Raw genomic sequence first — 70,946 nt, forward strand, 5'->3', positions numbered from 1 at the left:
GCGATTGTTGATTTTGTATGCTTTTGTTGTACTGATTTTGATTGATAGGTTGTTTATTTGCCTGATTTTGTGTTTTAGGGTTCCACCGCTGTTGCAACTTTATGCGATGTTTTAGGATTCTAGAATTGTGTATATTAAGTTGATTTTTCATGTTTTTGTTTTTCTGATTTTGACTGATAGGTGGTTTATTTGTTTGATTGTGTGATTTAGGGTTTCTCCCGCTGTTGTATCTTTATGCGATGTTGTATGATTTTTGCTTTTGTTGCTTTTATTGTTTGTATATTCAGTTGGTTTTTTTTCTAACCTTTTTTGTTAAAACTGTGTATACTAAGTTAATTTTGATGCTTTTGTTGTATTGTTTTTGACTGATAGGTGGTTTATTTAATTGATTGTGTATTTTAGGGGTTTTCCCGTTGTTTGACGATTTATGTTTTTGATGCGCTAATTGTTTGTATATTCAGTTGATTTTTTGTGCTTTGGTTGTATTGATTCGACTGATAGGTAGTTTATTTGCCTGATTTCGTGTTTTAGGGCTAATCTGTTGTTGTAACGAATTGGCTTACTGTTTCTGCTTCTATTGCTTATATTGTTTATTATTGTCTAGGGTGGTTGCTGTTATTTGCTGTGTTAACTATAAATTGGTTGTATTGATTCGACTGATAGGTAGTTTATTTGCCCGATTTTGTGTTTTAGGGTTAATCTGTTGTTGTAACCAATTGGCTTACTGTTTCTGGTTTTATTGCTTATATTGTTTATTATTGTCTAGGGTGGATGCTGTTATTTGCTGTGTTAACTATAAATTAGTTGTACAAGAACTCGTAGTCTGATATAATAACGCCAAATAATGCAACTCTTAGACATTGCAAAGTAGAACATGAAATACAAGGTGGTTGTTGATACACGTTTTACAAGTGTAGGTGTAACAAGTCTCACCCACGGTTTGGATGTGTATCTTGAACTTCCTACAAGTGCAGGGTAATGGAAAGCTTATAATTTCCTATTTTCCTTTATTGTAGACTTTTCCTATTGTTGATTGCTTGTAGGTTTGGCTTTTCGAACCCGTTTAGTGGCTGGTAATTGTGTCTGTTTACTCGCACAATTGATTTCTTTACAACTTTCATAGTCATTATTAGTAATTTCAAATTTTAATATTTGCTTATGTGATCAGTGATTTTAATTAACGTGCCAGTAAAATTAACATCTTAGGCAATGATCTGAAGCTCTGCTTATTTTTAGTTGGTTGTTTGAACTCCTTGTTTTATACGTCTTGTTTCTTCCTACCACTGTTATTCTGGATAGAGGTAACAAGGGCCACCTATTTAATTACCTAGGACTTTTTATTTGTGAGTTCTTTTTGATGAATTCTTTTATAGCCTGTTTTAGAGGGTCTAATCGAATTGCTCTTAAATGTTTCAGGCTGCCAACTACTTGAACATCAAGAGCTTGCTCGATCTCACCTGTCAGACTGTGGCAGACATGATCAAAGGGAAGACCCCAGAGGAGATCCGCAAGACCTTCAACATCAAGAATGACTTCACACCCGAGGAAGAGGAGGAGGTTAGAAGGGAGAATGCTTGGGCATTTGAGTGATAGCTGATGCTTTTTAAGTGCCCATATGCTGGTGATAGTTGCAATATAGTAGATGCTATGAACAAATTTTTATATTAGTAGTATATATGTTCCTAACGTTTGCTTTGGAACCTTTATATTTTGCTGTTCTTCCTAACTTTTGCTTTGGAGCGTTTGACTTTGTCCTTCAATGAAGACAGTTGGTCCTCTTTTCTCTATGCATATATCTACTTGGTTTCTTGCGAAGTATTTGATAGATTTAAAATTCAAATCTAGTGGAATCATGTTAAAGCTGTTGCGTTTTTATTGACATATTGCTGGATATGTCGTTCCTGATGTTCCTTCCTAGTGTTATTGACATATTGCTGGATGTCGTTCCTGATGTTCCTTCTTAGTGTTATTGCCATAGTGCTGGATGTCGTTCCTGATGTTCCTTCTTAGTGTTATTGCTTTAAGCGGTGCTTTGGCTAGTGGGGGATATTAGTGCTGGAGACATCTGCATCTTAGGTAATGAACTTTCATGGGAAATAGGCTTGAGGATTGTTAGCTTTTCCAACACATGTTGTCTTGGGTTTGAAGGTGCAAGCATTATATCCTGAACGATTCTTGGTGTTCTCGATTGGAGTTTGATCTCAAAGTTAAAATTGCTTAATTTAGTGGGGTTTGAGAAGACCCAGATACAAGATGCTTTGTCAAAATATGACTAGGAGCTATTATGGTTTGCAATAGGCTGATGGGTATTGCGAGCCTCTGTTGTTAGCTCGTTTTCATGACGTTAGCTCCAGTATCGTTCTTAATAGTAAACCATTGACTTTGTGGGTAGACGTAATGTCATATATTTAGGAAAAGAATTCGCAGGTTGGTGCAAAGTCTCTTTAATTGACCCGGATGAATTGGCCAAGCATTACTTTAACAACTATTCTTGAATTCACTCTATTCTCTTGGTGATGATCAGTTCATTTAGTTGCTTGAGGCCTCGTTCAGGAAGAATGCCATTTTCTTTTGTAGCAGCAGTAACTGAAGGAACACAGGATTGGATATCCAACTGCTTGATTTTTAAGTTTACTAAATCAGAGTGTGGAATGGCATGATTTTTCCGAGTGGTTAATACGGAACATGTTTAAGTTCCAAATTGACTTTTCATTTGCAGGTCCAAGGTTTGAAATTGATGCGGGATCTGTTTTTCCACTAATATTATTATGTGGGGTGACCAAACTTTTCAAGGGAAGATAATGAGAGCAGTGAATTGACGTATCAACTAGTGTTGAAAATCAAAGGTCGTGTTCGGATTTTGAGAGCCAACTTTTTGAATTTAATAGAAATTAACCTAAAATCGAATGTGGTGGTTTTGGAAGTTTGAAATCGTGGACACATTTTTGGAGATTGTTGGTGGACCCTCCTTTCTCTTTTCTATCTAGGTACTCAAATTTTACATTTGCTTTTTCTAATAGAAGTTGCGGCTCCAAGAATGGTGCCCAGATGATTGATCGAGACAACCTTGCTTTAGCATAAGTCAAAGATTCAAGCTAAAAAGGCAGAAACCACAAAGTTGAATTACCTGGGTGAGAAGAAGCAAGAGCAGCTTCTAATTGGGCATTGAGAAAAAATCACTTCTTAGGTATGCTTCTACTCGATGAGAGCTAGAGCTTATTTACAAGTAACATCTGAGGAGAGGCTATGTTTAAATTTTATCCAGCTAGCTCGTAAAATGTTGGACAATAACGGGAAGTTACATAACTACATAACGTTTCACAAAACGAAAGGGAGGAGCAATTATGAACCTCTTCAGCATTATTATTCTATATTTCACTTTTTCCCGCCAGTCAGACTCATTATAGAACAATGCCTCATTATAGAACAATGTGCGACTAGATTGAGCTATGTTGCACAAATAAATAAAGCTTTGAAACTAAACGACCTACATAACTTGTCAATTAGCTTATCAGAAAATGAAAAAGAATCCTCCACTGAAGTATTTGCATTAGGCCTTATTAGCTACTGATAGGTAGGTAACATATACAAAAAAAATAAAAATAAAAAAATAAAAAAAAATCCCGGAAGTCTTAAAGAGTTAAAAATTAATGGCAGTCCAACTGCAATCATATTGAATTCGGAAGTCTTTGCTGCATTCTGCAAGGAAGGTTAAGTTCCAAGTAACATGGTAAGAATTCAACAGAAGCTTAAAGATTAGAGCAAACAGTCATAACTGCATTATTGTTACGGTTACTAAGCATATAATAGACTTTACTCGTACTCGGGAAATTATCCCTCCAGTAAATATTAATTATCCTGTAGAAGCATTGTAATGTGTGTTTGTTTCCTGTCAATGATTGGTGGGTAAAATGTTCTGTTAGAGGTGATCCTGGACCAGCATGTAATTCTGCGGAATGATTGATCGATATATTCTGGGAATAGATCACTTAATATACAAAACCTGTATATTATAGAAATCTAAAGTTAACTGTATACTGAGTTCAACTTCTTGACTTAGCAGGTCTGTATTTTCCCACTGCTTTTCCCTCCGAAGTCCTAACTAATATTGGTTCACAGGAATGCAGGGGATTCAACTAGTAACTAATTTTGTGGTGTTTATTTCCCTTCCAGGTGTGTAAATAAGTCATATGATCTCCCAAATGGATGGTCTTAGCTTCGAAACCCTCTGCATGCTTTCCCGATCAAGCTTGTCGCACGGGGCTTGCCTAATGCGATTTACCTCTCCTGTGTGTGCTATTACACCAAAGCGGGGTTTACATTGTGCACACCTAAAAAGTAGCGGCTGCGGGTTTCTTGTCAAAAAAAAAAAAATGTCCATGAATGTGATGTGAGCTCTGTAAAGTACAGGCGATCTCAGGTCCAGAAAAAGGAAGGGCATTACAGTAAGTTTTTGTTCTTTGAAAAAGAAATAGCAAATTATGTGGGCGGGTTTATGTTGGGCGGGGCAGGTTGAAATGTGGGACGGGGCAAGGCAGGGCGGGGCAGGGGAGTTTGAAGTCTTCACGGGTTTCCTGAGCAACCGCACCGTACCATTTGTCATCCCAATTTAAAATTGTCGAATATTGAATTCGTGTACTAGAATTTTATGAAACTATAATTAATCGCCAGTTGCCGTAATTCCTCAATAATTTGAACTGGAATCAATTTAAAAGAACCACATATCCAGATAAATGATTCGACGTCATTTGATTAAAAAAAAAAAAAAAAAACAGAGAGAAAAAATCTAAGATGCTCATTAAATCATTAGTTTTGTTGGAGTCCGCGACTTTTGTAGCACAAAAAATAAAAAGTTGAACCAAACTAGCACACAAAAAAAAAAAAAACATTAGTAGGTTTTACGCACTAATTTAGTGCGTGAAAGGACCAAATTGCAAAAATGCAACTTGGGCCTTTCACGCACGAAATTCGTGCGTGAAGGAGGCCTTTTTTTTTTTTTTTTTTTTTTTTTGTGTGTTACCTTTCCAATCAGCGTTTTTTTTTAAATATTTTGGGCAAAAAAAATTAGTCATATTTCAAAACCCCAAAATATCAATATTTTATATAAAACTTAATATCTTTTTTTTGCGTACAATAATGTAACATTACATCGAGTCTAAACGTTTGGATCGTCGTTTTAGGGGTTCTAAAGTGTCCCGAAGTAAGTTTTGAAACTTGTCATATTTATAGGGTTTTGATTTAAATCAACAACAACAACAACAACCCAGTGAAATCCCACATCGTGGGGAGGGTTTTGATTTAAATGTTTTATTATATTTGAATGTACAAATATAAATATTTGATTTAATAATAATTCATCCAATACGAGAGGTTTATACTAATTAAAAAATAATTCATTCCATTTAATTACAATACTAATTCAAAGCAATACAATAATAAATTACAATAAAAATACAATCTTCAAGTTCTAGAGGCTTTATTACTTCGAGACGTGCTTGTACTACCACGGTCTTGTTGCCCACACGAACGCTTGTCATGGCCATATTGCTTACATGTAGAGCACTTGCGAGAGTAAGTTCTTTCACTAACATCCATTTGATTAGGTCTACGACTCCGTGAGTTAATGCCCAATTTCACGATGTAATCGTTGTTAGCAACCATCGAAAACGGCTCGTTTGCCAATAAGCTTCATTACCAAGTGGGTGGAATTGGCCGGAATATGCTCTAAGGTAGCCGTGGACCTTGTATTCCCTGCCACATAATTTGTTACCGTTTTTCTCATTCTCTCGAAGCACTTGACACGCATGAGAACACGGACGTGGTACGTTTTCCACTTACCACAAGTGTATGTTCTTGTTGCCTCATAAACGGTATACACGTTTCCACCCTTACCGTTGTAATAACCCGTCCTAACTTCATACATATGTTGAATTGGGTCATACTCGGTCATTTGGTGATGCTCACATTTTTTTCTATAATGCTCCATACTTTTTAAGGGCTTTGGCATCCATGTCCCGCCGTCGGCTAATATCGCTCTGGCCTACCTTGTCCTAACCACAAATCGCTCCACAACCTACTTGAAAGTCATTCTCACCATTGCGGTGACAGGTAGTCCTCGAGCAGATTTCAACAAGCCATTGAAAGACTCGAAATTTGTTGTGAGCATGCCCCATCTTTTGCCTCCGTCGGCATAAGCGTCCATTTTTCAACTTCGAGCTTCATCAACCAAACGTATCGGGTTCACCACCGCCCCCGATCGATCCATTTTTGCAGCCCATTTTCGTTGTTGATGCTCCATTGGCCCCCCCCCACATTAATTTGTTTAGAGTGCCATTGTGAAACTTTGATTGCAAATTTGCCTTCAAGTGCCTTAAACAATAGTGATGGTAAACAAAGGAGGTCGCCACCCCCAGGTAAATTATCCATATTGTGCAATATGCCTTTATGACGATCGACAACACGCATATGCGGTAATAACATGAGTTTTCAAATGGGTCAAAAAGATCCCCCATGTGTCGTTGCTCTTGTTAGCGGCAATTGCGAAAGCAAGAGGAAATATTGACCCATTAGCTTCCATTCCTATTGCAATTAGGAGCTTGATGTCGTAGGCACTATATACATGCATACCATCTATGGAAATCCTTTGGTCGGCAGTGAGCAAAACTATCAATGCATGGTTTGAATGTCCAAAATACGAAGTTGAAGATTTTACCCTCTATAAGCCACTACTCTACAACAGTACCATGATTAAAATGCTGTAGAGCTGTTATATACCTTGGCAGCGATTGAAAAGAAGTATGCCAATTTCCAAAGACCATCTCAAAAGCGCGTCTTCGCACGAGAAATCCCTTCGTTGCTTATAGTTTTACTATATACGGTTTGAACGTTTCGAATACAATCTTTGATGGGGAACCTGCACAAGTTTAAACAAACAACATTTAGTAATGATCTTTCAATTGATATAAGACATATGATGTAGTAGGTAGGATAAGTTACCTTGGCGTTTCGGCAATGTCTTTAAGTAACACTTGAGCAATCATGTTTGTATCTAAATTATAATGATCTACTCGATTTTCTTCCATATCACAAGTGTGTCTTTCGCGGAATTTTGTGATAGCCCACATACCATCAGGCTTAACAATTCCCCGAAGCAACCACTCACAGCCTTGATACCGTCGTCTACAAACTAGCCTCCATATCTTTGTGTTTGGTCGATCAACCTTAAACTCCTCATGTCCTTAAAACAATAAATTTTGACAGCCCGTTGCAACGCCTTTTTGGATGCGAACAACATTCCCTTTGCAAGGTAGCATCGATCTTTGTTGAGATCCTTTGGTTCAATCTAGGTTTTTAGGCGACTATCATAATCTTCTCTTGTGAAGACAAATGCATCATCACGACCCTGCAGGCTGTCAAGATAAGGGATATTATTAGAATGCCACTGAATTGGGCTTTCAGAAGTTGGGTTTTCAGCCATTGATGGTGGTACGTGGTGGTGCATTGGTTCTTGTTGGTTTTGGCTTTGAGGAATATTGTTGGTCATACCAACTTGAACATCATCATCATCTTCATCATTGGTTACCTCTGCATTATTAGCTATTTCATCGTCATCACTTGATGATGACTCATAATAATTAGGAAAATCTTCATTATCAAGTGCATTCATCCTCGTACACGAAAAGTAACATATTTTAAATATATATATATATATATATATATATATCAAGGTGATTGTTCATGTTCATAAACTTGTCATGGTGTGGAGAATGATCAACTCCATCGAACCGAGAGGATTGACCAACATCCATATTTGGTACCAGCGAGTTTTGAGAATAGTTCCTATAAAGATTTGAAAAGGCGATTATTTACCAATTCATACAACAAACACGTGCTACTACACATAATAATAATATAAAAAATCCATATTTACCAATTTTCATTGTAAGCTTGATTAAATTGTTGGCTTAGATTTTCCAGCGGCACTTGACCACTCAAAATGTCTCCATAAGAACTAAAGTCCCCATAAGTGTTACCATGAATAAATTTGGACTTGAGGGACCTCTTCTCGAGGTATCTTTTCAACATACATCTCAAGAACATTAATGAATACTAAATCACGATATTCGCGATCCCAAATAATCACTCAAAGATTGATCATCGTTGATATTGTGCGTACCATAACGCACTACACCGTTTGATATTGTTTGTGGATATCTGCCAGTTAGTGAGATTCCAATCTCAGTGGGTGTAGTTTTCATTCTTTTGTGCATGTAACTGACTAGTGTTTCATAATTTAAAGTTGCTGGAAATTTAGCATGGGCTTTTGGTTTGATACTATAACGAATGGAGTAATTTTCCTCGACGATATCTCCATCCCAAAATAGTGAAACCTTAACAGTTGAAGCATTTTGAGACATTTTTTCGATGAAGTTTGATTTTTTTTTGAATGTCTTGTAAGACTTAGACTTATGAAATTGATGAGTTTTTCACTCGTCAAGCCTTCAAGTTAAATAGATTTCTTAAATTGTCATGCGTGGTGTGTTGTTAAATCGACACTTACATTGCACAATACAAGTCGTATTAAAATGGTCAAATAATGCAGCAATGTATTGTTAAATCAAGCCTTTATGTGTCATAGATTCCTGAAATTGTCATGCGTGGTGTGTTGTCAAATCAACACTTACATTGCTCATTAAAATGGTGCACAATACAAGTCATATTAAAACGGTCAAATAATGCAGCAATGTATTGTCAAATCAAGCCTTTATGTGTCATAGATTCCTGAAATTGCCATGCGTGGTGTGTTGTCAAATCAATACTTACAGTGCGCAATACAAGTCGTATTAAATCGGTCAAATAATGCAGCAACGTATTGTCAAATCAAGCCTTTATGTGTCATAGATTCCTGAAACTATCATGCGTGGTGTGTTGTCAAATCAATACTTACAGTGCGCATTAAAATGGTGCGCAATACAAGTCGTATTAAAACGGTCAAATAATGCAGCAACGTATTGTCAAATCAAGCCTTTATGTGTCATAGATTCCTGAAATTGTGACAGGTGAAGGAGACCTTTTCACGCACGAAATTAGTGCGTGAAAGAAGAAAAACGCCTTTCACGCACAGTTTTTGTGCGTGAAAGGTTAAGTTTTTGCACTTTCACGCACAGATTTTGTGCTTGAAAGGGTATACTTTTGTTTAACTCTCCCCTCCCCCTTTACACTTTTATTTCATTTGTAATTAATATTGGTTTATTTTTATTTTTTTCACCTATTAAAATCACGTTTTTTTCCATACGTCGCACGAGTTATTATTAAGATAACTAATTATCATTAAGAAAATAATAACATAAAATGTACACTTTATTTACAACATTCACAATCTCAGGTCCCACAAGTGGGAGCCTTTAGAGTTCGGCTAGGCCTAAGGCTAACCCCACCACCACCACTATCATCTCCATCCCCCTTCCTCCTCTTAATCTGTATATGCTCTATGGCATGATCGATCCTTGCTTCCCTTCTTTCGACCCGGACCCCGGTTCATAACATGCTTTCTATGGGAAATGATGGTGGGCTGTGGGGCCGGTTCATAACATTGGCTCCTCGTTAATCTCATCGGGGAGACCCTCCACGGCGCGCGAGAGGAACGAACCTGAAATAACATATAAACAATTTAATTTAGATTTATTCTAAAATGAACCTGAAATAAACAACTAATTAATAAAAAAAAATTATTTTATTGTAAAAATCAAACCTGTGTGTCGACGGCCTCTGCGATGCCGGTGAGAGGCTCCGAGCCGGCTCCTCAACGGTCTCTTGAGTGGGCCCCGGTACAGGAGATGGGTCCACAGGCGCAGAGGAATGAACCTGAAATAACATATAAACAATTTAATTTAGATTTATTCTAAAATGAACCTAAAATAAATAAATAATTAATAAATTATTTTACTTTATTGTAAAAGTCAAACCTGTGTGCCGACGGCCTCCTGAGATGCCTGGTGAGAGGGCTCCTGAGCGGCCCCCGAAGCAGGAGATGCACATGGTGCCATATCAAACACGAAGTCCTCGAACATGGAGTCGTCGAAGTGCAGATGTAGGCCACCGCGACATCCACATGTGCTGACCAGCCCTACAAAACGCCGACAGCTCATCCAAAATATGATCATACGGCGTCCATATAAAAGCCTGTAAAAAGAATTGAACTTGTTAACAATAAAAGACTAAAATAGTAGCTTTGTGGTCTAGCATGTGGATCCAAAATATGAACATACCGACTGCGCCGTCATACGGTCTAGCTGATCCCTAAACGGGAGAAGGCTGTGGTGCGTCTCCACACGTCGGCGTACGCCTCGCGACCATCTCCGCGCGTATGTCATCAGCACAGTAAGATAGTCAGCGGGACGGTGAGCTGTTATGGGCTGAAAAGGTCTCAACCTAGTCCACACCCATATCTGAAAATATATTTTGTCGTCGTTTATCAGTCGTCGTTTTAAAAAAATATATTTTGTGTTTAATTACACACACTTAAATAGATTACCTGAAGGAGCGAGCAAAATGCAGGGACCTCTACCCTCGTGCCCATAGGACATCGACAATCCTCGATACATGTAGCCCAGCACAGCAGCGCCCCAACTATAACATCCTATCTCGGCGAGATCGTCGATATACCGAAGATACCTCAAGCTCATATGTGAACCCGAAGTGTTCGGGAACAGGATGGCCCCGAATATGATGAGTAGGTATAGACACGCACGTCGGTCAACATCAGCCTGAGGCGTGTTCTCTCCAATCGGATGCTGCATGTCTGTGAGGCGCAAGTGAGCGTAAAGGGCCGACAACAAAAGCCGACTCTGACCGAAAATGACCATCCAGAGCCGCGAAATCGGTGAGCCTAGTCAACTCATCCCGTAAAGCGGCGCACGGGGGGGGCTCTCGATATACGATGGACGTCCATCAACACCGCCCAGCCCGTAAATGAGATGAAGGGTAATGGTAGCCTCACCGGTGCGGAGATGAAATGTGTGCGCCGCCACCTCTCAATCAATGCCATCACTAGCGACCTATCGTGCCGTACCCGACCAACTTCGACGCACCGGAGATACCTCCCCGACGTAGTATATCCGGGACACGAGGATGTGGGGCGAGCGACTAAGATCTCCCATGCCGAGTCCCCTAATCGGGTACGGACCGAGACTCGAGTCGGCAGTCGGATGTCCATATATGTTGCGACCTATGCTCGGGGCTGAAGATACAGTAACTCTCGGTCGAAGGGCGTCGGATCAAGAGGGTGGTGATCCATCTGTTTTACGCATTTTAAATCAATCATTAACAAGTAGTATTAGTTATGTAATCTTTTATCGAAAATTTTATTAAGGATTGTGGTGACCCATCTGTTTTACGTATTTTAAATAAATCATTAACAAGTAATATTAGTTATGTAATCTTTTATCGAAAATTATATTAAGGGTTTTCAATCCTAAGCTACGGGTTATGAATCCTAAACTAAGGGGGTTTCCTAAACTAAGGGTTTTCAATCCTAAAATATAAAGATTAAAAATTAATAAGTCAAATAATTAACAATTAGTTAGCATACAATTAGTATAAATAATTAATAAATAAACAATTAACTAACTAATCAAATAATTAACAAGTTATTATCATATATTTAATAAATAAACAATTAAGTAACTAATCAAAAAACTAATAAATTATTATCGTATATTTAACAAATAAACAATTAATTAACTAATGAAACAATTAAGAAATTATTAACAAATAAACAATTGGCTTAACAAAAACTAAATAAATAATTAGCCAGTCTAAAAAATTGAAATAGCTAGTCTAACAATTAATAAACACTTAAGTCGCTAATCGAACAATTAACAAATACTAAATAAACAAGCAATAAATAATTAACTAATTAACAATAGATAAACAAATTTAAAAAAAAAAACAAAAAAATGGGCAGTCCCAACAGTGCATACGGACTGCCCAAAAACGCACAAAAAAAGTGCGCAATCCACCACAGATCCCTCCCACCATACCTAAGGTAATAATATATTTAGCAATGTAATAAAAAATTCGTAGTAAAATACCTAGAATAAAGGTGTTTTTGAGTTTTGAAAAATGAGCTTCGCGCCCTCTATTCCAAAATCTAACCTTAGAAACTTGTTCCTACACTTCAATATACCAAGAATATTGAGTTTTGGATTGAAAAACAACACGAAAATAGCTTTTAGGGGGTTAGGGACCACTGAAAACGGCGTTAATGGAGGGTGGTGGGGAACTGATCGGGTCTGTGGTGGGGAAGGAGGGATTGACTTTTTGTTGACCCCATTCACGCACGAAATTCGTGCGTGAAAGGCCCAAGTTGCATTTTTGCAGTTTGGTCCTTTCACGCACTAATAGTGCCTGAAACCTGCTAATGTTTTTTTTTTTTTTTTTTTGTGCTAGTTTGGTTCATTTTTTTTTTTTTTTGTGCTACAAAAGTCGCGAACTCGTTTTGTTGACACTCATATCATGAGAAGAACGAAAAAAAAATTCACAGCTCAAGTCTTAATAGAGGCATCACATGTCATGATCATGATACTATAATTATCTTACTTGAATATTAGATACGAAAATGTCATCCGGCTACTTTGTAGTTTGTACTAATATCAATTATCACCACCTTTCTTCCAATTACATGCAAATGGGGATGATCAATGTTTATATGATTGTCTCAACAATTGTACGTACATATATAAACGTGTCAAATCTTTAATTGCAGCTTTTGACTCTTTTTTTTTTTTTTGGAATACATCTCATATCTGTGTATCACACATGCCTGAACCTCATTTTGATGAAAGTGCATATGGTCGAGGTGTAAATGTCTTCTTTTGCCCAAAAAAGATTTGGTTGAGGCAAAGAGATTGTTTGCATGTTGTTTTCCTTATAGGCAAATGGGCAGGAACATGAGCCTGTCTTTTCAAGAATCAAAATGCCAGAATATCATCAGATATTCCAGATGCATAAGACAGCATAATTCAAGAAACTACAGAAAATTAACACAAATGTTGTGTGGTTCCATAGAGTTTATGTGAACCCATTTCTTTGTATTGAAGACAAATTTTCGAATATCTTAACTACATTCTTTATCTAGCTAACAAAAAGAAAACATAATTCACTATTCTACTTAAAAAAAAAAAAAAAAAGAAAAGAAAAAAAAGATGGACTCACCTAACTTCGCATTTGACGCAGTGGCGATTGCGGTTCAACTGAACGGGCTATATGTGACTCAAAAGGAAGATACACATATGAAAAATAATAATTTTTTTACAAATGATAGATTATAAATTCATAATTTTAAAAGTATAGAGAGTATAATGCTAATAAATTTAAACGTTGAAATCAAGTTAAAATTCCGGATCATCCTCTGATTTATGGTTTGATTATAAACTTTTTGTGCATTATAACAATTTACTTACCTTTCGAGTTTTCTTGGTGTTACTTTGACGAATTTAAGTGCAATGACGAAAAACATTTACATTATAAAGTCATTCTGATTATAATAAGTACTTCATAAATCATTATAATAAACATTAATTGAGTTATGCATAATGTTTATGAATAACCTAAATCCTGAACATTACGAATAACCTAAACACTATAAAGGAGTTGTTTGGTTGAAAAAAAACTTATTCCGGGATTATAATTTTAGAATTATAACCAAGATAGATAATCATGTTCTATATGGGATAGATAAGTTCATGATTTTGATAAAAAATAATTATCCTTATTTTAATACACGCAATTATATACTTAACAAATTTAATCCCAAATTTTAGATAACCTGTAATTTCTGTAATCAAACGGCCCTACTTCCCTTGCCGCAAAAAGTTGGAGTCCGGAGCCAAAATGGCGTATTTTTGCAGCCATTAGCCCAAAATAGTATGCTTTTTTTTTTTAGACCAAAATGGGTATTTCGTTGGATAACCAACGAAATACCCACACACACTGTTCCGGTGCCGAATAAATTGTTGCATTTCGCTACACATGTAGCGAAATGCAACAAATTATATATATTTTTTTTTTTTGCATTTCGTTGTGCAATTCACGAAATAGGTTTTTTTTTTTTTTTGGCAATTCGTGAAAGAAACTGTGTGTGCATGCAATTTTTTAGTGAATTGCATTTCGTTGTGCAATTCACGAAATATGCTCTTTTTTTTTTTTTTGCAATTCGTGAAACTAATGATTTTTTTTTTTTTTTTTTTTTTTTTTTTTTGCATTTCGTGAATTGGTCGACGAAATAGACTTTTTTTTTTGCATATCGTGAATTGATAAACGAAATAGGCTTTTTTTTTTTTTTTTTTTGCATTTCCTGAATCAGTGAAAGAAATAGTTTTTTTATTTTATTTCGTTCATCTAAAAACGAAATTGGAAAATATATATAGAGTCCGGAGCCTAAAGGGTATAAATACACGGTATAAACCAAAAGGGGGTAGCCAAAAATATATATACCAAAAGGGGTATAACGTGGATCAGTCCACGTTATACCCCAACTTTTTTTTTTCCCAGTGTCAGACTGAACCAAACGAAAAAAAAAAAATTGTATAACGTGGACTGATCCACGTTATACAAAATTATTTGTATAACGTGGATCAGTCCACGTTATACAAAATTACCCCGGGATTTTTACGTTGAAATCTATTGCGTATCATCATCGTATAAGTAAATAAAACTGAAAATTTTAGGCCAATTTGGGGGAAAATTGAAATCGAATGGGATAAAAGGTGTTTTTTTTAAAAATCGGCTTGGCCAAACCGCCTTGTGGCGGTTTGTCCGCATAGATCTCGAAAAAATACGCAAGTTCAGAAAAAAAACGCGTAAAACGGACGTCCGAGCGCAAAGTTATGACCATCTAAAGTTTGACCACTTTACAACTAGTTTTTCACCTTATATTTTTTAGAATTAGATTTATATTCAAAATAAAGTTATGTCTTGATTAAAAAATAACACGCTTAAATTAAAATCTTAAAAAATAAAACACCCTAAAGTTTCCAAATAAAACTTACTTCGGGTACCTTTTCAACCCCTAAAACGACGATCTGAACGTTTACGTATCCTTGATGTATTGAGCCTACATTATAGTACGCAGAAAAAAATATCAGGTTCTATATAAAATATTGACGTTTTGGAGTCTTGACACACGATTAATCGTTGGTCAAAGTATGGAAAAAACACTAAGTGTTGGTTGCTGCAAAGAAAAGATTTATTGATTTAATTAATTATTGCATGTCTTAAAATATTTATTTGAGTTATTCACTGAAATTAACTATATGCTTTAAAAATTAAAAAAATCAATAATTTTTTTTTATTAAAAATATTAGAATATGATTTAAATAGAGGTAACGTCTTACAAACTATTTGTAAAACGCCTGGGAGAGAAAAATTAATGAAACGTATAACGTGGGTGATCCACGTTATACAAATAATTTTGTATAACGTGGATCGATAATGTTATACAAAATATTTTTTTTCGTTTGGTTCGACTTCCGACAATCGGGAAAAAAAAAAAAGTTGGGATATAACGTGGATCACCCACGTTATACCCCTTTTGGTATATATATTTTTGGCTACCCCTTTTGGTTTATACCGTATTTTTATACCCTTTAGGCTCCGGACTCTATATATATTTTCCAATTTCGTTTTTAGATGAACGAAATAAAATAAAAAAACTATTTCTTTCACTGATTCACGAAATGCAAAAAAAAAAAAAAAGTCTATTTCGTCGACCAATTCACGAAATGCAAAAAAAAAAAAAAAAAAAAAAAAAAAATTTTTTCATTAGTTTCTCGAATTGCAAAAAAAAAAAAAAGAGCATATTTCGTGAATTGCACAACGAAATGCAATTCACTAAAAAATTGCATGCACACACAGTTTCTTTCACGAATTGCCAAAAAAAAAAAAAAGAGCATATTTCGTGAATTGCACAAATCTTAAATGCAAAAACAATATATATATATAATTTGTTGCACCGGAACGGTGTGTGTGGGTATTTTATTGGTTATCCAGTGTGTGAAATTTCGTTGGTTACCCATTTTGGTGCCTAAAAAAAAAACATACTATTTTGGATTAATGGCTGCAAAAATACGTCATTTTGGCTCCGGACTCCAAAAAGTTGCCTTAACGGAACAAAATAGATTCGACCGTTGCCTACATACGTCATAATCTCAATTTGTCCCAACGGTCCAAAGAACTCTCTGGAAACAACACAGCGGTTTTTTGCAACATGAGACGTGTCAGTTTGTTTTCCCTTTTAATTATTATCTTGATTAACCAGCAACATTGTATTACACAGAGAAGCAAATTAAAGTGTCTATTTTTCTGATGAAGTGTCTTGTCTTATATCTTGCGGTTTTCCGAGCAAAAGTAGTACTCTACTAGTTGCAATCAATAAATAAGGACTATCTTTTCTTTTTTCTTAACTTCAAAATGATGTTTGTCCAAAAGAAGAATCTACCTACTTCATAGTGATCGTTTGGTAAATGGTATAAGTTCGGATATTCAATACTAATTTTGGTATTAATTTTGTATCATATTTGATAGAAGTGAAATAAATTTATACCTTCTATCAAACAAAAAATAAAATGAAGCACAATCTTAAGAATGAGATATCCCACTTTATCTCGCTAATCTTGGAATTATTTTATCTCATCTCCCAGATGCGATAAATTAGTATCGGGATACTTTGGTACACGAACTAATTATCCTGGGATTATTATACAAAATATAAGTAATTGCACTATAAAATTTATTTCCAAAAACATGTTACATATAGTATCTTTTTAGGAGCTTAAGTTTTATGTATTTATGATGTAATATATATTTATGTCATTAGATCATTATAGGATGAAACAATATTTCTATCCCACAAAAATAGGGATAAGGTCTCCGTACACCCATTTATTTTCAGACTGCATTTGTGGAATCACAAATTCATAATGGATATGTTGTTGTAGTATCAGATCATTATAGGTAAAAAATTAGGTAAATCTTTTAATACACCTTATTTGATATACTGATAAAAAAAAGTATTTGTTTCGGAACCATATCACATCTCGGATTTGACGAACTAGGCCTTTCCTTTTATAGCGTTGTCCAGGCCAGGTTGCATGATAACTCTACTCATCAAGTCCTGGATAGATGCGAAGAAATCAATTAGTGTTTTTCTCTTTGCTAGATAGAATTAGAGCTTGAAACCTCGTGATTTTCAACTCACTTCATTGACCTAGGTTACTTTTGAGTAACTGACCTTATTACACGTTAACATTTACTAACATTGTTTCCTTCCACCAAAATTCAAACTCATTTGCCTAATTCATGACTTTATTGATAAGGATTGCTTTAATTTGGTGTATTACAAATTATAGAGAGGAATAGCAGTGCTTTTTTGGTGGATAAAGAGGGGAAGACTTTAGTTGTGGGGTTGGAGTGACAACAAATGCTAGCTGTGTACCACACGGATTCTATTGATTTGTCCATTCCATGATGGCCTCTCTCCTTTTAATAGTTCTTCCAAGACTTAAGGCCAAAGTCATAGATGGACCCTTAAATTTATCCTGATTTTTTATTTAGACCCCCTAACTGAAATGTTGATCATCTGAACTCCCGAACATAAGATAAAATGTGTCATTTGAACCCCTCGTGCCAGCTGGGCACACGCGTGAAGCTCACTTGCTGTGACATGAAAAAATAGACCAGTGACATGGAGCCATGTCATGTTACCTGTTTTTTTTTTAAAAAAAATAAGTCATGTCAACAAAAAGAATTAATTTTAACAAAAACTCTATTTTAAAATCTATTTAAATAATTAAAAAAAAATGAAAAACCCAACCCAACCTCTCCGATAGCCCACCTCGCCGCCGCCACTGCCTCCTCCGCCGCAGCCACCGCCACTTTCTTTTTTTAAATTTTTAATCATTAAAAATTAATTTTAACAAAAACTCTATTTTAAAATCTATTTAAATAATTAAAAAAAATTGAAAAACCCAACCCATCCTCTCCGATAACCCACTTCACCGCCGCCACTGCCTCCACTGCCCCCGCCGCCGCCGCTTCAAAATCTATTTAAATAGTGTTTTTGTTAAAATTAATTTTTAATGATTAAAAATTTAAAAAAAGAAAGCGGCGACGGCGGCAGTGAAGTGGGCTATCGGAGAGGATAGGTTGGGTTTTTTAATTTTTTTTAATTATTTAAATAGATTTTAAAATAGAGTTTTTTGTTAAAATTAATTTTTAATGATTAAAAATTCAAAAAAAGAAAAAAAATTGGTCTCTCACGCTCTGTTTAAAGCGATGATTTTCGCGTGTCTTGCGCCACATTTAAGACGGGGTTCAAATATGATTTATCTTATGTTCGGGGGTTCGGATGGTCAACGTTTCGATTGGGGTTTGCAGATTTAAAAAAGCAAAGGTTAAATTCATCATATGTATGACTTTAGCAAGATTTAAACCTTTATAACATGATTTTAAAGGTATTTTTCGAACATTTCTAAATAAAAATTGGGGACTGTAGTACTTCTATGGAATTTCTTGATACGTACTCCACTCCACTACATTAATATGTGACTAGCGAAGTATTCCTTCATAATAATGTATACAATTATACTCATCATTCTTTTAACAGGAGCAAATCAAAAAAAGGTATTATGCTGTTTTATCTGTCAATTTCGATATAAACGTCCTCTATAGAAGTTGACGAAATTAATCCTTGCCATCATTTCAACAAATTATACGGTACTATACTAATCAAGTTTTTTCAGATAATCATTTATGAGACAGATAAGTACAATAATTTGTTTATTAAAATTGATGGCTTTGGACTTTAGCAGCTAAAGAGCAGGCTAATCATTAACGATTGATGAAAGTACAGACCACATAAATAAAATAATAATAATAGAATAAATGTTCCGTTTATGAGTTAATGCAATCAATATTATTCCTCGCGGGTTACCATGTTGAATAAGGATTATTGTGTTTATTTGTATACATTTAGTAGTGTAATTAACTTGTTACTAGTAGGTAATTTATTTATTTATTCAAGTCATCTATGTTTGTTATAAATATTTAGTATATGTTATTATAAATAATTTAACCTGATGATTTAGAAACATTGTAAATTATCAGTGTACAAGACTTAGTCTCTATATTTTTTATATTTAGTCACGTCGACATTTACTATTAGTAAATACATTATAATAAGCACTCAGTTTCATGATATATTATATAGTTTTATTGTCTATTTCACTATGTTGATACTAAAGAAAAAGACGAATTTATCCCATGAAATTCATTATCTTAGAATAGGGTTTCTTTTTGTGCTGGGTGCTCAGGGGTAGTTGAGAACTTAGAAGTAAAAACAAATTTAACTTTTGTAACTCAATCTCATACTTAGGTTCTAAGCATGAAATCTTCAAGTCCAAAATTTGTGAAAATTCCTCCAAGGACTCAATTATTCCTTTTACTTCAAGTGAAATTGCGAAGTGGATGACAAGTTTCAACCTTCTTTGGGAGTTTCTTTCATTTTCGCAGGAGTAGGTGAAATACTAATATCTCTGTCTCATGTCATTCTTTATGAACCATATTTAATTTCTTTTACAGAATTGGTTACTTTTATTTAAAAAATAATCATTTATCTATGAGCTTATATTCATTAAGAAATCAACAAATTCTATGAACTTGCTTACGCTACATGGATAGAGACATTACACTTGCTTTAAAGGCTCCAAAAGTTGAACTGAAAAGCTTTGATGCTACATATTAATTCTCTCTCTTAATCGCTTTATCCAAGTTACAATTAACCAAATGCAAGATAGAGGGATCTATAATTAAACCGACCTGTTCTCTTCTCCTGCCAAACCAATTAGCTTGATCCAATAATCCCAAAAATATTAAAAAAGGACTTCACTATCCGTAAATTTTTGAATTTTAACTTGAAGAAATAGACAAGTCAAGGGGATCGAAGTGTATTAAAACTAATCCAATTTGAATGATCAGAAAAAACTCTTATCGACCTAATTGCACCCGACATATATATTATTCGCAATAGTATTCTTCTACTAGTAGTATCTATAGTAGAGGGTATCAATTTACACTTTCAAAATTATTTGTCTTCCTACGATTTCCAAGAAATGAAAAGAGAAAGGGAAAGAAAGTTGAAGAAAAAGACGTATAACGGCTACAATTGGGCTAATTTGCCAGGCTGAGGGAAACAAAGACAAATAAACCCCACAACAACGAAATACAGCCCAATCAGATGATTAACATTGACCTATCACATGGTCTTGCTGTATATGGTCCCATGCAAAGACATCTAAATTCCAACACAATTATAATAAGAACATGTTCCTTTTTGTTTTTGAGGTTTTTTTTCTTTCTAATTTAGTCCTTGAATTATTGATCAATTCTAATTTCGACTTTTGATATCTTGTTACCAGTGATTTCTAGTTTCAAATAAATTAGGATCGACTAAAATTTGGCTAGTTTTATGTTCGTTGTCAACCTATCACAAGTCTACGTACAACCAACCAATTAATTGAAATTGGCATTCTGCTTGTGCTTTTTTTCAACTTTAACGAATTATGGAGCTGCATTTTAATTACCATTTGTGTTATGTCGACTTTTTACTATTCCTCCATATTTGTGGGTAATATAATTTCACAAATAATCTAAATATAACATATTTCATTTGTGAATAAACAAAAATGTCCACATTTTGCTCCATCTATTTCAATTTATGTGTTATTATTATTTTTGTTTATTATTAAAAATGTCATTTTTTATATGTAGTAACTCTTTAACTTCAATATCCCAACATCACATATTTAAGACCACAAAATTTAAAGATATTTTAAAACATTACACACATCTTTTATTTAAAACTATAAAATTCAAAACTAAGATACAAAAAATGACACAGATTGAAATAATTAATACAGAGTTAAATACATGGAGTGAGATATAATAACATCAAAAATCAACATTTAGCAGCAACAAAAGGATCAAAAGTGTAATTCTTCATATTATTTGTTTTCATTCACATTCAAAATTGTAATTCCCATAGTACCCTTATCTTATCCATAAAGTCCTCTTCTCCACTCTCAATAAAAGCCCACAAAAACCCATCACCTTTCTCTCATAACAAATCCCACTTAAACTCATCTTCTTCATCTGCTAAACTGATACAAAATCAGAACCAAAAATGTCAAAAGAAGTGATTGAAGAAGGACAAGTTCATCAACAACATGGAAAGGATTACGTGGACCCACCACCAGCACCATTGCTTGATTTTGCTGAACTTAAACTCTGGTCTTTTTACAGAGCTCTTATTGCTGAGTTCATTGCTACTCTTCTTTTCCTATATGTAACTGTTGCCACTGTTATTGGTCACAAGAAGTTGAATGGTGTTGATAAATGTGATGGTGTTGGTCTTCTTGGTATCGCTTGGGCTTTTGGTGGCATGATTTTTGTACTTGTATACTGCACTGCCGGTATCTCTGGTAATATACTATGTCCATAATACTTTTTTCCGAGACGGATCTAGAATTTTGAGTTAGTTAAAATTGAGTGCAAAAAAAAAAAAAAAAGGAGAAACAGTAGTACCGGTACGGGGTACATTAGCACTTGCTATATCTTAAACGTGTATATGACATTTTAGCATGTTATTATGAGTAAAAGGGAAAATTTTAAGGTTAACTCACTACAAAATAAATACTACTGTAGGAATCAGCAACGGGCAACTTTTGCTACTAAACAACAAAATGTATCTCTAATCTTGTTTATCGATGGATTAGTATGTTAGATACAAGTTACTTAGCGTCGGATTAACGAAAATTTAGTACTTTTTTTTCCCTTTTTTGTTGTGAAAGAGATTTTTTAAATATAGTAATGTGCGTTCTATTATGTGGCCGATTTGGAATATATGGTCCAAACGAGCGTTTGGACATATATTTGGTTGAAATTTTTAAAATAAGCGGTGGTTTTGTAGTTGAAGTTAAAAAATGGTATAGAGAAGTTGAATTTGTGTTTGAACATACATTTCACTAGATAAAAAGTTACGTGAAATTTTGTGAGTGATTGCTTTTTACTGAATCCCTTTTTCTAAAACAAAAAAGGTAAAACTTTTTATGTCCAAACAGCTACTTAAATTTCATATGAACTCTAACATAGAATCTTAAAAAAATCAAATATTCATATTCCAAAACTACGTAAAAAGTATTGTGAATCAACTTACTTTGGTGGTTTTTTGACTATTTTTTGGTGTGTTGTAGGTGGACATATTAACCCAGCAGTGACATTCGGGTTATTCTTAGCAAGGAAGGTGTCATTAGTAAGGGCAGTGGGATATATAATTGCACAATCATTAGGTGCAATTTGTGGAGTTGGTTTTGTGAAGGCATTCATGAAGCACTATTACAACACATTAGGTGGTGGTGCTAACTTTGTTCAATCTGGTTACAACAATGGTACTGCTTTGGGTGCTGAGATAATTGGAACTTTTGTTCTTGTTTACACTGTTTTCTCTGCCACTGACCCTAAAAGAAGTGCCCGTGACTCTCATATCCCTGTAAGTACCTTAACATGAGCCAATTTTTGTAAAATATTCGAGTGTTTTAGTAGTGATATGAATTGGAATTTTGTATACTGATTTTTACTTGGATGTTGATGATAGGTGTTGGCTCCTTTGCCAATTGGATTTGCTGTATTCATGGTTCATTTGGCTACTATTCCTATTACTGGAACTGGTATCAACCCTGCTAGGAGCTTTGGAGCTGCTGTTATTTACAACAATAAAAAAGTCTGGGATGACCATGTGAGTTCTTTACTGTTGAAATAGTACTGTTTCTGTGTTTGGTCTAACGGAAGTTATTTTCAGGAAATACATTGTTGAAAATGACATATTTTTCAGGAAAATATATTCGGTGTTTACTTGAAAGAGTAAAATATTCTCTGAAAAAGAATAATTAAAAATCTGATTAATAATATTTGCAAAACCAAATATACTTTTGAATACCAGTAAATATGAAGTTAAAAGTTCAGATAATTGTGAACGAAAATGACTTTCTCTACAAAAGCGCCAAGTCTGGTGAAAAATGTTTACCCCAACACCAGAAATACTTTATTTCCTCGAAACCATTTTCCGAAAAAATATTTTGACATGCCAAACACACCCTTTCTGTTAACGTTTGTAACCAGTAAAATAATGTAGTTAGAGCTGATATAATTGGGGACCTTTACACAAATAGGTGGCTGGATGCACAGTTATACACATATTATACATGGATTACATAATCATATACATTCGTCTTAGTTTAACCTGTTGGGTTAACGGCTATGTATGTTAATTCTTCGTGTAATAATTGTGTGTTAAATGTGGTGCAGTGGATCTTTTGGGTTGGACCAATGGTGGGAGCATTGGCAGCAGCAGCATATCACCAATATATATTGAGAGCTGCAGCAATTAAGGCCTTGGGTTCATTCCGTAGCAACGCCACCAACTAAACAACCCTAGCTTGCAACCACAACCAGAAGAAACAGAGAAGAACAGAGAAAAAAAGGATTGCATTAATCTGGCCCAGATTTGTTCTTTTGTTTATTTATTCAATTTATTCTATGTGTGTGTGAGGAACGTATGGAACTCTTTTTTTACTTTATATTATGTATTGCTTATGATAGTTTAATTTAGCCTCGGATGTGTATTTATTTGTATAATTAGTAGTGTTGGTAATGTTACGTTATTCCTTTTAATCTCTTAATATAAATCTAGTTGGACTTGGATCCTACGTACTTTTATATAATAAAATAATAATATCATTTCAAATGTATTTAAAAGCGAGTACTTACGTATCTATAATCAGTAAAATTAGTTATCTCAAAAAACAAAAACAAAAAAACAATAACCTTGCATGTTAAATTGCTCTAGTATCTCTAGCGCAGTGTAACAAAATGTACCTTGGGCACTTTATGTTTCAGATTTTAACTCTTTTAGCTATCCGGTTAAAAAACTTTCACCCAGATCATAAGTCATCGATGTGTACTCAATATGTAACCAGTGAATAATCAGCGATTAGTGCAGCTAAAATAACAAGTATATAATCAATGTATACTAATTAGTAAAACTTACAAAGGCTTAATGCTAGCCCCTAAATTTGTCCCTTTTCCATTTTGACACCTTAATTAAGTATTGTTCCTATTGAACCCCTGAACTCGTCCTTAAGTGTGTCTATCAAACTCTCTAAATGTGATTTTTATTAGAAGCAAAAAATAAATTGTGGTAATGAAGGTAAAGTAATAGTTTAGACGTGTGGTAAGTTATTTTTTAAGTCATTGATGTGTCGGTTTTCTCCGTTTGATTGATTAACTCTTTGTTTTCACAGCTAATTAAGAACTTTCTTTTTTCCCCTGCTAAAAAAAATGGTATAATTAAATTAGAATATATATTAGCATGTTCTAAGCATTGAAGATAATATCTATGTATGTCGATTGTGTTTGATAATGACACAGGGATGACGAGTTCGTAAGTTCGGTAACAAGAGAATAAGTTGAGATAGACAAAATGAAAAAAAAGAAAAGTTCTGGGATTGCATATGATTAAGCCACTTATAAAAATGAAAAATTAAAGGTTAGTGCTTTTTTTTTTTTTTTTTTCTGGGGAGCGAGGGGCCGCGGCGGGGGGGGAGGGGGAAACCCCTTTATCTTTCTTAATTATTGCAACCATCCACATGCATGATGCCACGTGTCTCCACTAAGAAAGGAAGATGCTTCTCTATGTTGTGGGCTTTGTACTTGGACCCTCATACCATAGGTGGTTCTGGAAAGGTCTGAAACTTATTGCAGGGATTGCTTGACAATTGACAAGTGCCTGCCCTTTTTTAGGCTATGAAGGCCAGCAGCAGGTCTAAGTGAACGGATAAAGCAAAGCAACACTGTAATATAAAGGGTAAAAACCACAATACAATTGATTACATAAAGGACAAGAAACGGTAAAGAAATGAGAATTGTAAAGATGACAGGGACAAAAAAGCCACTCTGGAATACACATTTCATGTGAGGTGAGAGGTCATCCTTTGGCCTCAAATGGAAAGAGCAACTAACAATAGTGAAAAAGAAAAATATGTGAGGGAATGGATAACCAGAAATTTCCCTTTTTTTAAACAGCAATGCTGTAGATAAATCGTGCGTACTTAGCAATTTTACGTGGCATTTGTTACCTTTCGTCAGTACAAATATCGTGGAAGTTATAGCTCTATATAGCAACAGGAAACGTGAAGAGGAACATGCTTAAATTTTAACTTCGGAAAAGGCTCAAATATCTTATCCAATCGGAAATATTTCATTTCCACAATAGTTTGGTACTCATTTATGTCATCAAACTATAGGAAACGACTCATTTACGCCATCAACTATGTAAACTTCATTTACGCCACTCATCAATAGTTTGACTTATTTATGTCATTACTTTCGTTACCAAAATGACTCATCCATGCAATTTTTCATTAACGCCGATTTTATAATACAAGCTATGACACGTGGCCTCTAATTAGAAGTCTACGTCGTTTAATTAAACCACCAATTTTAAATATCAAATTAAGAAAAAAAAATCCGACCATACACCCCGCCCACCCACAACCATAATCTATTGGAGGCCACGTGTGTCATATATGGTATTGTAAAAGCCTTTTAATGAAATGTGGCATGGATGAGTCATTTTATTAACAATTGACGTAAATAAACTATCATTATTGATAATGGCGATAAATGTAGCCTCATTTCATATAGTTGATGGAATAAATGAGTCATTTTACATAGTTAGATGGCATAAATGAGCCAAACTATTGATGTGGCATAAATAGTCATTTCGATATTCGATTTTAAGATATTTTCTTTTTTCTTTTAACTTTGGCCTTAAAATTCAAAGCTAGAAGTTGATGTGACAATTCATTATTTATAAGGTCAATTGAACAAATGCCCAGCAGACATGAGTGTACAACTACTCCTACAACTCCACAGTTATTTCAGACACGAGTACAACTATTCCAATTAAATCATAATATCAGTAGTTCTATACAACAATTAGTTCATCTAATTTTCATTAAAGCATAATCTTTTATGGTTGCAGGAAAAACGAACTGGAGTACATGAAATGTGATTTTACCATAAAAGAATCAAAAGACGTCTTGGTGTAGTAAGCCATAGCCCATATGGCCCAAATCATAGATGAGCTCTGGCATGCCTTTCATTTGAAATCACTTCCATTAAAAATGGGACAATTTGCACGATTGACCTATTTTGGGATGGTCTTTAATTTTTATCCATCAAATTGGAATACTTTAATTTTTGTCCCTCACCAAAAAGCTAGATGAAAATATCCCGAGATTCTGGGTTCGAACTTCATCTCTGACAAAAAAAAAAAAATTACAAGGCAAACGTTGCGATTTTCTTTTTCTTTTACTGAGTTGGGATTCGAACCCAGAACCTCGAGATGTTTTCGGCCACTTTATTTTTTAGGCGAAGGACAACTATTAAAGACCCGCAATTTGAAGGACAAAAATTAAAGACCAGCGCCTTTGAAGCCAATCCGCACAAAAAATGTTAAAAATGTCAAATACATATTCTAGGAGAGTGAAGGTGACAATTCATAATTTCAAAGTTTGAAAATTAATGTTTTTTTTAGTATGTTGAATATATCTCAGTTTATCTTTCAAGGTGTAGAATAGTTTATCAACGTTTCCGTTAATTTGGAGATTCTAGAAAAGTGAAAATGACAAATGCATAGTTGACTTCAAAGTCATGCACATTACCCCATTCAAAGTTCAAAAGTTTTAATAGCAATTGCAATTTTATTCAACATGAAACATATTTCAATTTGCTTCTCGAAGTGTATAAAAATCAATAACTTATTGCTTTAAATAGATAGATAATTAACTCTACACATAAAAATTTTCCAGGTTTAGTAATGGTGAAAAGGACAATAATCCCATTCCCGTTAAAACAATAGCATTTCATATAATAGAAATAAAAAACAAAATTACGAAAGAATTTTCGACTATTAGATTACTCATCGAAGGACGGTTTTATCTCTATTTTAGGAAGTAGCATCAAATGTAGGAGAACTATTTCTTTTTACAACATAATGTTTATTTAAGAGATCTGAAAATAATCAATCAAGAGATTTTACAAGGTCATTTTAATTCTATTTAAATTGCAACGTATCCAATTAATCCATTTCCACAACTAGTCAAATGTTGAAAAGGACCAAACTGCAAAACTTAACTAATTACAAGGACCAAATAGCAAAAATTAACTCATTAACAAGGACCAACGTGGCTCTCAAGTCTTCAACCATTAACAAGTATAACAACACCCTCTTACGACGCCGTTTAACTCAAATCCCCCAAAACCCTAACTCAACAAAAACCCTAGCCGTGATAACAGTCCTAAGACTAACGAACAACTCCATTTTTCCCTCAATCTGAAAGCTTATACACATTAACAATGGCAGGTGGAAGATTCAGAGAACTATTGAAGAAATACGGAAAGGTAGCATTAGGCGTTCACTTTTCCGTTTCAGCAGCTTCAATTACAGGCCTTTATGTTGCCGTTAAAAACAACGTAGATGTTGAAGAAATGCTCGAAAAAATCGGTTTATCAAAAGAAAAAGAAGTAGAAGGAAATGATAAAATTACCAATTTACCCTCAGTTGATGGTTTTATTACCGAAGAACCTTTTAATCGTGACGGTGACGTGGCGCCGGTGCCGGTGAAGAAGAGGAATCGTACGGCTGAGATGGCGGCGTCGAGTGGCGGCGCGTTAGCTGTGGCGTTGTTGCTTAATAAGGCGCTTTTTCCGGTTAGGGTTCCGATAACCCTAGGTCTTACACCACCGATTGCTAGGTTTCTTGCAAGGCGAAGAATTATCAATAACAGTGTATGAATTAATATAATTTTTGTTATGTTTCTTTGTTTTTTGAATAATGTGAATCTCTCTGTTTACTGTATTTTGATTTCCCTTACATTGTCATGAATTAGTAAAACATGAGATAAATTGACAAATTAGAGGGTATCTGGGAGATTTTACAAGTCTTAAAAATTTGATCTTTGTTTGTAAGGAGAAAAAAGTCATAGATATATGCAATTGACAGTTCTATACTTTTTTTGAATTTCAATTGAAGTAATCGTTTTTGCTTTCTGAATTTATTGTTGCAATACTGCATTGAAACAAATTTTATCCTAGCATATAGATGCTGTTTGTGGCAGTCATGTCATGAACATTACCAATTAAGTTGTTGTTGCAAGATGTAGCTCAATAGCTAAGACATCAAGCTTGACAACAATTATCTAGAGCGCACTTCTTTGGAACAAATCCCTTAATTCAACTTCTAACATCCAAAATTCATGTATTTGGCAATCCTTCATGATTTCATGCTTACATTTGAAATTTGACCTGCCCCCTTTACCGTCTTGTTAAGAGTTCATGCTGCGCCATCACTTGTCCATCTTATTGTTTGATAAATGTGCTTATTAGTGCAGTCACTGCTTAGTGGAGATGATAATTATAGATAGGGAAATGCTTGTTGCAGTTTAGGCAGTGATCTCAACTTAGGGGCGAAAAAGAGGTGAGGAAACGCTTTAGACCCAACGATTTGCAACATTTCATGAACCTTGTGGAATTATTAGTCAACGATTGATTAGTGCAACAGAAATCAGAACTATTCATAGCCTCAAATGTTGTTTGTCTGTATATTCAGCCTGATTCAACCGAAAACTGAACCTCTGTATTGGTGCACTCATTTTTGAAATAGTGAGTGAATCACCATTGTTACTCGGTACCTGTGCTGGTGGGAAAATAAATCTAGGTGACACAAGTTGACCTTGGACACCACCTTTTCATGAAAGAAGAGACGGTGAACTGCTTTGATAATAAATGACCGCCATTCTACTTTTTGACGTGTTTTATAAATGGAAAAGTATCTCGAACCAATGTAGCTATTGACTTCTCTAGACCAGCAGTTTACCTGCTGAACTGAATTAAAGTTATCTAGATTTATCTATTGACACGACAATCTTGGAGGCACTGGATTGTCTCCTTTGGTCCTTCAAGATCTGTTATGAACTCAATTCACATGTAGAGCTAGCTTGGTCAAGCAATGCATGCCATCCAAAAGAAATTCCAGAAGCACGATAATAAGTGAAATAAGTCATTTTCATTCTTCACCACGTACCATAATTGTTTGCTTGTGTGACCTAACAATCAATGGAACTGGTATGGGTCATCGGGAGAATAGATTTCACATCCTAATAGAGGCAAAACAGCTAACAATTTATTCTCATCCTGGTCCAGGCCATAGGCTGAATAGAGGTAAAACAACTTAGGACTTTTTCTCATCCTGGTCCAGACCATGGTGGATGTAGGTATCGGATATCTATGTTGGTAGAAGGAAACAAGTCCCCAGTGAATAAGTTGAGGTGCATGCAATTTGATTCAGCCATCCAGTTATAATTGCCAATTTTGAAAGTGAACCATTAAAGAATTCACATCTCAGAATGGACAAGAATGTGTTGATACCTGTACTAACGGGACGTAACCATTAGCCGATCTTCGATGCATGTGCTATATGTGGGTTTTGTCCACCTTCACTTATCATTTGATGTTATTCCTTTGCATATTATACGTTGGCACAGTGATTAATTAGCTATTCTTCTACACAGAAATCATTGAAAAGCAAATTAAAAGATTAAGCATTTGTGAAGTGTAAGATGCGGAGTCATTCAGAGAGACGGCTGTAAAGATGAAAAACATGCCTCAAGAACGAACCATCTGGCTGATCTTATTCTGTTAACACGCAAAATAACAGTTTCAAGTGTTAACAAGGGACTTAAGACATCGCAAACCCAGCTCGTTCAAGTAATCGCTGGAACAAACGACATACAAATGCCTCTAGTACCAAATGCAAAGAATAACACAAACCACCTCTGCGCGTGCTCTGTATGATTCATGTTATTTTCCATCGCTAACCACTCTTTGCCCCGGCAACCACAAGAAATGGCATTTTCCATCGCTAACCACTCTTTGCCCCGGCAACCACAAGAAATGGCGATAAGCTTGAAATTTGACATACAAAATTCATTGTTCTTATGTCAATTGTTCAAGGGGCTGGATGAATGGATGAACGGGCTATGAAAGAAATACACTAGCATTATTGGACAAAGAAACTCCCTGTTAGCCATCCAATTCTTCATGCCTTGCAAAACTAGCATAGCAGTCTACACCAAAATCAGAATTGAAGGTTTAATGAATTAATGATAAAGACACGTACAATTAGCTTGTAAAAGAATCACTCTCTAAGAATCAAAATGTTTTTACAGAATTCTCCAAACAGAGAATTTGAGTTCAACTAACGACCTCACCAATCATTCAGGAAAAACAAAAAAGTTTTCACTAGTAAACTGCCTCCCCAAATTTGGAGGGGACTACAACAACGATGAAAGTTAATAGGCAAGGACAAACAAATAGCCACCAAACACAACCTACTCCTTCCTAATCACCTGTGTTAGTTAAAGAAATGTTACAGTATAGCAGTAATCCCTGCATTTTGTCCTACGCACAAATGACATTGCCCAGCTATCAGCCATTGTAACTATCAAATCATATCCCAAACAGAAGTACACCAAAATAAGAAACCATCAAATGTCTTTGACATTCGAAAATGTTTTTAGGGCTGACCTTGCTGGACTGAACAATGATATACACCAAATGCTTCAAGATCTCTACTACAATTGGTGGAGATGCTTGAACTCCTCACACTCCACTCCTATTTCTTTCAGAGCCAAGAAAAGTTTCGGTACAATCTTAGCCAGCATTAGCTTGAAACCAACTGAATTTGAATTAGCGCTGTTGTTACTGCTTACGGAAGCATCTTTTCTGAGAGAGCCAATAAGGAATCCTTTCATATAAGTGTCACAGGCCTTGAGGATGTAGTAACCACGCATTCTAAAGTGTTCTCTGATAAGCTCTTCAAAATCCTATTTCAATCCAATGTTTTAGAACAAGTTACTATCAAATTTATCAGTTAACAAGAATGAATTGTTTTATCACTAAACCATAGTGCCAAAGGTGATCAATACCAAACAAGTTTACAAACAAACAAGAAGGAGCAAGAAACAACAAATGCTCGCCATCCTTTGTTCCTAGTATTCATTATTTTATTTTTTAAAAAAAGGTAGGTTCCATGACCTATTTTTCCTCTGAGATAGCCGCCTTCTTATTTATCTGTCCATATTTTGTATCCTATTATTATGTTCGATCTAGAAATTTATTATGAGTTGCTGACAGTAAAGACATCGACTGCCTGCTTAATCTGGAAGTATTGAGAAGGAAATTGGCGGATCAGAAGCCTATACCATTATTTGACGGAGTAACATTACCTAGTCAAACTACTATTATCACTGTTGCAGTTTTACTAGCCCAGTAAACGTAACATACACATGTTTCAACAACACCAAGAGACCAAATATGACATGACATCATGATATACAATTAAGTCCATTGGCATTATGGAAGTAATCAGCTAAAAATGAAAAAGAAAAAACAAGCATTATCGTGACACTTGTCCGAAGGGTGAAACAAGCATTTACAAAGGGAATTTTTGAGTTAGAGGTCCACATTTTCATTTTTCTACCTGAGTCAATGATACACTATACAGCAGTTCTCTCAAACGGATTAGATTAACAGAGAAATGCCAAGTAGAAAGCAAAACAAGCTGTGATCCAAGAGACACTAACTTCAACTGAGCTCATGAACAAATAGATGGCTAGTAAAGTTGGTCCATCAGAAATATAATAAAATGAGGAGACATTTCAAGCCTGAAGAGTTATGGATTGCAGTTCTTGTATTGGGAGAAAGAAAGAGAAAAAGATAGTTTGTGCATAATTGGTTTTAAATTTTCAAATAATGACTTTATAATTGGTTTCAAACATCTCAAAAATAAAGATGAAATCCAAAATGGAGAGTTATCAAGGATGTCGACAGTAGATGTTGTAAGAGATGGAAGGTTATCAGCTACTCATTCATATTGCACATCAAACAAGGCAAAATGGCATGTCAAACTAGAACAATTTAACATGGCTTGCCAAACATAAGAAAATAAAATATCAATTACCTTAGGAGACTTCCTCATCAGATACATCATTGTCTTGCAGTTCAATAAGAAGGTATTTTCGTTGTATGATAGTGAATTTTTTTCTCCTTCAGCTGTCCCAACTTGCTTGTCATAACCAGCTTCATTAAAATATGGCCTGGAATTCAAGACTAGCCCTTGAAGTGAAACTAGGACTTGAAGTATACTTGAGGATGAAGGATCCCAGACCTCATTTCCTCTGCCCGTCCAAGTATTTAAAAGGCTGAGACAGACCTTCCCTTCCTCGTACAGGTTTGGATTTATCCGCCAGCCACCAGAATGATAATATGCTGACTGCAACACAACATAAATATTTGAAAAATAACTTAAAAATGAACTCATGAGCCAAAAGGAGATTAGAGATGCCAACTGTAACCCTCTAGACAAAGGGGAGAAGGATTCAAGGAAAGCAACATTAAGTATGCTTACTGGTGGAACATCAGGGTACTCAGGTGGAAGGTGGAAATCAAAGACGAATAAGCCATCTTGGTAAGGAGTCCCATATGCTCCAACAATCACTGCCCTTAGAAGATCCATGTGATCTTCATAAACACGTACATATATTCCATCTGATAAAAGAAGTCTGAATGTTAAAACTGATGATTTGATAGCCGACCCCAACTAGTTTGAGATCGAGGTGTAGTTATTGTATGTTAAAGTTGATGGTGTCACTTGAATGGTGAAAATAACTATTATAACATATGGAGAGCTAAATCCTATGATAATATACCTACATATGAAAAAAAAAAAAAAAGAAGTCTCTCCGATAAGATACCTGGCAGGTTATTCTGAAGGATGTTCCAATCTTGTTGAACTTTCTTAAGCCACTTCCTCCCAGCATTATTCTGCACATAATGATCAACAAGGCTCAGTAGAAGACCTCTTATAAATTTGAAATGAGATAGAATCAGGCACTCAGAATAAAGGACGCTCACAAAGTCACTCATAACTAGCTCACCTTTAGAAACCATGATATGAAGTCTCCAACCCCACCCCCTGACTCAAATAGAAAAAAGATATGCTGTTTCTTTAAAATTAGAGGAGAAACGGAGAAAAGGTAGTGTAACACAAGCTATGAACCACCTTGAAGATGGAAAAGTGTGACGGATGAAGGATTCATTCAGAAATTTTAAGTAGGGCAATGAGGTACTTACGAGAACCAAAATATAGAACACATTTCATAGAACATTAGTCAAGAAATGGAACAATTTATCAGGAAGAACTTGGAGGCAAGACTAACCTGGCCACTTGTACCAAGAAAATGATGATCATAAGGACCCGTTGTGATATCAAAGCGTTTAAAACTATACGTTTGGTTATCACGTTGATCTGAGGAATTTCCTATTCCTGGCTTCAAGTTAGCCTCAATGACGTCCAACTCTGTCACTTCCATAGTGTCATGTTGTTCTCCCTTTTCTGCAGCAGGTAGCCTTGGAGAATTATCAAGGTCTCCAGACCTTTGGGACCATGATTCATCGCCAGTATATATTCTGGCCAATGCACCCTCCCTTTCTTCATCTTCACTTCTGGAATCTAAACTCGAAGAATCAGTCTGTTTGCGGCCCCTAGAAAATATTCCAGAGGCCAGCCTGGTCACAAATCCTAGTGCAGCCAGGGGAATAGCCAGAGCCCCATTCCTTCCTGAATCTTCAGTGGCCATGGCACCATCATCATCTTCAATACTGATGTCAGTAGCATTTGTTGTTCCAAGTTCCTGAAGGAGATCCCACTGTTCATTACATCGTACTAATACAAACAGAAACCACTTATTCTCACAAAGCAGTTGAAATAAGTACTATTTTAGTTAATCTCCTAACCTACCTTCAAGATAAAATCAGATAACTAAATTTTTTTTTTTTTTTTTTTGAGGTAAAAAATAAGATAACTTTCTTCACATCTAAAACATAATTTATATTAATAAGACTGGTGATTACTATATGTGAAGTTGTAAGCTAAGCTGCAGACATTACATCTAAAGAAGTTATTTTTGTTTTATCAACGAAAAGATAAAAGAATATAAATAACGAGGAAAGAGGAAGAAGGCATCTGTGTCTACACCAGCTCCACCCTTAAAGGGTTACTCTTTTCCTTGCAATAAGTACAAAGGATTTTATTTTCATGCCAGCACCAAGAGATTGCTGATGATGTGCCTTTTGGAGGATTACTTGCACCAAGAGGATTACTTGATAAATAATCCCTCCGTCTCAATTTATGTGACACTCTTTCCTTTTCAGTCAGTCCCAAAAAGAATGACACCTTTCTATATTTAGTAACAACTCAACCATAAATTTCCCTTTTTTACCCTTAATAAGATGGTTTCTAGCCACACAAATTTCTATAGCTTATTTCAGATCACAGGTTTCAAAAGTCTTCCCTTATTTCTAAAACTTCGTGCCAAGTCAAACACCATAGTATAAAATGGGATGGAGGGAGTAGTTAAACATTGAAATAGATTATTTGTACCAAAATTCAGAAGCAGCCATACTATGAAGTCTGTACTTACTTTGAAAAAGACAGTTTCCTGCACCATCAAGGGCGTATAAATTTTTTGAAGATCTAAGATGATGAAATAGAAATGAACAGAACACCCGTGATACTGGTCGAATCTGATGTTTAAATCAAACAGAACACATCACGATCGGATAACTAATAACAGCATTTTAGCAATCACCTACCTCTTCTACATTCCCCAGGACCTCCCTTTCATGATCTTCAATTGTTTCCCAGCTAGCTGCATCATCACCAACATCACTTCCGGCCGCGATAGACTCATCATCATCACGATCAACAACATAAATTGCTTGAGGCCCGACCTGAAGAAACCAGAAAGGAAGCACGAGAATATGAATTGAAATTCGGGGCAACTGTCATAAGATGCACCACCACCTTAAGAAAAGGAAATATGAAGAAATAAGTACACTGTATTTTCTCTTGATGTTCTAATGTTAGTTATCAATGAAATGTGTGCATCCATACAAATAAGAAAAGCAAATCTGTTAGGAAAAATGACCAAAGATATACACCAGCATGGTTAATGCAGGTCCCTTTTTTCCTTTCTTTTCCCAGTTTTAACAGTGCAGAAAGAGTATGAATTGACTGATTGGTTTCCAGTTTCAATAGTAAACAGCCAGCCAGAAAGACAATCACAGAAAGCAAAAAAAAAAAAATCACGGACATACAAGTTATAAAGGATGATAGAAGAACAAAGATAAAAGGTGAAAGTCTTCACATTAGCCATGGAGTGAATTATTAGAAACAAGGGGCTTCCTGAACATGCATTTAGAAATTGGAAAAAGAATTAAAAATCTTGGGTAGTACCAGGGATATCATCCCATCAGCCCACGTGACTTCGATGTCTCCATCTCTGAGTCCAGTGATATTCCCAACCCAAGAGAGATTTGAAAATTCGGAACAAGTATCATCACTTGGACCGGCTTCTGCTTCATTGCATCTCGAATGCTTTTGCTCATCTTCTTCGGCTTCAATTGGAACCAACAAATTTTCTGATTCTTCTGTAGATTTCACAACAGCACCCACTTTTGCTGGTAGAGAAACAGGTAACAAACGAACAACAACGTCACCGTAACAATAGTCATAGTCAGGATGCCCCTCGAGCTCATATACACTGACCACTTCCTCTTTGTCAAACTCCTTGGGGTCCTCTGCCCTGGTAACTAGCTTTAACCACCTCACAGAAGCTGTACGTTCCTTTGCATTAACACTTTTCACAACCCCAACACGCCTAACATCATTAGCATCGTCAGCATCATCAGCAGCTTTCTCTATGACATACTGTTCAGCAACAAATTCATGATCTCCGGGGCTCTCAATAGGGATCAAGGATGTAGATTCCAAACCTCTTCCTATTTTTCCATCCTGCCAGGCAACATCAACAGAAGTCCTAGTATTCACAATTAGAAGAGCTCTTTCAAAATTTTCCTCTTTCTTACGTGCCTTTTTATCTCTCCTAACCACAACTTTGCGGATCTTTTTACGATGAAGGGGCCATGACTCTTGGCCTGATTCCTTGGGAACTGACAGTGAATTAGCACATGTACTGGACTCTGCAAGGGAATCATGCTCTAAAGTTTCACAATTGCCATCCACAGAAGATTCCACATCATTTTCCATACATTCACTATTCCCTGTTGATTCCTCCAAATTGACAACTTCTGAATCACAATCTGCTAAAGATTGAGAAGACTCTGATACAGTTTTGGTGGAGTCACTAAGTTGTAATTTTGACAATTGCTTGTCCAAGGCAAAAGATGATGAAGGAAGAAGACACCAGTCACCTAGTTGCCAGCTTGCATGAGAAAAGCAGGACATCAGTTTCAAGTTCTTCGGATTTTGTTCTTCAGCTGGAGTAGTGGAGGAATTGGGTCCAAATCCAGCAGATGCAATCCAGTAGATGAAAACAGAACCAACAGTAACTTTAGTTACTGTACCTTCTAACCTATTTGCTTTCCACAAGCCAGATAACCATCTGGAGTTCTTGAAAACTGATGATGAGCTTGCTTTTACACGCTGACCAGGATAGAAAGGAAAATGTCCATCTTCAAGGCCATTCCTACCAACTGGTTTAAGACGTAAAGGGTCAGCCTTCATAACTTTACATACAGAACCATCATCAAACATCACAGTGACATTATCAAAAACATCATCAATCCTACCCAACCAAGGGCCAAGGACAACATAATCACCAACTGTAAAATCCCGAACACGTTTCAAATCCCTAGATGAGACATTTTTAAACATAGATCCATCATGCGCTAACAAATCTACGGATATATTGATATCAACCACCAGTCCTACTTGACCTGTTGGATCAGAAGCTGCAGCAACATAATCACCCTGTAGAAATCCTCTGTCGACAACAATGACATTATTAATACTCTCTGTTGACTCAGTCTCATCCATCCAGAGGACTCGAACATGGTCTGCGACAAGCGGATCATTCTTATAGTTACTACGGTCTTTGTTCCCATCATTAGTTTCCTCGGCCTTTTCATTGTTATCCCTATCCTCTTCTGTGTTGGAATCACCATCATCATCATCATCATAATGAACACCACCACCATCATCATCGTCATCGTCTTCTTCTCCATCATCCTCATCCTCATCTTCATCATCAGTTAAGCTGCTATCTGAATCTGAGTCACCAGCAACCTCGGTGACTATCCCAATCTTCTCATCAGTTTTGCTTTTCACAACATCTTGTCTATATATATAGGAAACATTCTCTAAGTTCCGGAGAATCTCCCCCGGCTTGCATTCTGATCTAACTTTTGGATCAAAGCTAGCCCCATTTGCTAAAGAATCGCCTTCTGTCAAATTGCTATATTTGTTTGCATTTGTGGTGGGCTCAGCATCATGATGTCGGCCAGCTTCCATCTAACAATCACAAACAAGAAGACCATAAAAAATTCATTCAAAAACCTTAGGTTTTTTTTTTTTTTTTTTTTTTTACATTGGCAACATTCAAAAACCTTAGTATCCATCCCATAATTCAGAAAAATATCAAATTTGCGAATGAGACTATTCACTTGTTTTGGTTTATGCAAAAGAAGACAACCTTTATAACCTGCTTCATTAAAAACAAAACCTTATAACCTGACCATTTTGACCAAAAATATCCGAGATAAAAACTACTAATAAATCTATCAGTGCTAAGCAAATATGAAACAACAAAAATAATCAATTAAAAAAAAACTTGTTATAACTCCGAATATTCAGTTGGATCATTTGAAATATTAGAAAAGAAGCCCATTCATTTTTAACAAGGAAAAAGTACAACCCCACTCATAAAAGCAACTTCACCGCAATGCAATACACTACAATCGCAAATTTTTAGTGTCCCTTCGAGAACAACACCACATCATTCTCAAGCTCAAACAAAGCACAATCATGATATGAAATGAAACTCTGTCTATATTATAATACCAATGACTCAGTCAAATTATCTTATGTACCTATTAAAAAGAAACAACACTAACCAAATGAACCCCCTTAGGGCTAGCTTAGAGCTGTGAAAATTGACTAATTTATAGAAGAGTCACCATATACACATGGCCCAGAACAACTAAATAGTTAAACTCACCTCACCCTAATTTCCTGATTAAAAATAGAACTAATAAAAAAAGGTTCAAATACAGTTTCTGGTAAAAAAATTCATCTTTTTCTCAGATTCCTACATCAGCCAAACACAGCCTCCATCCAAATCCAATCATGTAACCCTAGCTTCAATTTACCAAAATAACCCGATCATTCCTCAAAATTTTCCATCAACCAGCCAAAAGAAGCTGGAAACATCACATTGAGATCAAAATATTCCCCCGTACATCAAAATCCAACTGAATAAACCGCTAAAAAATCTATACACATAACAAAAAAGTAAAAAATGAATTTAATCTCTTTATCCATTCCATTCAATTTCAACAATGTCAATGAGGATAACGAATATACCTTTGGAATCGGAGAATTAATTAACAGATACAAAGGACCTACCAAGCTGGAAGTTATTGCGATTGTATTATTTGGAATGAACGGCTATCTCTTTGATGGTCTATTGATCGTCAATGTGTGTGTATATATATATGTGCGTGTGTTTAATTTGTATATTCTTCAACATTCCTAAGAATGTGAGCTAAAACGGTGAACAGAACTAAGCCGTGAGGTGAGGGGCAATATTGTCATTACGTGCCGTATAAGTCTTTTTGATGGTATTGGTCGTCTTAAATTACCCAATTTACCCCTCATCTTTTTCTTCTTTTGACAAATCACACTGGGTTGTTTGGTACGCAAACTAAATTATTTTGGGATTATAATTTTAGGATTATAGTACGGAGGCTAATTTATGCATCTGGAAAGTTGGATAAAATATCTTAAAATTTGATTGAATAAGGTGGGATATTCCAAAATTAAGTTTGTGATTAATTTTCTCAAAATATTAATTTTACTAAATAGAATATGAAATTGTATAAAATTAATCTCAAACTTAATTCGATATCCCGCCTTATCCAGGGTACCAAACGACTCATTTATATTTGATTTATTTGTTTATAATAAATTTTATCCTTTTTTCTGTTGACATATTCTGATTGTGCTATTAGTATTTTTATGTCCAGTTAGAATATCTCTCTTGCTGAAAAAAGTATAATACTTTTCTTAAAAGATTGGAAGAAGCAAGCCAATTTTGTTACAAAATCCATTTCCCTCAACAAGTTAAGTATATTATTTAACGTAGTGGTGAATCAAATAGTTTGCTTGGTTTTGATTAATTCAAGGTCCACACATATTGTTGATTTATAAATAATTTACTTATTTTTCTCCTTACTTTGAAATATTTGATTCAATTATAAGATTCCTCCATATTACCCTTTTATTTTTTTGATGTAAAATCTAATGAAAAGTTGAGTTTCAATCTTATGTTTTTGAGTTTTTAACTTATTTATGAGGAAAATCAACTAACTACAATTATGACGAACATTGCTATTCTAGTAATAGTAGCAGAATGAATGAAAGATAATTCAAAAATAACAAAGCTATTCTCTTATGATGACAAATTCCAAAATCCAAAAATAACAAAGCTATTCTCTTATGATGACAAATCTAGTAAAAACAACGCACATTACGGAATTGATAGATGAAAAGTAAAAATAAAAACATTTTCAAATTTAAGTTTGGCTCCTCTCCGTCTAAAAGTAATAAATTTGTTTTGCCAAAAATAATTTGGCACTTAAATTGTTCCAAAACATGTTGTTGACTTATTGGGACACCACTTGTTTGAGCAAGATGACTCCAAAAACTAAAATAGGAAAATATGAGGAAGAAATCAAGAAAATAAAAACACTATTACTTTTAGGGCTAGTTTGGTAAGCGGGATAAGATGGGATATTCAGGATTAAATATGAGATAAAATTTGTACGGAGTTTGATTGACGATATAAATTTAAACTGACAACCAAACACAATATAAATCTTATCTCATGCTATTCTGAATACCCAAACTAATCCCATTAAACTTGAGAATATTTTGTCCAACCTCCTTGGTGGAATAAATTAGTCCCGTAATTATAATTTCAGGACTACAATTACGGAATAAATTAGTCTGTGAACTAAATGACCCCTAGCAAGGGAGTTGTTACGTGCATAATAATTGCAAGAAACAACCATAGTGAGTCAAATTAAGACAAACAAACTGAAATAGAAAAAGTATTGGCAATCTTTTTTATTTTTTATTTTATTTTGCTAAGAGTACTAGCAATCTTATTATTATGCTATGTGACTTCTGGAATTTCATTTTTTATTTTTAGGAAAAACCTTTAGCTTATGAAAGCTTAAATTCAATTTTTCGTGTCACTCTTCAATTATCAAAAAATAAATTAACGTGGTTACCTTTGAATTACCTAAGAGGCTAAAAAATTAAAGTATTTAAATAAAACCGTGGTTTAAGAAAAACAAAATGATTTTTCAAAAAACAGAAGTGTTAAATATTTATGACGAATCCTTGTTAAAGGAAAACAGGAGGACTAACAGTAGCTTTTTGTCCCTGTGAAATTTCTTCTTTTCCGGTTAAATACTTATGACGTCATAGATAAATAATTAACACTGAAATCGTTGTTAAAGAAAAAGAGGAGGACTAATATCTTTTTGTTTGTTGAATTAGCAGATTTGTAGAGCTGTAAATTTCTTGATCGAAGATGATCGTTTGCGTTGCCGTCGTCGGTCACCAGGTACTCCAACTCTCCGTTTTTTCTTTCAACAACTGAATTAGACATATTATTGTTGACATTTTCATTTTTGTGATTGGGATGGACAGAACAATCCGCTTTACATACAGAGTTTCACTGAAGCAGATGATGCCCTAAAACTTCATCACATTGTCCATTGCTCCCTTGATGTTGTCGATGAACGAGGTTTGTTTCTATTTCTCCCAATTATATAATTTGCTGATCTAGCTTACACTTATAGTATCACTTGATCTGACTCCTTCAAATTTTGCACTACTTGATTTTAGCTATAAGAAAACAACTTAATTTAGCAATGAAATAATTTACACTTGAATTCTGCCTATGGTTTGTGTCGATTTGGAAATCATTATTAGGGTTTTTTGGGGCAAAATGTGCATAGTTAGAGCCAGTCATAGCTGATTTGTTTGTTCATTTAGGAGATTCTTCCTTAGATTGTAAAGCCAACTACTTTCAATAACATATGAGTCAGAATAGGGTAGAATGATTTAGGTATATGCTTTTGTGAAGCTAAAAATTTTTATTTGATTATCTCTGGTGAAATGCAATTGAATTGCAGAAACAGAAAACATAATCAGGAAACTTTCCTTCTTGAATAGTCCTATAAGGTGTGATTGCTGTGGAAAAAAGAAAATATTGAAAAGTAGCATATGAGTTGGAAGGCCTTCTCCATATAATACATCCTTTTTACTTATCAAAAAGAAAGGGAAAAAGATGGTACCATTTTGTCAAACGTCAAGTCCGATACTCCAATTACTAAGTCGGTAAGAAAAAATCAAAATACTTGGACAGTGAATAGCAGCTGGGGACTATTCTTAGATAGTCTCCACATTTTAATCTAGTTAATGGACCACACTATTAGATCTTTAAATTACTGAATGGCAGCAGAGACTTTTCTTGTTAGATTTGATTCTTGTGTTGTATTATGTGGAAACTAAAAGGAAGCTGCTGCAGATGGAGCTGTTAATTGTAAACATAATCATGATCCTGACCTACTACGGCTTCATGACTAAAGTCTTAGGTTACCAGATAAAAATTGGACAGTCAAACAACTACTGACTGACCGTTCCACTAGCTACTACTTGACCTATCAGACATCCTGTTTTTCTTGGACAGATTTGCTCTTTAATAGGAAAAAGAGGTTTTACTCAGAAATCGTGGAGAATGGATTGTGTTACAGAGTTCTTATCACTTGATTGTACTTTATGGACTTGTATATTTTCTAGCCATTTATTCTTTTCCTGAGGATTTTGCGTAATTAACATATCTTGATATCAAAATTTGGTTAGCATCTGGTTTCTTTTTGACAATTCATCTGTTGTCTATTGCAGTGAACAATCCAAAAAAATCCAGCCCCACTCTGAACGAGACATTTCTTGGCCTGCTATATCCAACTGAAAACTACAAAGTGTGAGTAATACTTACTTGTGCTTAATTTTTCTTCATAGAGAAACTTTTCTTTTGGTGATTGGTGGAATTGGTGCTATGATTTTTGAGCCATGTTATATTAACTCTTGATTTTCATTAATATATCTGCATAAAATGGGTATGGCATGGTGTAGCTGCTTCAGATTGATCTTTTAAAATACGCCAAAAAACTTGCTTAGAAATGGATGTAGCCCATACCGAATGAGTAACTGTAGATGCACTGAATATGAACCATAGTACCAGAGTCTACTTAACATAGCCTTTGTGAATATATAAGATCATCGACATTTAACCCTGTCTTTCCCCATGTGCTATTATATAACTGATAATATGTTTACAGGTATGGTTATTTGACTAATACAAAAGTGAAACTCATATTGGTCACAACAGATCTTGATGTTCGAGATGCCGATGTGAGAAATGTAAGTGCTAATTCTCTCCTTGTTTTGCTCTTGCATTGGTTGATTTGCTTCCTCTTTCCCTGTTCAAAACCAACATATCTGCTACTATTGAAGCATAATGCATTTTTTATATAAAGTAATAAATGTAGTGATTTGAGGTTGACAAAAATCTGAAAGAAGTAAAATTATTCATCTTCTTTCTGACTTGGGTTCTGAAATGATTTGTATTTAGGAATACAAAGTTCTTGGAAGCCTTTTGTCTTCTTTAGTGCTTATGACAGAAAATGAATATCTGAAAACTATGTGTCGACCCATTTTGGTATATTCTGCAAAACAGACAGTTAAAACATGGACAATTAGACTCCTCTTGTGTCTGAGATCCTTTAGCATGCACCTTGCTTTAAAAAAAAAAAAAAAAAAAAGAGGCACGCATCTTGTTACGTTTGATGATTTGTCTCTTTCACACAATTTGTTGTTGGTAACTCTTTGACGAGCTACTCAGATATTATCATTGTTTGCATTATTCCACTCTTTGTCGCTTGAGGCCGTTCAATCTTGTTCTCTAAAATCAAGTGATCTGTATATGTGTCTGTTGCGAAAGAAGTCAGAGCCTGTTTTACCTGATATCGTGAAATGGAATAGAAACTATAATTTCGCTGAGTCTCCTTTGTGGTTTATTAGGATAACTTTCGTTTATCATGGTGTGTTGTTAACATGTCTTCATCTAAACAGTAGCTATTTCCTTAAATTGGCAAACTTTCATGTAAAGAGTAAAGGCATAACTCCTATGTTAAACAGAGTGAAGCATTGATAGATTATTGTTGTTATCACATTCTTACAAATCAGTGCACTTAGGAAAACATTACCGATTGTAGAACCAAAGTTTATTTATGTCTGAACTGTTAAGACAATCTAGTGTCCCAGGTTTGCTACTGTGATATGTTGCACAAACAGCTATACCAGTTTGCAATTTGCCAAAGGATCAGTTTTCCACTGTAAAAAACACTAATGCAGTTCCTAGTACATAAAACCACATTAATGTATTTTATGGCACAGAGAACGGACACACAGTTTCCCAGTGTAAAACACAAAGGCACCATCATCATAATAAATGAACAACTGTAAACGAGATAATTTTATGATTTATCCACCAATTTGGTTAATATTCCCTCTACAGGAAAACCGGGACATAGGGAAATGAGAAAACATCGTTTGAATGATACCAATGGCTATATGTCCAAGAAATACTGTTGAAGCACATTATGTTTAAGATGTTCTACAGTATGATGTATGTGTAGTTAGCCTTTAGCATAGCAGATTGCTTAATTATTTTTTTCTTTTGGTGAAAACAGTTTTTCAGGAAATTTCACGCCGCATATGTTGATGCTGTGTCGAATCCATTTCACGTTCCTGGCAAAAAGATAACATCCAGAACTTTCGCTGAAAGGGTTAGCACTATCGTCAAATCCTTTGGTTTGAGTTCAGCTAGTTGAATGACTGCTTTCAAAGTCATTTTGCAAGGCACTCCAGTGTACCTCTACCCCAAGCCGATGAACAAAATAAGGATGAATTAGCATATTTTTGCAAACTAGCTGAAGGGTATTCGTCAGATTTGCTACTTCGCATGATAGTAACCAAAATAGATAAGTACATCCGTGTATTCCGTTTTATTGATTTTAAGATTTACTGAACTATAGTGTGGATTAGGTAATTACTGGTTTTATTGAGTAGTCATATGTACTTGCAAGACAGTTGTGTTTGTTCAATAGAAGATATTTTCCATAACTCCATCATAAACAGTTACTCTAATATTCTGCTCAGGCTCGTAGGAGAACGCTTGATACCAGCAGTTTCATAATCTCTTCTTATCCAATTTTTTCCCTCATCTTAACAAAAATGAGATTATACTAGTGCAGAAAGACTTAATATTGTTGGCAACACGTTGAGTACATATTATTTCGACTGAAATTCTTTCAGGAAATAAAATGTGAAACATGAGGTTAATCGGTTACTGGAAATTTAGAATGATGAAGTATAAGTTATGTGCGTTGACAATGTGTAAATTTTTGATACTATCAGATTTAAGTGATCGACAACCTTGGTTATTTTTCATAGCAAGATGATATGATGACTTAGAAAATAGAATAATAACATGCTATATCAAGTTAAATTGCATTGATATTGTATAAGTGTATGTAACTTAAATCCATGTGATAATCCTACAAGATTTGGTTTTATTAAAAGCCTCTCTCTACGTTGCTACACTTCCTTTATTTCTCAAATTTTCTGGAAATCGAAATGCAAGGACAGCCTCATTGTGCATATTAAGACAGAAGGCAATTCTTGGGTCAAAAGCAAGTTGAGGCTCATTTGTGGAGTAAACATCTCCATTTGCCTTTGATACCAACCATCCATTGGCATGGTCCAATGTGGCATCAATTGCACCATCTCGAATTGCTTTGGCTACAATGTTCTCAGCATCATCAACTGGATTTTCAAAATCCAAGTTTAGTTTCTTGGCAATGTCAGCCAGTGAAATACGAGAGTACGAGGTGCTGATGTTTCTGAGCCCTGTCCTAATGACATTTTGCCTGACCCTGATAACCAAGTTATTTGTTCTGTCTTGGCTAAAAGTGCTGGAAAATTTCTCAGCTACTGTTCTAAATAACTGTAGATCTCCAATACGAATAGCCTGCAAAGACAAATATTATAAAGCTCAGAATCTTATGAGGTGAGAATTGTTCAAGGCTATATAACGAGACAACTTATTCCGTCAACTAATGTGAGACTATTAACAAAACCCTCTCTCCCGCCTCGCCCAAGCTGGATATCTGGAGCGTGAACAACATAAAATGGGAGCCCAACACTGAGTAAGCCGAGAATAGGGATGAGTCTGACTATGATATAATGTAAAAAGAAAATGACTCGGGCCTAACTAAGAGACTAACTCGTGATGTGAGAATTGTCCAAGACCATATAAGGAGACAACAGTCCATTACCTAACACATCAATGTGCCACATTAGGCGAAATGTCACAAACTGATTTTCTGGTTTGGAGTATTTTTTCAGCTTATAGCTCTAAGCGTTTCATTTTGTAATTGTAAGCTGAAAATATACTGCCCTACCAAATTTTCAAAGTTTGATCATTCCATACTCACATTTGTCAGCTCCAAGTATGGTCTCAATGCTTTCTCCATTCTTTTCTGTGTAAAAATAGTCCTCTCAGGGATCTCTCCAAGCAATAAGTGGACTATAATAACCCACTTATTGCATTGTATTTGGAAACCAACTGCAGACATTGGACCTTTCTGGGCTGCTTGCAGAAGAGAATCTTTGGCATCTGTGTACTCTAACTGAATTGTCTTTATCTTACCCTGGTAGAAAAGGTATCTGCAAAACTGTTAAAAAAAAAAAAAAAAAAAAAGTCATTGCGGACAGTTCACAGAAATTAAGACATCGATCCATTTACAAGAAGTGAGATTAGCAACCTGGAAATATATTGATAGTGTAAAAATTTTTAAACAATACATGAGCCCCTAGACAAGTTGGTTTAGACAGCATACCTGTTGGTTAGAAAGAGCTTCGACTTGGTGGGCCTTTGAACGAAATTTTTCTGCTTGATCATACAAGTTGTAGTGAAGGTAATTTCGCAGTAACAGATTAAGAAGTGTTTCCTGTGGTATCATTTCATAACTAGCTGTAAGCTATAACAAATTTCAGTATAGAACAAACACCAAAGACATTATGCAATATCTCACAAACCTGACTCAACTTATTATGGCGTAGAGTTGCACTCCGGTACAACGCAAGCAAGTTACTGTTAGTAAGGAAGAGTTCCTATTAGATAAAAGACAGTAGTAATAGACCAAAAAAACAAACAAACTTACCCTCGGATTTCAGCAAGATCACCAGCAAGTTCATAACTTAAAGAATAGTAGAAGTAGAGTCTTGATGCAAGAACAGCAGTTGTACTATTCATACTTTTTAGACGAGTGATGCTTTCCGAGGAACAAGCCTTAGCCTGAAGGTAAAATGAATGCTCAGTAATTCCATGAAGTTTAAGTAGAAATGTCCTTACAAAAGTGAGACTGCTTAAACGACACATCCCATTTGCCTCACCTCATTGTATTTCTTCTGGTCAATCAGAAATATTAGAACAAGCAAGTAGCAATAAATTTCAAGCTCAGGCACCAGACTTTTTGAATGGGCTTCAGTTTCAGACATTTCCACATCAACTTGGTTGTCCTGTTGTAAGCAATATAAGAACTCAGAGAGCAGATACTGCATATTGATAGTATATATACACGTGCATGTCCTATAACTATATAGGTATCCCACCATAATTTATAATTTTCAACTATAAGATGACTAATTGATGTACATCACCAGATAAATAATTATCCTATGTCCTATCACATTAACAATACCAACACATGAAATTGGTGCACTGGTTTAGATTCCAAAGAACAAGACAAACAAAAGATTGACTTCTGAATCCTCTGAACATTGATTACATCGTGTACAAAGATAAACAAATAAACAGATGGTTGCATGTCAAAAGATCTACAGATGTAAAACCGGTGACTCCCAATTCCTTGGTGAAAAGAGCTGTTGTAAAACATAACAAAATGTCTCCTAATTAATCGCAAACAATGGCTCCCAACTGAAAATTTATCATGATCACTCTTGTAACAGAGTTATTCACCAAAGCGAATACATAAAAGACACATGTAGAAAATGGTGGATAAAACTGTTATATTTTCAAGCTCAACATTCAAGTTGCCATTTGACTATGAATTTACCTGTGACATGTATGAAGATACCCGCACATGGACCTCAGAACCAGGGCCAAGAGCATAAATCAGAAAAGCAGATAGTATTGGACCCTTCAGTTTCCTCCTGAGTTTCATGGTCAATCTCATAGCCCTATATATCTTCCTTACTTCACTATTATACGCTCCACTCTTAATCAGTGCTGCTATCTCCTTCAAATCTAGTTTCAAAATGATTGTTAGAAATGTAAAATTTGAACTACCAAAATTCAAATTCGAAGCACCAGGATGAAGAAAGTACATATAAACAGAAATATACAACAGAAAGGTATTTACTTGAATCTATGGTATATGAATACTTCATGTTTTAACATATCCACGTGGAATCCCCCCGGGCTTTGGTCTATTGGTAAGAGCCCATACTGCATACAAAATCCCAGTATTTAAGTGGAGAATCAAGTTTTGACAGTACGCCAGCTGATCCTCGGAGATTTCTCAGTTATCTAAATTCTAAACAAACATATCCATGTGGAACGGTATCTATAATCGTATCAAATGTTTACATACACATGTTTAACATGAACATTTATGCATGTACGAAGAAACAAGAGCATACCTTGCAAAACAGAAGGATCAACTGAGCAGTCATATACAGAAGGAGTTGATTGATCTCCAATCTTAATTTCTCTATTCATTTTAAAGAAAACCTGAGAAATCAAAACAATAACCATTGAAATATAGAAAACAGAGATAACAACTAAAAGTTCCATGGTTGAAGTACAGGATGTTGTCAGATACTGAAAAGTGAACTAGTTATATACTCCATAGGAAAAAAAATTATGAAATGGAAAAGGTAAAAAGAAAGGACATTACATTTACTGTTTTTTGTGCTCCTTCTAAAAAGGAAAGTATAAGTCCTCCTTATTTTTTTATTTTTGGTTATTGGAAGAACATGTTCTCCTGTAAATTGAAATCCTTTCCTTTTTGGTAGCATCCAAATTAAGCAGTCTCTTTGGGAAACTTTTTAAGAGTGAATTTTGTAAGATTATTTATTATTTTGATGTTTTTCTACTCTCTTTTATATTTCCTTACATCCAATTCTTTTGTTCCCTTTGATATATATTTTTCGTTTGTCGTCTGATTTATCTATTTTGTATGACGACTTATTATTTTCGATCATAATTAGAATAGTTCGATGACTTGCTTTGGCAGCAAGTATAAGAGAATATTTAATCCATGGAAAATGAGAAAGCGGGAGATGAGCTGAGCTTGAAATTCGTTGATTGAGAATGAAGAAATCGCTTTCCTTTTGGCCAAGCAATGAGACAGCGCATGGCTTCATGATCTTTTATTTTCATCTATGAAGTTTTATACTTTCTTATTGATTTCATTTCTAAATTAAGTTTTAGTTTTTTTTAACACACACACCAAAAAAAAAAAAAAATGGTGACTCATAGCTTTCTTTTACAATATTTTAATAAACATGTAAATTATACTCCCACCGTTTTAATTTATGTAAACCTATTTGACTGGGTACAAAGCTTAACAAAAAAAAAAAAACTTTTGGACTTGTGATATAAAATAAGATGCATATATTTCGCGTAGCTATAAATCATTGCATAAAGGTAAATTTTTTTCAAATATGAAAGGGATTCACTCTCTTTAACACGAACTAAAAATGAAATAGATTCACATAAATTGAAACGGATGGAATATTTAAAAATAAGAAATTAATATCCCAATTTACATTGGCAATTAATTCTGACTCTCATTTTGCAGGACCAACCTTTCTTTCTTTTCCCTATAACTTCAACTAATTTCACTGGTGTATGCTACCTCCCAACAAAATCTACTATTCTTTTTGAAATAGAATGATTAGTTGACTTTCATACTACACATCCACCATTCTTTATGAATGAACTCGTTTGTCTTCCATGACAGACATTAAGGAAATTTTTATTCTAATAAGAGCAAAGACATGAAAAAAAATTCTAGTACCTAACTTGAAAAATCAAAGGATAGCAATTTTTCCCAAAAGTAAATGGATAAACAAGTACTTGGAGAGAAACAAATGAGGGCAGTATCCAGCAGTAATATTTTTACTAAAACAGTAACACATTAATCAAGAAACCTAGTCTCAGAATCTAGAAGGCCAAGAGATAATTTGCAAATAGAGATATTTGTTTAAACCAAGGACAAAGTTGAATATCCAAATTTCGAATGGTAGGGAAATCTTTAAAAGGCATCATCCTCGTGCATCTGATGATGCTGCTGATATTAAACTCTCAGAAATCATCATCATCCTCTTCAGCTATGTGTTTAGCAAGCTCTTGTTCTTGTTGTTGTCTCTCTCTCCTCTTCTCAGCACTTTCTTTCTCCTTGTGGGAGTTTGGAGGAAATCGAAGAGCACGGACAGCCTCATTGTGCATATTAAGACAGAAAGCAATTCTTGAGTTAAAAGCAATTTGAGGCTCATTTGTAGAGTATATGTCACCGGTCTCCTTTGACACCATCCATCCATTAGCATGATCCAACGTAGCATCAATTGCACCATCTCGAATTGCTTTGGACACGATACTCTCAGCATCAGCAACAGGGTTTGGAGAATCCAACCGCAGTTTTTTAGCAACATCAACCAGTGAGATCCGAGAGTATGAGATGCTGATGTTACGTAGCCCAGTCCTAATGACATTATGCCGCAGTCTCACAATCAAATTGCTGGTTCGATCTGAAGTGAAAGTGCTGGAGAACTTCTCTGCAACATTCTTAAATAACTCCAGATCTCCTATGCGAACAGCCTGAAAAACCAATAATCATACATGCAATTCAGGATTTGATAGGGGATCCAGGAAAAAAGAGCCAGGGAAGGGGCTGCCGTCCTGACACCTAAGCAGAAGCACCACCAACTATGAATCACCCCCTTTGGATGAAAAAGGTACTCCCTCCGTTTCAATTTGTTTGTCTTAGTTTGACTCCGCGCGGAGTTTAAGAAAATAAAGAAGACTTTTGAATCTTGTGGTCTTAAACTAAAGATGTGTGTAATGTATTAAAATGCCATTTGAATCTTGTGGTGTTAGATATGCCATGTAAGATGTTGAGTGTAAAGAGTTACTATAGATAGAAAGTGGCGTTCTTTTTTAAACAGACTAAAAAGGAAAGTAAAACAAACAAATTGAAAAGGAGGGAGTGATAGATTTCATTAAACAGTACCAAAAAGGTGCAAGAAAGAGTACAAACTAGACAATTTCCTTCTATATGTTAAAGGAATGCAAAAGATCTACTATAGAGTTCATATCCAATACAATGTTCTTCCTACACCACAAGTATAGACCACAACGAGTCATCCCTTGTTACCCCTATGACATACGGAACACTGATTCTTCAGGTAAAAAAAAAAAAAAAAGTTAAGTCAATCTTCTCCGCACCAAACCTGTGTTGTGATGGTTCATAATTTTTGATAAGGCAAATAATTTTATTAACAATAGGGAAAGCCCTATATACCCAAAAGATGTAGAGAACCTACACCAAAATATGGTTCCCTACAGAAGAAACCCAATCTTCTATACAAAAGGTTCATATACATGTCTCAATTATATTAAGCAAGTTAATAAAATCTTATAAGCATATGCTTTCATTGGACTTGATTCATGCTACAAACAATGCACTGAATGATACTACAAAGTTTTCTGCAATATGCTACATATTGTGATAGATACATATCAAATCAGATGTACTCCCGAGTCTGCTTCTAAATAACGTGCGATGGGTAAACCAAGAAGAACGCAAAGAAATCTTGAGCTACTCTTTTTGTGGTCAATAAAATGAATTACTTCAAGAAAGTCAACTTTGATAAAGTGATCTCAAAGAATTTCTAAAGGCTAATAATGTAATACGTACATTTGTCAGCTCAAAGTATGGCCTTAATGCTTTCTCCATGCCTTTCTGCATAAAGACAGTCCTTTCGGGGATCTCTCCAAGCAACAACCGGACAATAATAGCCCATTTGTTGCATTGAACTCGGAAACCAAGAGCAGCTTGAGGAGCTTTACGAGCAGCTTGAAGAAGAGATTCTTTGGCATCAGTGTACTCCAGCTGGATTGTCCTGATCTTTCCAAGGTAAAAGAGGTACCTGCAGAACTGGAGGATACGAGAAAGAAAGGACGGTGGTGAATGAGGATCAATTTGCAAGAATAAGCATTCTAGACAAATTCTTTGAGCAAATTAGAGAAATTAAAATTGAAAAGTGCAAGTGCACTAATAGGAACTACTAATATCAAGCTGCCACGGAAGTCTAAAACTTGGATATGAATCCTTGCACTGATCACAAAGATGAAAGATACTGATATCGATCTGCAAAGCAATCAGCACTATCTAAACTATGTAACACCATGGTGGATCACGTATCAGCAAGAGTGAAAGGAACATTTAAAGGGGCGAAAGCCTATAGTGGATCTAAAAACAGATGAGCACAAAGAGGTGGTAAGTGTGTCGAGAATTGCCTGCTGATTTGAATGAGCTTCAAAACGGGGGGCCTTTGACCTCAATTTCTCTGCTTGATCGTATAAGTTGTAGTGAAGATAATTCCTCAGCAGCAGATTGAGAAGTGTTTCCTGCACCCAAAACAATAATATCAAGTACTCTAAACAACATATCTAAAACAGAAAGACACTTAAGAACTCCTCGATATATGACAAACCTGACCCAACTCATCGTGGCGCAATGTTGCAATCCGGTGCAATGCAAGGAGATTACTGTTGGTAAATTAATGGTTTAATCAGAGACAGGATTAGAAAAGTCAAAAAGAAGGGTAAAAACTATTTTTATCATAACATGGCATAGATGTTGCATGCAAGCTTGAACCATACAGAACTGAAACTCACCCTCTAATTTCGGAAAGATCGCCAGTAAGTTCATAACATAAGGAGTAGTAGAAGTAAAGCCTAGAAGCTAGTACATCAACAGTCCTCCTGTTGACAGTTTTTAGACGAGCGATACTTGCTGAGGAGCATGCCTTAGCCTGAAAAAGAACCAGCAATAGATTGTAGTTCCCATAAAGCACAAACTTAACATGAAAAAGGCAATTTGACATACAACACAGAAATTTACCCCACCTCGCTGTATTTCTTCTGATCAATTAAGAATATCAAGACAAGTAAGTAGCAATAGATCTCAAGCTCTGGCAAAGGATGCTTGACCGGCACCGGAGTTCCAGAGGTTGCAGTATCAACTTCCATATCATGCTCATCTTCCTGTAAGAAAGAAACCATTTGTAAAGCAAAAACCACCCGTAACTATGCACACACCACTAGACACTATTGGAGAGGTTTTTCGTCAGAAGCTCCTGTACTTGTGCAATTGCTGCTAAGGGGAGAAAAACTAAGAGAATCCTGAACTTCGTGAGCGCAAATGAAAGTTAAGTGCATATAATTATTTTTTATAAGCAATTTAAATGCGGGCTTAACGAAGGGAATTTGCTTCTAATGTACTACTCTCTCCGTCCCAGTCCCAATTTATGTTGCACTTTTTGCTTCGCGAGAGTCAATTTGACTAATCTTTGAAGCTAAATTGGATTAGTTCAACTCAATATTTTAATAGAATTTAGATGTTCAAAAACTATATGAAAAGTAGTATAAGTTGTAATTCTTCTCATGTCAATATGATGAAAAATAATCTTAAAATATCGGTCAAAGTTTACTTAGTTTGAATCTCAAACAACGAGAAGTGCCACATAAATTGGGACAGAGGGAGTAACAATTATTCTATCAACCTTCTAGACAAAGCTTCAAGTAAGTTCCACAAGTGCTATGGTGACTAATGGTGCATAAGAGATACAATAATTACCACTAATAGGCCTCGATCCCAAACTAGTTGGGGTCTTCCAAATAAAGCCTCAATATCCATTTTGCTTAAAATGAGCTTGTTTCATTCCATCACTCAATAATTTGGGGCCTTTACAACTTAATTCTCTAGGGGTAAGTTCAATAATTTAAGGTTCTTTAGCACTAGAGGTTCTCTTACATTTCTAAGGACATACACATCTTGCATAAGAATTCAATTTAGGATAATATACAACATAAAATTGGTCGATACAGGAAAGTCATAAAAACATGGCCAGGAGGACCAAATCTGTGTGTACCACATAACTACATTACCTTGGGTAAGAAGGAAGATAGCCTGGAATGCACCTCGGATCCAGGCACTAGAACATAATTGAGGAAAGCAGATATTGAAGAAGCCTTTAGCTTCTTCCTCAGTACCATAGTCAGTCTCACAGCTCTCGAAATCCTTCGCACCTCACGAGCATATGCCCCAGTCTCAATCAAGGATGCTATCTCCTTCAAATCTGAGAAAACAACCAAAAAGGGCTAAGGACCCGTCTGTCCAGGAGAATTTTTCACTTTTTTCCGGAATAATTTTTCACTTTATTTAAAAAATAGACAGTGTTTGGTTATAAAATTTCCAAATCCAATTTGAAGCTGGATTCCAAATTTGGAAAAGCGCTCCAAACCTATTTTCCAACTCCATCTTCACAAATTCCAAATGAAGTGCTCTATTCTCTCATTTGTATAAAGTATATAACCAAATACAACTCCAGCTTCATAAATTCCAAAATAAAGTGAAATATATTTGAAATCTATGGCCAAACATCGACTAAATATACCCCAAATTTTCTCAGTCTAAGGATGACTATTACTTCAAAAACTAAACCCTGATCTATCAAATTGCCACCCACAAAAAACCCTACAACCAAGATAGAAAAATACCCAAAAGTTCAGTAATATAGATACCAATTCCTTAAAAAGCCCTAAGATTGATCTATAAAAATCGAAAACCCAGAAATATCCAGTAAAAATAACCATACCCTAAGAACTTGGTCGATTAAACCATATAATATAAATTACACATCGATTTTAAGGAGCGGTGTATTGAGATTGAACTAACATTGATCTATCAAATCGAAAACCTAGAAATTTCCAGTCGAAAAAACCTAAAAGTTGAGTAATAAAGATGACTATTTGTTAAAAACCCTAATATTGATATCACTATGAAATCGAAAACCGAGAAATATAAAGTAAAAATAAGCATACCGAAAAGATAAAAAGAAGAAGTTAGATCGATATTAGAACTTACGGTGCAAGACAGAAGGGGCAGTGGATGTAACGGAATTAGAAAGAGGAGCTTGCTCCTTCATCTCTACGTCTTGAGTCATCGCTGAAGAAACTCTCTTAACAAATGGGTTGAATTCAGCTTTCTCAAAGAGGCGATGCACTGATAAACCTCACACACTGCTAATGCTCCTTTTGACAATTTTGCCCATGCTCTGTTTATATTTTTTTGCTGTATATTTCTTGCTGCTTACGCTTGAATGTGTATAGTGAAAAGATAAAATATAACTAAATAATACTGTAGACACATATTATTTGCTGTTTTAATAAATTGAGTTTGTTTTAAGATATTTAAAATAATTACTAAAATTTAAGAAGTTTTGACTAACTTTTTCCAGCTTCACTCTTGCTGCTCTAATCAATGAAATGGTAATCAAATGAGACGTTGTAGTGAGAGATAAATGATAATTTAGATAAATATTCTTTTTTTTGTTTTTGTTTTTTTACTAGACAAACATATTTATAATCATTGATAGCTTGTGTTTTGCATTTTTGTCATAACTCTTTAATTGTATGGGAAATAGAGATATAATTACCGTTCCTTTTTATACCAATAAGTGCATAAGAAAATTACAATTATTTGGGTGACACCAATACATATAGGGCATGATATAGATTTCAGAAAAATTTATATTGGCGAAAATGAGGTAATAGTGCAGTTAAAAACAATGTTTCTTAGGATCTTCTTTTCTTTCCGACATTCGGTCTATGCTTTTAATTTTGAGCAATCTATATGAACAAGAGCCATGTAAAATTTTGTAAAAAGTGCTAAAAAGATTATTTAATATGAGAAATAAACAAGCGAACCTAATTTCTGGGATGTGGGATTTTTCTCTAATTTATGTCAATGCTCAAATATTGTTGGATTCTAACCGCTTTCTTATTTGCTGAAAAAATGCAAAAGTTTAAGAAACTCGTCCATGAAATCATCTAACTTATCAAAAGGAGTGGGAAAAAAAATCCTTTAAATAGCATAAATATGAGAGTATAAGAAAATTTACACTATCAAAAGAATTGTTCCTGAATCATGTATTGAGATAAAATACTTTTTAACTTCTTCATCAGAAGGGTGGACAACTAAGGGGAAAACTAAAAGTAATACAGCTAATTTGAAACAGAGGAAGTATTGTTTCATTCTTTTTGGTAATTAAAGTATTGTTTCATTGCTCTCGAAGAATAAGAAGAAATATATTTCCATCTAATAGAGATATCAATAGACATTACACATAACGTTAACATATCGAAGTACAAACAAATTGATGAGACTGCAGCATGCAGCACCAGTTCTAAGGCCCCGATGTCCACTGTACTCAAATCAGCTCCTATAAGTGTTATTTGGACACAACAAAACACAGCTTTTTATTCCAACCCCCACACACTCTCTGCCTCCGCACCTCAATATATCACTAAGAAATCCCGAATATTCAGAAGAATGAATGCTGTACCAGACACTTCTGGACTATCAAAATCAACTAAATGAGGATGCGGCTGACATGATAAAAGAGCAAGTCGGCCTAAGATGTACTGTAGATCAGATGCATCCCCTCAATATAAAATGTGTAAATCAGATTATTTGCTCTGCTCAAAATGTAGAAACTAAATTTGGAAGCACATGATATCATTTCTGCAACTTAGCGTTGAGTTTCCGAGTTGTGGTTTGGCTTCACGTTCGAGCTGTCACTAAAGATCGGGTATTTCCCTTGACCTTCTCGCCTACCAAGATCAGGTCTTCTAGGATCTGAAGCATTAGAATTCCTTCCAGAATTAAACTGCTCACTTTTCTTGTACCTATTTTGTGTAGCAACATTGTTCTCATTGCCTGGAGTCCTATCTGCTTGTGGAGAGCTAAAAATACCAAAACCAGAGGATGGAGAACTTCGACCACTAGAATGAGAAGGATGTTGCTCAGGAGACACATTAAGAGGAGACTTCCTCAGGAACTGAGATCCATGGTCTCTAGTATGTGATAAGGTGCTCCTATCCTGTGGTAGTTGCCTTCCTATATCAGATAGGGTGTCCCCTATCTTTGTGCTCCTCGAACCTGGCGTGTTACTAGGAACTGATTTGGTATGTATGGGTGTGTTTATTGGGTCTCTTCTATACCTATTTTCTTCCCCTGACGGACCCTGCAACGTGTTTCCTGATTCTCTTCTGAAACTACTATGCCCTCCAGACAAAGGCACAGCTGCTCCAGTTCGAGAAGAATCATGTGCAAAATCTGAAGAAACATTTGCAGAACGGAGTGTGGCGTCATCTTCATCAGTCGTTTCTTCCAGACAGCTATCATCATCACTTTCAACTCTAGATTCAGCAGCATCACAATTTTGATTCAATTGTAAAGAACTTTCAGGTGCTACTGAATCAGCATCCTCTGCAGAGCTGGCAGTCTTGTATTCCTTTGACGCTTTCTTTCCCGAGCCTTTCTTTGATGGACCAAACTTAACATGCCTGACAACAATATATGCCTGCTTTTTCTCCACTCTTGGTCCACTTTCAATATAGGCAACATCTTCAATCTAAACAAAACAGCATCCATCGCATGCACAGGACATGAGAGCAAAATAACAAAACACCAATTGACAATAGCATCGCACAGGATGCTACAAACAGAATAACACTATATCTTTTGATGAAAACCAGTATATCATACCAGAGGAGAGAAACGCGATAGCACTGCTCCCAAATCCTCTCCTTCATTGCCCATGGACATGGCTGTACACTGTTCAGGAACATAAAAGATCATAATTGATTATATAAGTATGGTTGCATTTGATAAATGGAGAACCCAAATATACATTCTCTTGCAATCAACATTATCTGCTTTAGCAAAAACACTGCAGACAATACATCCTCAAGAAATCAATTTTACATTTGAAAAGACATGACGTTGCTAGTAAAATACCCTGTCCAAAGCTGGTTTAGATTTCTCATAAGTAACAAAGGCAAATTTATTGAACTTCCTTGAAGCCAAGCTTCGGGTAAACAGCAGAAGACCCATCCAAGTTGCATGTAACAGCGGACCGACTCAGATCCATAATGATTGTCACAGAAAATAACAAATACAAAAAAGTAGTGAAAACCAGCATCCTACCTAAAAGCGGCGTTAATATGTTTCAGAAAAATCCAAGAAATGTATGCAAGAAGATTGAATTAAACTCAGCAAAATTCAAATGCATGTATTGCCAATCCAGCCTGTCAACCTTAAAAGTTGTAAATGCTCTATGACATGCACAAAAAAGGACATCTTGTAGCATGTAATGGTCTTCAAATTTCAATCTCGTCTAGCAAATTTAAGCAATTGATTACATTCAAACTTTTACCTAATCAATTAAATTAGATCATCCACCTTTTTGAACCACTAAGAACACGTTGAAGCACATGAGTGAAAATGAGGAGCTATTTTCCTCCCTTGTCCTTCTTTTATGACTTAAAATTGACCGTTCAACATAGAGACCATTTTATGTTATTTGATAACCAAGAAATCCCTGAGTGTCAGTGGAGTGGATAATGGGTCGTCCCTCTACCCTTCTCCACTTAAATATCAGGCTTTTGTTTGTGTTTTGTCAGTGGCAGGGTTTGAACTCGTGATTTGCACATAACCCACACATCACATATTGCACTTTTACTGTTAGACCAAAGCCCTGGGGGCCCCCCCAAAAAAAAAAAAAAAAAAAAAACACACCCTCTGACCCTCTTTTATTCGCAAGGTTTTCCTAAAACAGAAGATGACATGATGCAACAAAACAAACTGAATATAGGTGCAGCCAAACAAACACAACATTGCGAGGCTTGTTTCCTCTGTGTGTGTGTGTTTTTTTTTTTTGGGGGGGGGTTGGGGGGGTTGGGGGGGGGGGCGGATTAAAGGCTAAGCAAGTACCTTCACTCGATAGCCACGCTCCATCATTCGTTTAACTGTATCTGCTTTAATTTGCAAGTCTTTCTTTTCCTGCATTAGAGAGATATCCCACATTTAGTTTCAAGGCATCGTAAAACTAAGAACTGCAAAATCTCAAACAATTTTCAATTATGTGGTATGCTTCCATGGTTTTATTTTCCTCAAAAGGTGGTATCCTTTTTAAGTTTCTTCTATTCAAGTAAACAGCTACCCAGAACCAATCACTTAGTCTTTGGCAAATAGTCCGTACAACAACAACCAAAAAAAAAAAAAAAAAAAAAAAAAAAAAAAAAAAAGCCATCTGATTCACAATATGAAACCTGATAAGAAATACACACTCCGGTCTTTTTTTGATGAAGGAAATATAAACTCCGGTCTACCTAACAGAAGACTATCATACGCTCCTTCAAGAATCTGGCATCTCATTTTTTAGAAAAACACCATCAAAAGTAGTCATAAGAACTCCACTGATATAAAAATACCAAATTTTTGTGCAAAGTTTGACAAAAGTCTTAGTCCTATTGTAGTATAGTCATGCGCAAGGAACTGGATCTGAAAAATCAAGATAGGTCATGGGAATGATATAAAAAGAGGAAAACAAGCAAGAGACTTACAATTTTACCGACAAACCGGACTTCTTTACAATCTCCCTTCTTCAAAGTTAACTCAGACTGCAAAATATTACAAGAAAAATCAAGTACTGAAGACAATTAATTAAAACAGATGCAAAAAGATTGCTAACCACTACACAGTGTCCCTTTACATCTGAATTTTACGCATACCAGTTTTATTTGATTCTTGCTTATTATCTCAAGGCAAACAAAACACTGCCAAAACATTGGAAAGGAAAAACCATTTATGCATACGACTGTAGGAGGTTACTCTGTAAAAAGTCAGTATAAATTGACAGTTGGACATGGGTCTTTGACATCCAGAGGTTAAGAACTACTATCGTATTATTCTATTTTGATATATAAGAACTACTATTATTTGTTCTGATCATTTTTTACAGTTTTAATCATGCATATCAGATTTTCAACATCGTGGATGCAGTTCCACATCTGAGAGACTTATGTGACCTTAAAAAAATATCCAGAATATGTTAACACTGCAGCTTCCAGTAGACAGCCCATACATAATTTTAACTAGCCAAAGTTGCCACAGTAAGAATACCAAGGACTTTCAAGTTCAGTTTCTATGTGATCGGGAGAGATTTTACCATTAAATTTGCTAATACACCTGCTTTTTCTAAATATAAGCATACATCAAGTATGAATATCATCATTAAAGACCAAGTATCTGACAAGCGGATCCAAGCTTCAATTCTTGAGGTCACTTGATTTTAAAGAATTAGCTTGAACCAAAATAATGGAGGTAGCTTCATTGAGCTCGACTCCATCAGACTTTTCCAAAGTCGACCTTCAACTAGACTTGATAAGCTTTCAAACTTAAACAATTTTAACTTCACCATCAATACCACATTCATATGATGTTAAAGCTAATGATTGAAACAGATACAGCATAATTCACCAATTAACTGACGCTAGCAACACCGCCAAAACACAGGCATTATGAAGGGAGAGCGTGCCTTGCTTTTTTTAGCACTGTCCTTTAATTGTTGTTGATATTGTTCTTTGTGGTAATCCATAATTTTGCAGACAGGTGGTTTGGCATTTCGTGACACCTGCAACATCACAAAACCCAAATTAGAATACAACATCCAGATGGAACCACATATTATTAAGCGGTTCTGCCTTATCGGGATAACCATACTTTACCCCGTCCCTTCTTCCTTCCCTATAAATGTTCGATTGAAGTTAAAAGCGGGAGCGAAGACGGGTACAGAAAATCGCAGAAAAATGGATCAGCAACGCCATTTTTTCCGAAGATAAGGTCCAGGCATATGATTTGGCAAGAGAAGTTGTAACATTAGAGAGATATTTCACATTCGAAATATCTTCAATCTGGACTAAAGAAACAAGCTTTATTTTTCCCTAATTGACCTCCCATTCGGCATATAGTAAAGAATATTTATGAAAATTTGATTAATTCACTTTCACTTCTTCACATTTGCTTTCTTGTCTTGCCAGAAGATATCGGGAGAAGTATAAACTTCCAGTAATGGACGTAGGTACATCCTCATTATCCTGATTTCTCAAGTTTCAGTAGCCAAAAATGCCGCACTTGATATTCAAACACCTAATCTTCACATATATCAATAGTACTTAAAATTGGTTGTAAAACTACTTTAAAGGGCTTGTGTAATAAGACTACCTTTTCAATATAATCTTCTCGTAGTAGCGAGAAAGCCAAGAAAATATCTTGGTATACATTTCTTCCAACAACAATAAGCCTTTTGTTTTTCTACAAACTAGACGTCTTTACGCTAGGATCTTCTCTGAGCGATCCTCTTATTCGGTCCATGAACAGATTTCAGTCACATTTTGCCCACGGCCTATGTAGAAGACCCCAAAATTGCAACAGAATCGAATTAATATGAATTTTCAAATCATGGAGGTTTTAGTGTCTATTGCAGATGAGTTGACAACTAACCAAAATAAGATCCACCAGATTGATAAAATCAGTTCTTTATGGTATTTTCTTGTTAGCGCCACTTAATTGCATATTGAGCTGCTTTGAGGTGAAATCAGAATTAAGCATACAATACAAGACATGAATGAAGAGTGCAGATCAGTCAGGAATGGGAAGAATGATACAGGAAGCAACTGTCCTATCAACAAGAAACGAGCAAGATCAATATGACAGACTTGCTCAATCATTTCAATCGCTGCTTATGAACCAGAAAAGATATTCAGTGAGTAAGTTTATTTTCCTCATTGTGTTGTTGTGTTATAATAAGCACTAATTTGACACTTGTGTTAGTTTATCCTAGTATGTTTTCCTAGTATCGCTCCTGTTACTGTAAGTAAGCCTCATGATTGACATTTCTTTACCTCCACCAAATCAAGGTTGAGACTTTTTGCAAGTTCCCAAGCTTCACGTATTGACACTACGCGATGACCTGCAAAAATGCAAAGAATGAGAGCTGAAAGGAAATAATAGGAAAGGAACAAAAACAGTGTCATATAATAGCAATTAATACACACTGAATTCTGAGACAGGGTATAACAGTTTGAAAAATGCCAACTGCTTGGCTTAAATCAATAGCATAAAACTCCCACGTTACTTCTCATTTTACGTATTAAGGAACAAAAATTCAAAACCAAATCTTTTACTTATTTTATTTTTTAAACAGAATTTAACACAGAGTAATAGAGGAAAAGTGTACAACGAAAAGGCCATAAACATATTATGCATGTTTTCAGGTAACTAGGTCATAATGCTGTCGACATGAAGTCTAGGCAAAGCAAAAATATGCTGAGTTTTATGTGAAGCTCGGAATTGATTCTTTAAATAGGTTAGAATAGAATTGAGTTTTACTTCGACGAAGTCCCATTTCAATCACTTCAAGATTCGGTTTTACAGATAAATTTCAGATTCATATGATTACTGTTTTTATAATTCCGAGACTTCACGCATAGAGTATCTCAAACTTGATGAATGTAGTCCTAGGCTTGCTCCAGTATTTCAAAAGCAACAATGTTTTATACTAGATCTAATGCTTGTTATGTGTTAGAGCATCCAGCAATTCTACAACACATTTTAATATTTACTATGACGCATAAAGAATTGTTCAAATGTTCATTAATCTTTCAACCTACTGCACATGTTAACCCAGCACCAAACTCTTGCTGATTTCTTGGTTCTATGGTAAAATGCTTTCCTATGTTTTCAGCCATGGCAGTTAGGTAAATAAAGCAACTAAAGTGTTTCTTTTGAATCTGTTCCATTAAGCATTATACTCTCTACAACAAACAAGTGATCAAGAGATTCTACCTTCCTTTATTCACAATCACACAAGACATCCTGTTCATTAAGCAACTGTAAGTCATAACATGCCAAAATGAGTATCCTAATTATGGATATGCTGGTAACATATTCACACCCCAAACAACTTTGACTATTTAATTAGCAATTTGAGTTTTTTTCAAAGAAAGCTATTTCTCAAAATTACATCTTATATGACAACCGTTTCAAAATTTGGAAGTTCCACAAAAATCATGTCTTTTCTCAACATTAAGCACAATGTACTGTACTACAATACTACGACAAACTTAGCGCCTTGCTTCATAAAAATTCGACCTTCCTTCTTCATAAAACAGATAGAAAACAACAACAACAATGACAAAGAAAAAGGAAGAGCTGAAGTTCACCACAAAATAGAGCTGTTTCTCGAGATTATATCTGATATGACAACCCTACTAAAATTTGAAGTCAAATTCCACAAAAATCATGTCTTTCCCTCAACATTAAGCACAATATATATTGTATTACAATACTCCACGAACTTAGCATCTTGCTTCATAAAAACCTCACAAAATTCGACCTTCCTTCTTCATAAAACAAATAGAAAACAACAACAACAACAACAACAACAAAGAAAAGAGAACAGATGAAGTTCATAATAAAATCACCTTCATCAACGACAAGCCTAACAATATCTGCGGTGATTTCGCGATTCAATCTGGGACCACTCGTATCCTTCTCTTCTTTCCTCGTCTTTGCCTGCAAAATCAATTACACTAATCACTACACGCAACATTCGTGTTCCTATCTGTTGGTCTTTTAAAAGATAGTACATCAAAAAGGTTGAAAGTATTGATTGAAAATGTCTCTAAATATTTTTATTAAGCATAGGAGGGCTTTAAATAGCCAACTTAAAACAAAAAATCTGCATAATTTAATATTCAAAAGAACTAAAACATCTCAACATACTAATCTATCCAATAGAAATTTAAAATTCAAAAATTATATTCATCCTAAAACCTAAAAAACTTATAACATTAAAAAAAAATTACTGCAGTAACTGAAAGCAATTTTCAACGGTATCAATGGACATAAAATAACAACGTGATCTTAACTGATTAGTTACCTGTACAGGTGCAGCGAAACACCTAACACTTTGTGTATATTCGAAGGGACTTTTCGGGATAGTTAAGTCAGAGTTACTGAGAATTCGAGGTGAAGCACCGGCAATGAGTGAATTGGAAACATTGCATTGGAAATAGCATCTTTTTAGGTGAATTGATAGGGTTTTGATTTTGGAGTTGTTCACTCTATACCAAAACGCCATTGTTGTTGTGTGAGCCCTAGTCCCTAAACATTGCCATTGGAAGGTGGAGAAATATTGCTCCGATTGGTGAATCGGGTTATGCTGGAGAATCCGAACTATTTTGGGCTTCTAGTTGGGCCTTCTCAAATCAATTCGGGTCATTTCCACTTTTCCTATTATTTTGTACTGCTCTTTAATTTATGGCCCTTACAACAAACAATTTATATTTTCACATCATAATACCCCATAAGTTATGTCCCGTGGCCTTAAATGAATTTATGACCCACTCGGCATAACAAAATATAAAGATTGGACATTTGAAGGATAAAGATTAAAGACCAGCCCATTTAAAGGTAAAATGTAAACAGTTTCTTCAATCAATACATCTGAAGGGTCATTTGCATTTTCCCTCCCTATTTTGTGCTTCGTCTTTAATTTTTTCGCTTCAAGATAAACAACTTTTTGCGTGGCATAAGTTTATATTTTTACACCATAATATCCCACAACTTATTCTCCGACCCTTAAAGAATTTATGCCTAACTTATCGCTAGGCATAAGTTTGATTTTGAAAGAAAAAAATTAAAGACAGGCTCATTTGAAAAAAAAAAATAAAGATAGGCCCATTTGAAGGGAAACCGTGCAATTTCTTAAGGAAAATTTTGGGCTTCTAGTTGGGCCTTCGCCAAACTAATCTGAATTTCAGTTTTGGGCTTAATGGGCCTCTCTCTCCTAGGTGAATATGACTTTCTTTTACACATTAATGCAAAAAATCTTGGGGGTGCACCTGAGTTTGGTAAGTGCCCTAAACTTAAGTAAATTCTAAAAAAAAAAAAAAAAACCATTGTAGCAAGCACGAAAGGCGGTTTAGACATATGCATATGTTGGAATTATATATACACTTTATATACAAGAATTATACATTTTATATACATATGCTGGAATTAATCATACATTTGTTATACATAAATTATACGTTAATTATACATTTATTATACACATATTATACAATAATGATATGATATTTATTTTTAACATATACAATAGTGATACATATTATATACCACAATGATACGGTTTCTATAATACATTTTTTATACGTATGGTACACTTTTTATACAAGACTGATACAGTTTATATACACATGCTGGAATTATATATACACTTTCTATACAAAAATGATACATATTATATACAAAAATGATATAATTTTCTATTCTTTGGCATCCAGGAAGTTTCTTGTCTTGAAGTATGACACACATTATATACACAAATGATACGTATTATATACAAAAATGATACATACCTTCGATTCATATTTTATACGGTTTATATACATTACGAGATAATTCGATACATATTTTATACAAATGACACATATTATATATAAAAATCGCCTCAAACATTTTTGTGTTTGGGTTTTTATTTGAAAATTATCTTATTTAAATTTTGGCTAATGGATGGGATTAGTTTAATTGTTACATTTTGGATTTGGGAAAAATTGGGTTAGAGGGTGGGATTATTTATGGCCGACCGGCCATATATGTCCTTTTCCCATTTCTTAATCTGAATTCAATTTTGGGCTTCTAGTTGGGCCTTCTCTAATCAATTCATCTGAATTCAGTTTTGGGCTTCAATTGGGCCTCTCTCTCCTACTGCGAATATGACTTTTCTTTTACACACATGCAAATCTTTGGGGTGCACCTGAGTTTGGTAAGTGCCCTAAACTTAAGTAAATTCCGGAGATTTAGATTTATCCATTGTTCCAAGCACGAAAGGCGGTTTAGATTTATCCATTGTTCCAAGCACAAAAAGTGGAACTATGATTTTGAGTTTTATAGATTCTGGATTTAGAAATAGTAATTTATTGTGTTTTGGATCTTTATTCGTACATTTTTTTTTTTTTTTGTAAAGGCATCAGACTTTTCCATAATAAGCACCAAAAAAAGGCTCGCACTTTTTCATTTCAACCGTAGTCACTATCCCGATTTTCAAAATCAAACCCCCCCCCCCCAAAAAAAAAAACCCACCCAACCCTTCCCTTATCAGCATTGTTTTCAAAAGAATAGAGTCGTGTAATTTACTTTGGTCTTGGCATCCAAAATTTGTTGGAACTTGAAGTACGGCTATCCCGACAAGGTCAATTAGGCTATTCCGACAAGGTAAATTATGTTATATCATGAGAGGAAATAATTCAATAACTCGAGTACTTTGAAGGGATTAAATTCCTTAAAGCACGCAGTAAATTTTGTGGGCTTGGAATTAATTCAAATTCAATTTATGTTTTTATTTGTTTCAAACACCATAAATAACAAAAATTCCAATATACATAGATTAGTAGGTACAAAAACATATTAATGATGGGACATGGAACAAGTCAATCCGTGAATAAGTTATGAATTATGTGAGATTTACTAAGTTGTAGAAATATTAAGTTCAATGTGAATATATTATTTATCTATTATGTCAATACACTGTCATCTTAAGAATAGAAAAACATTTTGTGTCATTATCTACGACTAAGTAGATATAATCCCAGGAGAAAATAAATGAGGAAGAATTGTGCAAATCCATTGGCCCCTGCGTAACCATTTAAGTATATTAATTTTAAAAGTTAAAAACTTAAAACGACATGTACATTAATCTAATATGCTAACCAATCCTATCCTTTAACTTCATTTATTAAATTAAATCCTAATAAATGGATTGTTGACCAAACAAATCTTTAATTTGTTGGTCGTGCCAATTTTCTCTTCCTTTTTTTAATTTTTGGTTTATTCAATTTGTTTAATCCACATCTAGTATGAACCAATCAATTATGAAATTGTCATGTTCTTCATTTTGACTCATTATTATGCTATCATTAATTGGGCATGTGAATCACATGCTATGACTTGATGTTTCTCCCTCTTGAATCTTGATTGCACCCATAATTCTACTTAATAACTCGATGTTTCTCCATCTTGATATCAATTGCAAGTAATTATATCATATCATTTCCTCAATAACAATTAACCTTTGTCTTTAGACATACCTTTGATTGTGAAATCTATAGTTTCAGAGAGCAATAATAGTTAATAGTGGTAATTCATTTTTTCAAACTGAGAGGCATGCACTTCCAGACATATTTATGTAAGGCCAGATTAGGAGTGAGCATAAAAATAAAAAAAATCTGATTGAAAAGAATTAGTTCAGTTTTTTGATTGTTCGGTCGATTAGCGAGGAAATTGATTGAGAGTTGTTGGTTAGAGAAAGTCCTTATTAGTTGCTGCACATTTTTGTTGGGGGTTGACAGAGATGATATATACATTGTAGGAAGACTAACTCTAAGTGACTGAAATTGATTGACAAAATCCTATTTTCTGATAGATTATGAGTTTTTTTTTTTTCTTTCCAGTTTTTGACATTTTGATGGTTGTAAACGAGATGAAGCAGTCACTATCAGATTAAGTGAACATCGTGTTTAAAGTAGAAATAAAAAATTGCTCATTTTTAAACAAAAAATAGTCTATTTTATCACCATAAAATAGCCCAATATACTAGGATCATATCGAAGAATCGAAACTAAATCGACTCACAAAAGATGAAGCATGCATCTATGAATTAAAGACTACCTTGACCTTGGGAACATAAGAAATTGAAGTATTTAGAGATTCAACGCTCACTATCTGCTAAACTTAAAAGAAATAAAAAATCAAATAAAAAAACTTTTGACTATCTGCTAAACTTAAAAGAAATAAAAAATCAAATAAAAAAACTTTTGACAATGTATATCGTCGTTTATTAAAGAACTGAGATCTATGTCAATTACTAGTGGAGATAAGCCCGGGCTGAGTCCCGGCCCAATTGGTGAGAAGTTTCTTTTTCTCCTGTAAAATTGCTTCGAGCAATTAGAACCCATTGAAGTGGTCACTTATACTTGAGAAATAGCTTTAGAGCTCTAGATGCAAGTTTATGAAAATACACATCAAACAATTTAAAAGTACTCAGAGATAAAATATACTAAAATATAGAAGACTATTTAATGTTGTAAATATATATAGATCTACTCCTATATCCATTTTCAATATTTGTCGATTACTGATGTTTCTTTTATTTCAATATATGTGAGTTTGAATCGATTTTGAGTTTAAGTATGTAAATGAGACTATTAAAGGTTGTGGTCTTAAATTAAAAATGTTTTTAATGTATCAAAAAGCCCTATGAATATTGTGGTTGTAAATATTTCACATAAGATATTAAATTTATAGAATTACTAAATATAAAAAGTGACATTTAAAAAAATGGTAATATACATTTATATAAAATGATGGAATACTTTATTCTATTTATTCTTCACCTCAATATTTTTTCTTTTCATCTTTTTGGCAAGCAGTCTCTGCAACCAAAAATGTTGCCCCGTTTTTTCTTTGGTGATCTTGTAAATGCATGAAATATATTTTAAAAAAATCTCCTTTTTATTTCACTACAAATATAAGAAGCACATTTGGACATTTAGAACATTTTCTGAGCAATTCTTATTATTCTCATGTATTTCTTTATATTATAGCAATTTCTCAAGTCCCATTTATCAATGAAGATACTATGTTTATAAGTAATATATTTGGTTAACCTCATTTATTCCTAGTAAAAATTGGCAATTAAAAAAAAATTGGCTATATAATTTTTTCTTCAAGAGTTCATTTATACAAAAGCAAATAGAAATAAAATAGGAGGAAAGTTCAATCCACAGCCTAGAAATGAAAACCTATCTTTTTAATAACGTACCTTAAGATCCAAACATCTCCACATATAGTTGAATTTGACACTTTTTATCCATTATACAGCCAATTGAAAGTAAATACTATAGTAATAGTAGTAGTAAATAAAACAGCAGTACTATTTTCTGCAAAAGTAAAAAGTAAATACAGTGGTGGGCCAGAAAATGACTGGCAATTAATCTTATAAGGTGGAAAGAGGATTTCAGTGGGACCCGCTTCTCATAAAATTGTACCCATCTTTAGATAGTATAAACGAAATATTATACTAAAATGTTCTCATTTTTTCGTCCAAAATAGGTAGAAGTACACTCATAAAACCAATCAAGTACAACAGATAGAAGCACATAGAACATACAATGCCAAAAGTACCTCCGTGTCGGCAAGAAGGACAACGGGAAGCACCAGAAAGTCTCCCTTCTATAATAGCAGTATAGTAAGTAAGTAAAAAGGATAAAAGCGTTGTAAATATTATGTTTGTCCATGAATTTACTTATAAGTTGATGCCCACCAAAATATTTAAATCATATGTGTGCCCACCAGTTGTTCTTGATACCAACAAGTTGTTTCACTTATAGTACCAAGTTGTTCAACCATTTTCCTCCTATAAATAGGAGGTCCATTTATGGAATTGTAGAAGAATAAAAATCTCTCTCTCTCCTAATTTTTTGCAAAATTTATATCTCTTCAGACGTGTACTTTTAATATTATTTTATAACACGTTATCTGCACGAGACTTTGCCTTGAACACTTATTTTAAACAGATTAAGTGTTACAAACCTACGGAAAAAGCAAAATATGCCAGGTAGTATCTTTCTTTTTATATTAACTTGAGACCTTGTTTGAGTAGCTTACTTGATATGCTACTGCCGTTTAACAAAAACAGATTAAGATACGCATATTTGCGGCCATCAAAGTTTGCTATTCTAATCAATTTTCAAGTCTCTTTTAACACTTTGGCATCTATTTTGCCATAAGCAAAATTGCTTTACGGAAAAGAAGTTTTTCTTGAAACTTCTCCAAGTCATATAAGGACTTTTGGTGTGAAGAACAGTAATCGTTTTTCCTGTTATAACAAGTGTAGTGTTTTAATATTAAGAAACACTAAAGTAAGTACTTGTTACATATGTATTAATTAGACAGAGGAGTTGGCTTACTATTTCCTTTCTATGTTAACCAATATTTCGACTTGTTTTTTCTTATCCATGTATGAATATATATGGTGGAAAGGAGAATCACTCCAGGAGAGCATTAAGGCATGAGCACTTCCTTGCCTTACGATTGGAATTGAAATCAAGACAAAAGTTCTTGGACGTAGGATGTGGAATTGGAAAACAGTCGAGAAATTGCTTGATTCAGCTCTACATCAATTACAAGTCTCAACAATAATGAATATCAAATATCCAGGGGACAGGTATTGATTTTGATTATTGAATAATGGAAACTTAATTGATTCACTTGGCGGGTCGTGCCTAAAATTGTACCCGAAGCAATCTAATGAGATGGCTTAATTATGATATTAATTTCGTATTCCTTAAATGGCAAAGAATGAGATTTTACAAGAAATATAGGATCACCGGAAGTGATAATATTTCCCAAGTCTCATTATGATTAAATTCATTTATGTCTATAACCACCGGAAGTGGTAATATTTTCATAGGCTTGTTGTAATTACAACTGAAGATGTGTTAGGGAAAAATTCTCTACATCATATGTATGCCTCGATTTGCTCCTGAAGTAGTATTATCTTAAAAGAAGTTATAAACTATATCACAATTTGATATACTTAAGGCACGTTCAGATAATTATATTTCATTCCTGAAGAATGAGAAAATTTGATAAATGTTGCAAATACATATACATTCCCTGAAGTGAATGTGATAATATGTAGTAAAGCCTATAAATATAAACGTGCATTTGATTGTGAAAATATCATGATCCATCTCCAGAAGAGGTAAAATAATTGAGAAGACATATTCTGAATATTATATGCTTTACTCCTGAAGTAGTAAACTCATAAATTTGCTCCTCGAGTAGCAAACTTTGAACTCTACTCCCAAAGTAGTAGAACTTTGAGCTCTACTCACAAAATAGTAAACTCTGAATTCTACTCCAGAAGTAGTAAGACTATGAATTTTACTCCTGAAGTAGTAAGGCTTTGAATTCTACTCCCAAAGTATTACAACTCTAAAATCTACTCCCGAAGTAGTAGAATTCTGAAATTGACTCCTGAATAAGTAAACCTTTAAACTTTACTCCCGAAGTGGTAAAACTTAAAACTTTACTCCTGAAGTAGTAAAACTCTGAAACTTTACTCCTAAAGCAGAAAGAATTAGCAAAATATCTGAGAAATACTCTGAAGCAACGTCTTCTTGTGTTTAAGCAAAATAACGAGC

The 70,946-nt window shown here is 34.8% G+C and overlaps 8 protein-coding genes across 9 annotated transcripts in view; 4 read left to right on the top strand and 4 right to left on the bottom strand.

Annotated features, from left to right (window-relative positions):
* LOC132065168 (SKP1-like protein 1A) overlaps window positions 1-1,787 on the top strand; it is a 2,199-nt gene extending 412 nt beyond the window's left edge. The window contains exon 2 of the mRNA XM_059458428.1: window positions 1,417-1,787. Coding sequence (XP_059314411.1) covers window positions 1,417-1,590 — 174 coding nt within the window. The 3' untranslated portion in view covers window positions 1,591-1,787. The remainder of the gene's footprint in view (window positions 1-1,416) is intronic.
* A 19,364-nt stretch (window positions 1,788-21,151) lies between these two features.
* Window positions 21,152-23,774, top strand: LOC132065169 (aquaporin PIP2-7). Its single transcript, XM_059458430.1, has 4 exons — window positions 21,152-21,536; window positions 22,308-22,603; window positions 22,709-22,849; window positions 23,419-23,774. The coding sequence occupies exons 1-4, from the start codon at window positions 21,239-21,241 to the stop codon at window positions 23,536-23,538; spliced, it is 855 nt and encodes a 284-aa protein (XP_059314413.1). The 5' UTR covers window positions 21,152-21,238; the 3' UTR covers window positions 23,539-23,774.
* A 3,597-nt stretch (window positions 23,775-27,371) lies between these two features.
* Window positions 27,372-28,184, top strand: LOC132065171 (uncharacterized). The gene has a single exon (XM_059458433.1). It carries the CDS (start codon window positions 27,532-27,534, stop codon window positions 27,967-27,969), a length of 438 nt encoding a protein of 145 aa, XP_059314416.1. The 5' UTR covers window positions 27,372-27,531; the 3' UTR covers window positions 27,970-28,184.
* Window positions 28,185-29,819: 1,635 nt separating this feature from the next.
* On the bottom strand, window positions 29,820-38,836 carry LOC132065170 (probable ubiquitin-conjugating enzyme E2 23). 2 transcript variants are annotated; one of them, XM_059458432.1, is made up of 9 exons: window positions 38,678-38,836; window positions 35,531-37,606; window positions 34,888-35,025; window positions 33,453-33,926; window positions 32,988-33,057; window positions 32,642-32,781; window positions 32,195-32,506; window positions 30,760-31,058; window positions 29,820-30,299 (listed from the first exon to the last, which is right to left on the bottom strand). In XM_059458432.1, the coding sequence occupies exons 2-8, from the start codon at window positions 37,604-37,606 to the stop codon at window positions 30,807-30,809; spliced, it is 3,462 nt and encodes a 1,153-aa protein (XP_059314415.1). In that variant the 5' UTR covers window positions 38,678-38,836; the 3' UTR covers window positions 29,820-30,299; window positions 30,760-30,806. The 2 variants fall into 2 exon arrangements, with proteins under 2 accessions (XP_059314415.1, XP_059314414.1); XM_059458431.1 differs by lacking the exon at window positions 29,820-30,299 and having other exon boundaries at window positions 30,355-31,058.
* A 1,929-nt stretch (window positions 38,837-40,765) lies between these two features.
* On the top strand, window positions 40,766-44,575 carry LOC132065173 (uncharacterized). The gene is made up of 5 exons (XM_059458434.1): window positions 40,766-40,946; window positions 41,033-41,129; window positions 42,293-42,371; window positions 42,730-42,811; window positions 44,143-44,575. The coding sequence occupies exons 1-5, from the start codon at window positions 40,914-40,916 to the stop codon at window positions 44,281-44,283; spliced, it is 432 nt and encodes a 143-aa protein (XP_059314417.1). The 5' UTR covers window positions 40,766-40,913; the 3' UTR covers window positions 44,284-44,575.
* Window positions 44,576-44,895: 320 nt separating this feature from the next.
* Window positions 44,896-48,694, bottom strand: LOC132065174 (probable 26S proteasome non-ATPase regulatory subunit 3). The gene is made up of 9 exons (XM_059458435.1): window positions 48,179-48,694; window positions 47,593-47,783; window positions 47,097-47,105; window positions 46,910-47,035; window positions 46,678-46,811; window positions 46,553-46,607; window positions 46,354-46,464; window positions 45,949-46,188; window positions 44,896-45,482 (listed from the first exon to the last, which is right to left on the bottom strand). Exons 1-9 carry the CDS (start codon window positions 48,330-48,332, stop codon window positions 45,042-45,044), a joined length of 1,461 nt encoding a protein of 486 aa, XP_059314418.1. The 5' UTR covers window positions 48,333-48,694; the 3' UTR covers window positions 44,896-45,041.
* Window positions 48,695-49,587: 893 nt separating this feature from the next.
* Window positions 49,588-54,889, bottom strand: LOC132065175 (probable 26S proteasome non-ATPase regulatory subunit 3). The gene is made up of 8 exons (XM_059458436.1): window positions 54,694-54,889; window positions 53,715-53,905; window positions 52,674-52,811; window positions 52,443-52,579; window positions 52,259-52,313; window positions 52,062-52,172; window positions 51,460-51,699; window positions 49,588-50,360 (listed from the first exon to the last, which is right to left on the bottom strand). The coding sequence occupies exons 1-8, from the start codon at window positions 54,770-54,772 to the stop codon at window positions 49,848-49,850; spliced, it is 1,464 nt and encodes a 487-aa protein (XP_059314419.1). The 5' UTR covers window positions 54,773-54,889; the 3' UTR covers window positions 49,588-49,847.
* A 1,016-nt stretch (window positions 54,890-55,905) lies between these two features.
* Window positions 55,906-63,901, bottom strand: LOC132065176 (translation initiation factor IF3-1, mitochondrial). The gene is made up of 8 exons (XM_059458438.1): window positions 63,617-63,901; window positions 63,159-63,249; window positions 61,578-61,645; window positions 60,212-60,307; window positions 59,238-59,294; window positions 58,606-58,674; window positions 57,379-57,447; window positions 55,906-57,244 (listed from the first exon to the last, which is right to left on the bottom strand). Exons 1-8 carry the CDS (start codon window positions 63,815-63,817, stop codon window positions 56,360-56,362), a joined length of 1,536 nt encoding a protein of 511 aa, XP_059314421.1. The 5' UTR covers window positions 63,818-63,901; the 3' UTR covers window positions 55,906-56,359.
* Window positions 63,902-70,946: the final 7,045 nt, after the last annotated feature.

Source organism: Lycium ferocissimum, chromosome 7 (assembly GCF_029784015.1).
Source record: "Lycium ferocissimum isolate CSIRO_LF1 chromosome 7, AGI_CSIRO_Lferr_CH_V1, whole genome shotgun sequence".
Taxonomy (NCBI): Eukaryota; Viridiplantae; Streptophyta; class Magnoliopsida; order Solanales; family Solanaceae; genus Lycium; species Lycium ferocissimum.

Bases quoted from the DNA above. Each gene is read 5' to 3' on its own strand.
- LOC132065174 (XM_059458435.1), bottom strand. From the start codon at position 48,332: ATGGAACTTTTAGTTGTTATCTCTGTTTTCTATATTTCAATGGTTATT. The intron at 46,812-46,909 runs GTGAGGCAAATG...TTTTACCTTCAG, and splicing joins ACCAGAAGAAATACAATGAG to GCTAAGGCTTGTTCCTCGGA. The intron at 46,608-46,677 runs GTAAGTTTGTTT...CCTTACTAACAG, and splicing joins GATCTTGCTGAAATCCGAGG to TAACTTGCTTGCGTTGTACC.
- LOC132065175 (XM_059458436.1), bottom strand. From the start codon at position 54,772: ATGACTCAAGACGTAGAGATGAAGGAGCAAGCTCCTCTTTCTAATTCC. The intron at 52,173-52,258 runs GTTTGTCATATA...TTTTGGGTGCAG, and splicing joins GCCACGATGAGTTGGGTCAG to GAAACACTTCTCAATCTGCT. The intron at 50,361-51,459 runs GTACGTATTACA...TTGGTTTTTCAG, and splicing joins CATACTTTGAGCTGACAAAT to GCTGTTCGCATAGGAGATCT.
- LOC132065171 (XM_059458433.1), top strand. From the start codon at position 27,532: ATGGCAGGTGGAAGATTCAGAGAACTATTGAAGAAATACGGAAAGGTA.
- LOC132065173 (XM_059458434.1), top strand. From the start codon at position 40,914: ATGATCGTTTGCGTTGCCGTCGTCGGTCACCAG. The intron at 40,947-41,032 runs GTACTCCAACTC...TGGGATGGACAG, and splicing joins TTGCCGTCGTCGGTCACCAG to AACAATCCGCTTTACATACA. The intron at 41,130-42,292 runs GTTTGTTTCTAT...TGTCTATTGCAG, and splicing joins TGATGTTGTCGATGAACGAG to TGAACAATCCAAAAAAATCC.
- LOC132065170 (XM_059458432.1), bottom strand. From the start codon at position 37,606: ATGGAAGCTGGCCGACATCATGATGCTGAGCCCACCACAAATGCAAAC. The intron at 35,026-35,530 runs GTACTACCCAAG...TGGTTTCTTCAG, and splicing joins CTGATGGGATGATATCCCTG to GTCGGGCCTCAAGCAATTTA. The intron at 33,927-34,887 runs GTAGGTGATTGC...GATCTCCTTCAG, and splicing joins TCCTGGGGAATGTAGAAGAG to GAACTTGGAACAACAAATGC.
- LOC132065169 (XM_059458430.1), top strand. From the start codon at position 21,239: ATGTCAAAAGAAGTGATTGAAGAAGGACAAGTTCATCAACAACATGGA. The intron at 21,537-22,307 runs GTAATATACTAT...GGTGTGTTGTAG, and splicing joins CTGCACTGCCGGTATCTCTG to GTGGACATATTAACCCAGCA. The intron at 22,604-22,708 runs GTAAGTACCTTA...TGTTGATGATAG, and splicing joins CCCGTGACTCTCATATCCCT to GTGTTGGCTCCTTTGCCAAT.
- LOC132065176 (XM_059458438.1), bottom strand. From the start codon at position 63,817: ATGGCGTTTTGGTATAGAGTGAACAACTCCAAAATCAAAACCCTATCA. The intron at 58,675-59,237 runs GTAAGTCTCTTG...TCTCTAATGCAG, and splicing joins TCCGGTTTGTCGGTAAAATT to GAAAAGAAAGACTTGCAAAT. The intron at 57,245-57,378 runs GTATGATATACT...TGTTTTGTTTAG, and splicing joins TATCGCGTTTCTCTCCTCTG to ATTGAAGATGTTGCCTATAT.